Source organism: Ambystoma mexicanum, chromosome 3p (assembly GCF_040938575.1).
Source record: "Ambystoma mexicanum isolate Mex_15411 chromosome 3p, UKY_AmexF1_1, whole genome shotgun sequence".
NCBI classification, from domain to species: domain Eukaryota; kingdom Metazoa; phylum Chordata; class Amphibia; order Caudata; family Ambystomatidae; genus Ambystoma; species Ambystoma mexicanum.
Window position 1 is genome coordinate 39,308,225 of NC_090925.1, and position 72,089 is coordinate 39,380,313.

Sequence of the window (72,089 nt, forward strand, 5' to 3'; positions counted from 1 at the left end):
CTCCACCTGCGCCTCCCACCTCACTGTGGTGATGTTATTTTACATTTCCATTAGTTCTACATATATGCAACCAGCATCAGCACATTCAGTGAAAGGAAACAAGATATTGGCTTTGTTGTACACAGCACTTATCCCACTTTGCAACCCCATTATATATAGTATGAAAAATACAGAGATTAAAAATGCTCTGAAGCACAAAAGGAACACAAGTGAAAATACATGGACACAAAAACATTTTTTTCCCAGAGTTTAAAAGTCTAATTTATTGCATTTTTAGAGTAAATAATCAAACTGCAGCAGTCAATTTTAGGGCTGACATTCTGCATACAAAATATGTATAATGTTCTTATAGAAAAGTTGTACCGTCATGTTTTCATATATAACAGTAGTTGATGATGGTTGTGAACACAAATGTAATTGTTTGGATACCATAAACAATAATGCACCCTTCAAAACTACAACACTGCACCCTTCAAAACTACAATACTGCACCCTTCAAGACTACAGCAATTCAAAGGATAATCGTGAAGAAGCCTAGACATCTTGAAAATCAGACTGTCTCCATGATTGTGTTTAAGTCCACACTCTGATCTACCAGATTTTCATGACTTCCCGGGTGGGCCAGTAAACATCACAAGAATCAGGGCAGTTCCTTCGTTTCTATGCTTTTACGCACCCGGCCAAGTAATGATCAATAACAGCATCTGCTCTGTATAGAAATGGCGTCCATCAACACATTGCATCCCTGGGAGTTCCCCCTGCCCTGTGCAGGTGTAAACAGCAGGAGAACATTCATAGAACTTCAAGGTTCCACCACACCGACATCCATCCATCCAAATCTGATGTGAGTGGAGACGCTGTTATTTACCCCTAATGGAACAGGGAGACATATTTAGCATAATTCTAGCTCTGTGCCCTCTCTAGCAGGGAATATCTGACCAAAATGGCATGGATCAGAAACATGTGGAGAGCTTGTAATCAAGACTTTTTGCGACTTTTTTTTTGCAGTCACAATGTGACTCTTAAACAATTAAGAAAAAACTCCTGAGGCACCAATGAACACGTGAGTCATAATTGGGGAACTTGGATAGGTGGCATGGTGTGCTCCCCCTTTAAAATGTAAGTAGTCCCGCTGATGGCTTGTGCAGTGTCACGTGTCTATGCACCATGTGATCAATGCAATGAAAGGGACGAGCGGTTTCCCGCTCGTCAGTCAAATCCACCAGACTCCTGCCTGCTGTGCCTTGGATTCAGCGTTGTGCGAGTGCTGCCTTCCAGGCAGAGGGCCTGCCCACGCAGGCCCCTTCGAAAATGGCAAAGCCCCGTGTGCTATCTCTGTCTCCATGTCTCTGTGTCCAAGAAGGCAGCGCCTGTGCGTGGCAACTCTATCTGTTCTCTCCTTGCCCATGTGCCCACAGAGCCAGGGACAGCTGCTGGGTGATCCCGGCCTACTGATATGACCGGATGATCCCAATCGAGACAGGGCATCTTCCCTATCATCTGTGACCGTAGCATGAGCTGTCCTGCTGTGTGCCCCCAGCAAGTGGGCATCTGGCCCGGGTGCCCCTGAGCCAGACACAAGATTGGCAACGAGGGTGAAGAACCCCTGTGGGGCCCTACAGCTGCGACACCCGTGCTTGGACAGCCCAGGTTGTGAGTGCAGTGAAGGAGGTGAGCACTCCATGTTGGTGCTCATATTGCAGGATATGGGCGATGTGACACTGTGTTGCGTGTCCAGAGCTTCATGGATGCGTGAAAGAGAAGAGGGCCTGCTGTTGCAATCCAGACAGGCTGTATGGTGCCTGGTCCATATTAGAAGCTAGGAGGAAGGAGGTGAGTGCCCGACCGGCCCTATGACAACGTCAATTTTGGCAAGTCATTTGCCGTGCCACTGGAGCCCCCAGTGAGATTCCGGCCTCACCGGTGGGGAATGTAAAAATGCTCCATGATCAAATTGCAAATAAAAAGAAAGAAAGGAGAGAAGATGAAGGCAAGTGTGTGGTCCGCCCCTCAGCAAGCCGCTGTGTAGGCCCCAGAGTGATCCCGGGCCGACCGGATGGTTGAATGAGAATGCTCCATGGTGGAGCCATGAAAAATGAGGAAAGGTGGGGAAAAAGTGTTGCTTGCCTGCTGGTGCTCCCTGAGGGCCCAGGCCATCGGGCAGTGAACAGTGTGTGCTCTGATTCGGTGCGAGGAAAAGAAAATGATGAACTTGTGTGGCTGCCTGCGCTCGCTATACATAAGAGGGGAACGCAAACCACCGGCAGTGCACACCTGCACGTGCTATGCCAGCGCTACCCCTGTGATGGTGATAGTCAGGAAAAAGAAAAAAAAGATCAATGTTCACTGGAAAAAGATGTGTGTGTCTGCAACTGGAGTTGTTTTTAAAAAAACAGAAAGGAAGAAATGAACTGGCACATGCCCAATTCAGACGAACATGAGGGTTGCACCTGAGTGTGAGTGCTTGTGCACCCACTGCCACCGCAGCGTCAGGACAACACCCCCTGCCGGGGATGTGAAATAAGTGGCCCCAGACACCCTGCCACCTGTGTTTGGTTGCTGCCTGCCCCTCCATCAATGAACCAGGACGATGTGGACACCAGCCCCTGAACCGTGCTATCAGCTGGCCTGAACTGATACTAGTGCCCCAGAACTGTGCTATCAGCTGTCCTGATCTGATACGGGTGCCCCTGAACTGTGCTATCAGCGGTCCTGAACTGATACTAGTGCCCCTGAACTGTGCTATAAGCTGTCCTGAACTGATACTAGTGCCCCTGAACTGTGCTATCAGCTGTCCCAAACTGATACTAGTGCCCTGAACTGTGCTATCAGCTGTCCTGAACTGATTCTAGTGCCCCTAAACTGTGCTATCAGCTGTCCCGAACTGATACTAGTGCCCCTGAACTGTGCTATCAGCTGTCCTGCACTGATACTAGTGCCCCTGAACTGTGCTATCAGCTGTCCCGAACTGATACTAGTGCCCCTGAACTGTGCTATCAGCTGTCCCGAACTCATACGAGTGCCCCTTAACTGTGCTGTCAGCTGTCCCAAACTAATTCTAGTGCCCCTGAACTGTGTCCCTGAACTGTGCTATCAGCTACTGAACTGATACTAGTGCCCCTGAACTCTGCTATCCGCTGACCCGAACTGATACTAGTGCCCCTGAACTGTGCTATCAGCTGTCCTGAATTGATTCTAGTGCCCTTGCACTGTGCTATCAGCTGTCCCAAACTGATACTAGTTCCCCTGAACTGTTTCCCTGAACTGTGCTATCAGCTACTGAACTGATACTAGTGCCCCTGAACTGTGCTATCAGCTGTCCCAAACTGATTCTAGTACCCCTGAACTGTGCTATCAGCTGACCCGAACTGATACTAGTGCCCCTGAACTGTGCTATCAGCTGTCCTGAACTGATTCTAGTGCCCTTGAACTGTGCTATCAGCTGTCCCGAACTGATTCTAGTGCCCCTGAACTGTGCTATCAGCTGTCCCAAACTGATTCTAGTGCCCCTGAACTGTGCTATCAGCTGTCCTGAACCGTGCTATCAGCTGGCCTGAACTGATACTAGTGCCCCAGAACTGTGCTATCAGCTGTCCTGATCTGATACGGGGGCCCCTGAACTGTGCTATCAGCTGTCCTGAACTGATACTAGTGCCCCTGAACTGTGCTATAAGCTGTCCTGAACTGATACTAGTGCCCCTGAACTGTGCTATAGCTGTCCTGAACTGATACGAGTGCCCCTGAACTGTGCTATCAGCTGAGCCGAACTGATACTAGTGCCCCTGAACTGTGCTATCAGCTGTCCTGAACTGATTCTAGTGCCCTTAAACTGTACTATCAGCTGTCCCGAACTGATACTAGTGCCCCTGAACTGTGCTATTAGCTGTCCTGAACTGATTCTAGTGCCCCTGAACTGTGCTATCAGCTGTCCTGAACTAGTACTAGTGCCCCTGAACTGTGCTATCAGCTGTCCCAAACTGATTCTAGTGCCCCTGAACTGTGCTATCAGCTGTCCCGAACTGATACTAGTGCCCCTGAACTGTGCTATCAGCTGTCCTGCACTGATACGAGTGCCCCTGAACTGTGCTATCAGCTGTCCCGAACTGATACTAGTGCCGCTGAACTGTGCTATCAGCTGTCCTGCACTGATACGAGTGCCCCTGAACTGTGCTATCAGCTGTCCCGAACTGATACTAGTGCCCCTGAACTATGCTATCAGCTGTCCTGCACTGATACTAGTGCCCCTGAACTGTGCTATCAGCTGTCCCGAACTGATACTAGTGTGCCTGAACTGTGCTATCAGCTGTCCCGAACTCATACGAGTGCCCCTGAACTGTGCTGTCAGCTGTCGCAAACTGATTCTAGTACCCCGGAACTGTGCTATCAGCTGTCCCGAACTGATACTAGTGCCCCTGAACTGTGCTATCAGCTGTCCCGAACCGATTCTAATGCCCCTGAACTGTGATATCAGCTACTGAACTGATACTTGTGCCCCTGAACTGTGCCATCAGCTGTCCCAAACTGATTCTAGTACCCCTGAACTGTGCGTTCAGCTGCCCCAAACTGATACTAGTGCCCCTGAACTGTGCTATCAGCTGTCCCAAACTGATTCTAGTGCCCCTGAACTGTGCTAGCAGCTGTCCTGAACTGATACTATTGCCCCTGAACTGTGCTATCAGCTGTCCCAAACTGATTCTAGTGCCCCTGAACTGTGTCCCTGAACTGTGCTATCAGCTGAACCGAACTGATACTGGTGCCCGTGAACTGTGCGATCAGCTGTCCCGAACTGATTTTAGTGCCCCTGAACTTGGCTATCAGCTGTCCTGAACTGATACTAGTGCCCCTGAACTGTGCTATCAGCTGTCCCGAACTGATTCTAGTGCCCCTGAACTGTGCTATCAGCTGTCCTGAACTGATACTGGTGCCCCTGAACTGTTCTATCAGCTGTCCTGAACTGATACTGGTGCCCCTGAAAAGTGCTATCAGCTGTCCTGAACTGATACTAGTGCCCCTGAACTGTGCTATCATCTGTCCTGAACTGATACTAGTGCCCCTGAACTGTGCTATCAGCTGTCCCAAACTGATACTAGTGCCCTGAACTGTGCTATCAGCTGTCCTGAACTGATTCTAGTGCCCCTAAACTGTGCTATCAGCTGTCCCAAACTGATACTAGTGCCCCTGAACTGTGCTATCAGCTGTCCTGCACTGATACGAGTGCCCCTGAACTGTGCTATCAGCTGTCCCGAACTGATACTAGTGCCCCTGAACTGTGCTATCAGCTGTCCCGAACTCATACGAGTGCCCCTGACCTGTGCTATCAGCTGTCCCGAACTGATTCTAGTACCCCTGAACTGTGCTATCAGCTGTCCCGAACTGATTCTAGTACCCCTGAACTGTGCTATCAGCTGTCCCGAACCGATTCTAATGCCCCTGAACTGTGATATCAGCTACTGAACTGATACTTGTGCCCCTGAACTGTGCCATCAGCTGTCCCAAACTGATTCTAGTACCCCTGAACTGTGCGTTCAGCTGCCCCAAACTGATTCCAGTGCCCCTGAACTGTGCTATCAGCTGTCCTGAACTGATTCTAGTGCCCCTGAACTGTGCTATCAGCTGTCCTGAACTGATACTAGTGCCCTGAACTGTGCTATCAGCTGTCCTGCACGTTTTAACTGGTTTCCTGCAGCCCCACAAATGCTTGAAGAGGACTCAGTAAACATGTATCATGATGCTGTGAGCCTGCATGTTATTCATGTGCTTGAAGTGGTCCTGGTGAGGATGTTAATGGGAAGCTGTGCCCCGGCAGACTGTTGGTGTGCCCAATATGGCCCCACTAGCTGACAATGGTGTCTTTCCGTGATTGAAGTACCATTCTCCCATGTGTAATAAAGTGCCTCTCAGAATGTGGTGGAAGTGCCAACATGCCACCAGCAGTCCACCAATCCCGGCAATCACCCTCATTACATGCACAGAGTGTTTGGAATGTGTTCTTGTATTTGTAACTGCCTGATTCTCAATGGATGTGGGTATTGTTCATCCTATGGTTTCCCAGTGGCCCGGATATTGCTGTGTGTGACCATGAGTTTATTTAATGTCCACTGATAGTTGCCTTTGTTTTCATTCATTATGAAAGAGGAGGCGTGTGGTGTGCTCCCCCTTTAAGATGTAAGGAGTCCCTGCTGAGGACTCATGCAGTGTCAGTGAACTCCACCAGACTCCTACCTGCTGTGGTTTGTGATCCGGGACGTGCAGGCGCAGCCTTCCAGGCAGAGGGTCTGCCCATGCAGGGCCCTCCAGAAATGGCAGAGCCCTCGCGTGGCAACTCTGTCCCCATGTCTCTGTGTCCGTGTCCAAGAAGGCACAGCCCCTGCCTGGCAGCTCTGTATCTGTTCTCCCATGCCACGTGTGCCCACGGAGCCAGGGACAGTTGCTGGGTGATCCAGCCTACTCATATGGCCACGGCATGGGCTATCCTGCCAGGTGCCCACAGCAACTGGGCATCTGCCCGGGTACCCCCCTCCCTCCAGTCAGACACAACAGGTGACACATATGAAAATTATTAAAGATTCATTTTTTTTCATTTTAATATTTTCATAAATATGAATGTTGTGTAGAGCAGCTCCATTAAAAGACATGGTGACACTTTGTAGCCGCAGCACCTTGTCCCCTTCACTGATAAAAACGTATTAAATCTACACCCCACCTGTCCCAACTTCCTGCACATCCAAGCCTTTTTTGTAGTTATTCCCATTTCCCCAGAGCACCTTTTCCTGATACAGACTTTCATCCACAGAGGGTACCAACCCACTCCTCAACTCGACCATTAATTGCGTTTCAATCCCCTCAGCGATTGCAATACTTTGATGACCCCCCTTCCATGGCCATTGTGTGTGACAAGGAGAGGATGTGTTCAGTGACGCGCTTTTTTAAGAGGTTGACCACGGCTCGACCAGCTTTAGAGAGAATGGCTAAGTTCCGGCACCATGCACACTGCATACCCATTCTGATGGCACCATACACACTGCATACCCGCTCTGATGGCACCATGCACACTGTATGCCCGTTCTGATGGCACCAGGCACACTCCATATCCGCTCTGATGGCACCATGCACACTGCATACCCGCTCTGATGGCATCATGCACCCGTTCTGATGGCGTTCTCTGTGCACACTGCAAACCCGCTCTGATGGCACCATACACACTGCATACCAGCTCTGATAGTGCCATGCACACTGCACACTCCCTCTGATGGTACCATGAACACAGCGTACCCGCTCTGATGGCACCATACACACTGCATACCCGCTCTGATGGCATCATGCACACTGCATGCCCGTTCTGATGGCACCATGCACCTTGCATACCCGCTCTGATGGCGTTCTCTGTGCACACTGCATACCCGCTCTGATGGCACCATGCACACTGCATACCCGTTCTAATGGCACCATGCACACTGCACACCCATTCTGATGGCACCATGCACACTGCATACCCGCTCTGATGGCACCATGCACACTGCATACCCACTCTGATGGCGTTCTCTGTGCACACTGCATACCAGCTCTGATGGCACCATGCACACTTCATACCCGTTCTGATGGTGCCAATCACCCTGCGTACACGTTCTGATGGCACCATGCACACTGCATACCCAATCTGTTTTTTTTATTTTTATTTATTTATATTTATATAGTGCACAAGCAGCCCAGGGGCATTGAGGCGCTGTTACTTGCAAAGAACTTAGTTACATAGGTACAGGCGGTAGTTAGTACATTATGAATACTCATACATCTTACTGTTGTTACATCATACTGTTGTTACATCATACTGTTGTTACAGGCATTGCAGTTGGTTATTGTGTTACAGTTTATGCCTGGGTCATGTGGTGAGTATTCTTGTAATGTGCACGGCCTTAGGTGAAGAGGATGGTTTTCATAGCTTTGCGGAAGGTGGTGAGGGAGGCCTCACCTCGGATCATGGGGGTTAGGGCATTCCAGTGAATGGGTGCGAGATAGGTGAAACTGGATCTGCTCGCTCTGGCTTTCTTTACTAGTGGCACAGAGAGCATGTTGGTGTACGGTGATCTGGTTGGCCTGGTAGTGGAGACGGGGTGGATTATTTTTGAGAGGTAGGCAGGAGCAGTGAGGTGAATGCACGTGTGGGTCAGTGTCAGAGCTTTAAAGACAATACTTTCCTTTCTTGGGAGCCAGTGGGCTAGTTTCCTGGCCTCCGAAATGTGCTCTCTTTTAGCAATGCCTTGGGCTGCCCGCAGAGCGTTGTTCTGTATTACTTGTCTCTCTAGGTTTTTATTGGCGGTTCCTAGAAAGAGTATATTGCAATAGTCTAGCCTAGAGCCGGTGATGGCTCTGGCTATGTTGGTGCAGTTCTGTTTGGAGAGAAAGGGTCTGGCAGCCTTGATAAATTTAGCATGATATGCAGCTGCGGAGGCTATTGCATTGACTTGTCTGTCCATGGGTAGGCTGGAATCCAGGTAGACTCCAAGAGTTTTGACAGAATCTGAGACAGGAATTTTTATGGTGTCAATAGTGAAGTGCCTGAATTGTGAGTCTAGGTTTTTGAGCATGTCGGGGGAACCTACCAGGAGGAGTTCATTCTTGTCCGAGTTGAGGCATAGTCCATTGTCTGCCATCCAGGCTTGGATGGTGTTGTAGAGGTTGTTGGGGATCAGTGAGTCAGTGTCATAGTTGCCAGTGAGGGTGAGGAGGATCTGTGTATCGTCGGCGTAGTTGGTGTAGGAGATGCCCATATCGTCGAGTATGAGGAAGAGGGGTCGTGTGAAGAGGGTGTAGAGGGTGGGGGAGAGGCAAGAGCCTTGGGGCACCCCACAGAGTATGATAGTTGGTGAGGTGGAGGCTAGGTCAGAGAATACTTGCATGGTTCTCTCCTGTAGGAAGGAGTTGACCCATGCTGTGGCCTCTGGGGAAAATTTGGCAGTGGAGGACAGGTGGTGGCATAGGACGTCATGATCTACGAAGTCGAAGGCTGCGGATAAGTCAAGGAGTAGGAGAAGTGCTGGTTTACCCGTGTCTCTAGCATCGTCCATCTGGTTCTTCAGGTCAAGAAGGGTGGTTTCAGTCCCATGTCTGAGACGAAAACCAGATTGGCAGAGTCCAAGGAGTTTGTTTTCTTCGATGAAGTGTTGAACCTTCAGGTAGGCTGCTTTGTCCAGTATTTTGAGGAGGAAAGGGATAGTTGTGATAGGTCTGTAGTTGTTGGGGGAGGTGGTGTTGAGTGTTGTTTTTTTTAGGAGAGAGCAGACCCAGGCTTCCTTGAGGGAGGTGGGAAGTTTCTCTGTGGTAAAGGAGGCATTAACTAAGGCTGTCAGGAAAGGCGCTAGCGCTTCAGTGCAGTCTTTGATAATGGGAACCGGGCATGTATCCCCTTTGCAGTTTGAGGGTTTGATGTTCCTCATTATGTTGATGATGTCTTTTTCCTGAATGGGTTTGAAGGAGAAAGGTTAGGGGGGGTCTGGGGCAGGTGGTGGGACAGGGATGTGTTTATTAGGTAGGGCATGTTTGATGGCTAGTATTTTGTTTTTGAGGAAGCTTAACTTGGTTTGCATGGCCTTTTGTATGTCATCACACCAGGTTTTGTCTTCTGGGGGGCGGGTGTGGGTGTCTCAAGTTCCCTAAAAATGGAGAAGATTTCTTTTGTGCTAGATTGAGCTTTTGAGATTCTGGATTCAAAAGATTTTGCCTTTGCTTGGGTGATTACCTTTTTGTATTTAATGGATTGAGCTTTAAAGATCATCTTATCTTTGTCAATGTGGGACGTTTGACACTGGGTGAGTGCAAGTGTGAGTGATGGCACCATGCACACTGCATACCCGCTCTGATGACACCATGCACACTGCATACCCGCTCTGATGACACCATGCACACTGCATACCCATTCTGATGGCACCATGCACATTGCATACCCGTTCTGATGGCGTTCTCTGTGCACATAGAGTTGAGAGCTGCTGCTGCCAGAGCTGCAGGTAAGTAGCGAATGCTGCATGTGCCAGGTCCCATGCCCTCAACAGCTGTCACCAGAGGAATTGAGAGCCTTTGCTCAGCGTCTATGAATCTCCACCTATCAGCTAATCATCCGGGTGTTACTGAACCTCTCAAAATGCTATGTTTGCGAATCGACCTGCACATGTAATGTTGGTCTATCACACCTTTGCTTGCTCCACAATAGCTATGGCAATGAAAAAACTCTACTATGACCTCTGCAATACACATATATGGCACGCCTGACTTCCCCAACATGCATTATACTAAACAACCATTAAAGATCCCATGGCTCACTCAATGCAGCTGTTTAAGTGATGCCCCTTATCTTACCAGTTGATCACCAAAGCACCCGAGTTAATGCAGTTCCTCCCGAACATGGTAAGTGATGCAATCATTTCACCCGCTTTTTCAAGATTTGATTGAATATTTTTTCATGTGGAATCTTTGGGTCACTTTTCCTGTGACACCCCCAAAGGAGACTGCAAAGAAATGCCACCCGAAGAAGACTGCAGACCCAGAAGAAGATGCTGCAGCAATGGTAAGCAAGTGGGGTACCGTGTGGGTGAGGTGCTGCCCCGGGTGAGTGAGGGGGTGGAAAAAAGGAGGGAGGGGGAATGGAGGGGGCGTCCAACTTTCAAGCTCATACATCAGCACTGCTGGCCTATGTCACATGTCCTATGCCTCTTCTTTCTGCTTGATACGTTTTCTATTGTGCTTCTTTATGCACTTGTAAATTCCTTCCCCAAATGCTGATACTTCAGATTATGGGATAGGTCGCTCCCAGACCTCCAATTCAGACTCTCGACTTTCAGTGATTCAGGCTTAGTCCAGACTTTGGGTTTTGCAGCATTCACTTTGGGTGCTTCCCAGAGCATGGGTTTTTCAGCATTCACTTTGGTTCTTTCCAGACCTTTGGTTTTTCAGCATTCAGTTTGGGTCTCTGCCAGACCTTGGGCTTCTCAGCATTCACTTTGGGTCCCTCCCAGACCTTGGGGTTGTCAGCATTCACTTTGGTTCCACCCAGACCTTTGGTTTTTCAGCATTCACTTTGGGTCTCTGCCAGACCTTGGGGTTTTTCAGCATTCACTTTGGGTCCCTCCCAGACCTTGGGGTTTTCAGCATTCACTTTGGGTCCTTCCCAGACCTTGCGTTTCTTAGCATTCACTTTGGGTCCCTCCCAGATCTTGGGGTTTTCAGCATTCACTTTGGGTCCTTCCCAGACCTTGCGTTTCTTAGCATTCACTTTGGGTCCCTCCCAGATCTTGGGGTTTTCAGCATTCACTTTGGGTCCCTCCCAGATCTTGGGGTTTTCAGCATTCACTTTGGTTCCACCCAGACCTTGGGGTTTTTCAGCATTCACTTTGGGTCCCTCCCAGATCTTGGGGTTTTTCAGCATTCACTTTGGGTCCCTCCCAGATCTTGGGGTTTTCAGCATTCACTTTGGTTCCACCCAGACCTTGGGGTTTTTCAGCATTCACTTTGGGTCCCTCCCAGACCTTGCGTTTCTTAGCATTCACTTTGGGTCCCTCCCAGATCTTGGGGTTTTCAGCATTCACTTTGGGTCCTTCCCAGACCTTGCGTTTCTTAGCATTCACTTTGGGTCCCTCCCAGATCTTGGGGTTTTCAGCATTCACTTTGGTTCCACCCAGACCTCGGGGTTTTTCAGCATTCACTTTGGGTCCTTCCCAGATCTTGGGGTTTTTCAGCATTCACTTTGGGTCCCTCCCAGATCTTGGGGTTTTTCAGCATTCACTTTGGGTCCCTCCCAGATCTTGGGGTTTTCAGCATTCACTTTGGTTCCACCCAGACCTTGGGGTTTTTCAGCATTCACTTTGGGTCCCTCCCAGACCTTGCGTTTCTTAGCATTCACTTTGGGTCCCTCCCAGATCTTGGGGTTTTCAGCATTCACTTTGGGTCCTTCCCAGACCTTGCGTTTCTTAGCATTCACTTTGGGTCCCTCCCAGATCTTGGGGTTTTCAGCATTCACTTTGGTTCCACCCAGACCTTGGGGTTTTTCAGCATTCACTTTGGGTCCTTCCCAGATCTTGGGGTTTTTCAGCATTCACTTTGGGTCTCTGCCAGACCTTGGGGTTTTTCAGCATTCACTTTGGGTCCCTCCCAGATCTTGGGGTTTTTCAGCATTCACTTTGGGTCTCTGCCAGACCTTGGGGTTTTTCAGCATTCACTTTGGGTCCCTCCCAGATCTTGGGGTTTTCAGCATTCACTTTGGTTCCACCCAGACCTTGGGGTTTTTCAGCATTCACTTTGGGTCCCTCCCAGATCTTGGGGTTTTTCAGCATTCACTTTGGGTCCCTCCCAGATCTTGGGGTTTTTCAGCATTCACTTTGGGTCCCTCCCAGATCTTGGGGTTTTCAGCATTCACTTTGGTTCCACCCAGACCTTGGGGTTTTTCAGCATTCACTTTGGGTCCCTCCCAGACCTTGCGTTTCTTAGCATTCACTTTGGGTCCCTCCCAGATCTTGGGGTTTTCAGCATTCACTTTGGGTCCTTCCCAGACCTTGCGTTTCTTAGCATTCACTTTGGGTCCCTCCCAGATCTTGGGGTTTTCAGCATTCACTTTGGTTCCACCCAGACCTTGGGGTTTTTCAGCATTCACTTTGGGTCCTTCCCAGATCTTGGGGTTTTTCAGCATTCACTTTGGGTCTCTGCCAGACCTTGGGGTTTTTCAGCATTCACTTTGGGTCCCTCCCAGATCTTGGGGTTTTTCAGCATTCACTTTGGGTCTCTGCCAGACCTTGGGGTTTTTCAGCATTCACTTTGGGTCCCTCCCAGATCTTGGGGTTTTCAGCATTCACTTTGGTTCCACCCAGACCTTGGGGTTTTTCAGCATTCACTTTGGGTCCCTCCCAGATCTTGGGGTTTTCAGCATTCACTTTGGGTCCTTCCCAGACCTTGCGTTTCTTAGCATTCACTTTGGGTCTCTGCCAGACCTTGGGGTTTTCAGCATTCACTTTGGTTCCACCCAGACCCTGGGGTTTTTCAGCATTCACTTTGGGTCCCTCTCAGATCTTGGGGTTTTCAGCATTCACTTTGGGTCCCTCCCAGACCTTGGGTTTCTTAGCATTCACTCTGGATCTCTGCCAGACCTTGGGCTTCTCGAACACAAATGTCATTTTCGAACACAAATGACTTAAAATTACATAATAACAGATGGCAGAGGCATTCTTCGGATGAGTGCCTGCATAATAGCTTTAAGATGCGAGCAAGTGGTGAGCCTTTTTTAAGGTGTGAACAAAGTGGTACATAGAAAAGGGTTACACCAAAACAAATAAAGAAGTCGGGAAGGGGTTTGGGTAGGTTATAGAGAGCCAAACAGCATGGGCTTGGTAGATAGAAGTGGGGGGGGGGGGGTTGTGTAGGTTATAGAGAGCCATCCAGCATGGGCCTGGCAGATGGAATTGGGGGGAGTTTGGGTAGGTTATAGAGGGCCGACCACTATGGGCTTGATAGATAGAAGTGGGGAGGAGATTTGGGTAGGTTATAGAGAGCCAACCAGCATGGGCCTGGCAGATAGAATTGGGGAGGTGGTTTCGGTAGGTTATAGAGAGCCGACCAGCATGGGCTTGGCAGATAGAAGTGGGGAGGGGGTTTAAGTAGGTAATAGAGAGCCAACCAGCATGGGCCTGGCAGATAGAAGTGGGGAGGGGTTTTGGGTAGGTTATAGAGAGCCAACCAGCATGGACTTGCTTGCAGATAGAAGTGGGGAGGGAGTTTGGGTAGGTTATAAAGAGCCAGCCAGCATGACTTTGGCAGATAGAAGTGGGGAAGGGGTTTGGGTAGATTATAGAGAGCCAACCAGCATGGGCTTGGCAGATATAAGTGGGGAAGGGGTTTGAGGAGGTTATAGACAGCCAACCAGCATGGGCTTTGCAGATATAAGTAGGGAAGGGGTTTTGATAGGTTAAAGAGAGTGTGGGTAGCAAAGCTGAAGACTTTGTCTAGAGGGAGGAAGGAGTCGAGAGGAAGGGCAAGACGTAAGCAAAAGCAGTAGTTGAGTTTGCTGAGTGTTAACGGTGGTGATTAGTGTGTGTGTAGAATAGTTAGTAAGAAATCAACAAATCACATTTTCCAAATGTCAAGAGGGTTTACGCGAGCAGCAGAAGCAGTTGTAGTGATAACTTGTTGCATTCAGAGGTTGCTATCAAAGAGGACCCCCAGGTTGCAAGACTTAATTGAGGGAGCAAGAAGATCAGACAACAATGTGTATTTTGAGAACAACTTTGGAACAATGTATATCGCCCCCACCCAGTCAGGGTTTTTTCTTTTCAGGTAGACATTTGTATGTATCCTACGGTTTCAAGGATGTTCCACCATTAGAGCCATCACTGCTTGGCTTTGAAATACTCTTTAGGCATGTACCTCCTTTCAGCACACACTCTTTTGGGATGATTCTCTAAAATACCCTTTCCAGAGTCACTCCTGCACTGCTGCTAGGACATGTACTTCATATTCCTGGAGAGTGTTCTCCCCGCGCAACCAGGGAACACGGTTAGCTGGACAGAATTGCAGCAATCCTCTGTCTTGCTTGGCCTCACCCCTTACGTTTGGTACTTTTTCAGGGGTTTTGGTAGTCGTGTCGCAAGTTGGGTTTTACTGGAGTCGCTGTAGATGTTTTCAGGGTTTTAGATTGGTGTCTGCTTTGAGTTTCCATCAGAATATTTTGAACTGTGACTAATGAGTCTCTCAGCATGGCAAGTAGGTGATTCATCTCGCCTGTTTGCTTCCCATCTTGCTGCGAGTGTGCCTGCATTTGTGGTTTTCCACGGTTGCAGGAGAATGACTGTCATGCTTTCTCTCTGTGGCGCCCGGGCCTCGCTGCTGAGAGCGTCCTCATTCCTTGGAACGTTGGAAGGGCTTCATTTCCATTCCAAGATGGCTCCTGCGCTTGTCCCACAAGGGTACGCACTGACGTCATGACGTGTTGTCGCAGCAACAGAGAACCTGATGCTGAAAGAATATTAGGCACCTGTTGTCCGGTGTTGTATGACATTCTGCATCCCCATGGCAGAGTGATGGAGAGGTGTTCGGCAAACTTCGGGACCACTCCCACCTGGTGACCCTGCCCACCCACAGATGCCCACAGCCATACAAGCAGCGTACAAATGGAACTATGAAAATACAGCGTGCTAGCCCACCCTTCAAGAGCTGTGTTCCTGGGATTGGCCAGTGATGACCTTTGTAGCTCCGCCCCTGCTCGTCCCTGTCATCTGTGGGGGTGCAGATTATTATACAACACCGCAAGGACTTAAATATGGGAACTGCATAGCTTACTTGTGGTCCTGTCCCACGCGGGAATCCTGTTTCCATCCTTTTAAAATGCAGTATACGCATGTAACAGAACACACACATACCCTGTGCTCTTCACTAGCCACATGCAGCAAGTTAAAGCACAGTGCTACATATATCATATCATGTCAGGCCCGTGTGCCTTTTCATTTACAGGCTTCTCGCCTCAGGGTTAAACCTCGCCCTCAGCAAAAAATTTTCGCAAAAAGTGGTTGGGATCCAAAGAAAACTCCCTTTAATGCGCAGCCCTAGATGACAGTGGAACTGAAAGTAGCTTGCAAGCGGTCAGACAGAAGTTCACCTGGAAAAAAGAAATCCTGCTGTGCAAACAAGTGTGCCTTGCAGTGATTGGCACCCAAAGCCCTGGGCTCGCCTGCCCTACCCCACCCTGCCTCCCAAGCTACAGCTGCCTAGGGGCACATTCCACCATGGCTGGAGTCCAGCGGTTCTACAATTCACCTTACGGACAATGTTAAATGGTAAACCACTTTCTGCTGCAGGCAGGGACCAGACGCGGACTGGCCTGTAGGGTATTAGGGCAACGTTTGAACCAAAAACGCAAAATGCTATTGTGGGCCTGTTTTTTTGGTCAAAGTGGGCCACTTTTTTGGCCAATGTGGGCTAGTTAGATGAGTTACATCTCTATGCAGCTGGTAGTTTTGTCCATTGTTGATGAATAATCTTTAAATTGCACACTTTGCATTACATTGTTATCAACCCTCCACCCCCTTGGGTACTTTTCAAACAGTCTGTCACAACAAGGCAACTTTTTCATTGGTGCCCGAGGCAATGTTATGCCCCAATCTGACGCTGGCAGGGACCCGTGCGAGCAGAGGCAGGGTTTGCATGGCGACCACTGCTTCAGGGTGGTGGGACATGGTATTGCATGTGCAGTACCGGCCATTCAATTCTGAATCCCCCTGCACTGGAGTCTATTAATAGTTGACCGTTACTGCAGCGGCAGGGAGACACCTCTTGCATTTTGGGGTGTTCAGTGCCGAGGCAGTGGGCAACAGGGAGCAAATACACAAATGGGAACAAACGCCACTCCATCATTCTGCCATGAGGATGAGAATGATGGCGTTCGGCAATCTTCAGAGCCACGCCCACCCAGTTGCCCACCTTCGGAGCTACCTGGTGGGCATGGCTTCAGGGCCTTCACTCTGTCATGGGAAGCTGAATATCATACTATATTGTATAATACACGGCTTCTCATGTTAGAGTATGGGGACTGGTGTATAGCTAGATTGCATGAACTACACTGACAGTTCCATGTTATTTGCAGCGTTCAGCCGTGTCCAAGATCAATTGCTTTTGGTAATTAAAACTGGCGAGGTGTTTCTTTGCTGTGACTGCTTTTTCTATGCATTGCAGTTGTAAATTCCGGGGGCCACAAATCCACTGTGTGCCGTTCTTGTCCCAGGACTAGGAGGGTGGCGCTACATGGTGACGGCTGCACTACCGGTAAACAGTTGGCAAGACACAGGCTCTGAACTGCGCTTAAATCAATTATTGCCTCTAAGGGTTGGACCAGAGATTGGGAGCAAAGGTGCCAGGAACAGCCCTACCAAAACCACAGTGCAGCGACTAAAACATTACGTCTGCACGTCATACCTTTTACTTAAACTCCACAAGCTAGTCTTGGCGGGAAGATGGGGGCACCAACCAAGCTCTGCCACATCACAATCTACTGCCAAACGTCAACAAACAGGTCAATGGAAGAGATGAATTTAGCTCAGTTGGTACTTGTGAATTTACAAACCAGTCATGAACTTATCGTTGTATGTTAACAGGACTCTACGGCTGTATAGCCCTGGTGCTTAGCTGTTACGGGTCTTCCCAGCCATATTTGCTTAAACATCACAAGTAAGCAATAAAGACAGCACATTAGCAGAGATTCCCGGACATTGTGAGAGCCTTTCAACTCTTTCAAATGAAAGGGGCCTCATGCCTCAGGGGGCCCCACATAAACAGCCCGCATATTGCCACTCATCAGTGTATAATAACACAGCAATATATTCCTTTATATATTGCTTACTTTCTGGGGCTTCCATTGTGCGCTTTGCAGTGCTCGCCTTACAACCGATGCCGTACCCAGGGACTATGCATGTACTGCGGATCTAAGGACCATGCGGTTCAGAACTGCCCTGTTGCACCTCCTAGAAGGCAGGGAAATGTGTGTTCCCTTCTGTCTGTGGACCCATGGTTAGGGAGTCAATAAATAGTTCCTCTACATTACGCTTGTCATATCATGTCACAGAAATCCCTGAACTCCCTATGGTAGTTCTCAAGGTCTCCCCTTCTGTAGATTCCCTTGAGGCTGTCGAAGTTCCTGCCATAGTGGACAGTGGGGCCGCTGGTAACTTCATTGATGATCTCTGGGCAGCTAATCACGGTATACCTCGTTCCACAAAGTCTGTTGCCATCTGGGTAGAATCTGTGGATGGGAGTCCTATAGTATATGGACCTATTAAGGAACAAACAACACCTATACTTATGAACATCGCTTCCCTTGGTGAAAAAATTAGACTGGACATCATCCGCACAGCTAATTTTGCAGTTATTTTAGGATTGCTTTGGCTCTGACTCCATAATCCGTATATTAACTGGGCTGCAGAAACCCTTTTCTTGGGGTCTGAACATTGTCTCTCCCATTGTCTCTCTAGTGGAGCTATGGGTTTTTGTCCTATGTCCACACATCCTGCCCGAGACTCAAGAACTACTGTCCTAAATCAAGTACAGGAGATTCCCGAAACCTACCGCTCTTTCCAAAAAGTGTTTTCTGATGCTGAACATGCCGAACTCCCACTGCACCGTAGAGACGACTCTGCTATAGACTTGATACAGGATGCACCCATTCCATTTGAGCGCATGTACGTCCTTTCCACCAAAGAGAAGGGAGTTCTTAAGGAATACCTCCGAAAGAACTTACACAATGGGTTAATTGCTGAATGAACCTTTCCCTGCTGGGGCTTCACTATTTTTTGTTCCCAAGAAGAACACCTCCGAACTTAGACATGTATAGATTTTCGTGGATTGAATAAAATCACTGTTCCCATGCCCTTAATACCAGATATTCTAGAAGCAGTCAAGTGGGCTACAATCTTCACGAAACTGGATCTGCGCGAAGCTTACGACCTCGTCCTGATCAAATCAGGGGACGAGTGGAAGACGGCCTTTCGTACACCCCCTGGACACTACGAGTATCGCGTGATGCCCTTTGCGTTAGCCAATGCTCCGCCATCTTCCAACATTTCATGGACCAAATTTTTTCAGACATTTTACTCCATTCAGTCATCGTATATCTCGATGATATACTCATCTTTTCCTCTTCACTAACTGACCATGTTTTACATGTCAAGGATGTGTTACAGAGGTTGTTGGACAATCATTTGTCCTGTAAATTGGACAAATGTGAATTTCATCAAGACAAGGTGGCATACCTGGGTTACATTCTATCTGTACGTGGAATATCCATGGATCCTCGTAAGGTCTCAGCAATCCTAGAATGGGCATATGCCGTATGTATAAAGGATCTTCAACTTTTCCTGGGGTTTGCCCATTTTTACAGGCGATTTATTCCCAACTTCTCGGAGATGATTCTGCCACTGACTGCACTCCTCAAGAAAGGGGTTCCTTTTGAATGGTCCAGCAGGGCTCATAGGGCATTTGACATACTTAAGGAATGCTTTACCACCAGTCCTATACTAATCCTACCTAAACAAAAGAAGAAATTCATTGTGGAGTCTGATGCTTCAAACCACGCTCTGGGCGCTGTTCTCCTTCAGGAGAATGACCAGGGTGTGGAGTGCCCGCTGGCCTACTTATCTAAAACTCTGTCCCCCTCTGAACTCAATGACATGGTACTCAAGAAGGAGTTTCTTGCTATCAAACGTGCCTTTGAGGGGTGGAGACACTTGTTGTTAGGTGCTCGCCACGCTATTGAAGTCCGGACGGATCACCACATCCTCTGTGCTTTGCAATACGCCCAGAGCCAGTTGGGCTCATTTTTTCTCTCCTTATGAGATTGTGTTCACCTTTATTCCTGGTAGGGTGAACCTTAAGGCTGAAGCCTTGTCCAGGAAGGAGTCCACTAATTCGTCTACCTTCCGGACTGAACCTCTTTTTCAGTCAAACAAGTTTATTCGGAAATATAAAAAATTCCATTAAACGACAAAAAGAAATAAATTACACGTTTTCAACATTACAAAGATACCAATTATATAAAAGACAAGTAAAGGTAAATACCGAAAATTACAAATCACAATCTGCAATAATAAAAATGACTGGCACTTACTTGCCGATCGGGAGGGGATATTTAAAAATTATACATTATAATCAAACATAAAACAAGACTCAACCACTTTTCCCCATACACAGTTCATTGTAAAAATTAGTGGCACTAACTGCCCCCACCTTGCAGATTTAATAAGTTCTTTCTAAAATACATCGCTCTTTTTAAAAAGGTCAACAGAGCCCAGGATGTAAAAACTGACTCGGCACTCAGAAGAAACTCAAGTGAACCTCTTTTTCCCCAAAGCTCGATTTATTCAAGTGGTTACGAGCTTTCGCCAGTCGATTTCTGATGCCGTTTTGCGTCTACAGAGGGAAGATCCCGACACCTTTAGGGCTCTGGGACTCACCCTTACACAATGATACGCTTACCTGGACAGAAGATTATTCATTCCAACAGCTGAACTTCAGAAATTCGTTCTTCAGTTGTCTCATGACTCACGGATGGCTGGTCACAGAGGAATTGTAAACACTACTGAACTAGTCCAACGGCATTTCTGGTGGCTGGGTCTGCCTAAGGGTGTACAGGACTGTGTCTCGGCCTGCTCTGTTTGCTTGCAAACAAAAACCCCTCGCTGTCTTCCTCTGGATCATCTCACCAGGATGCTAGTTCCAGTCCGCCCATGGCAGATTATTTCAACCGATTTTATCATGGATCTTCCGGTTTTGGAGGGCTGTACCACTGTGATGGTGACCATAGACTATTTCACGAAAATGGCCCATTTTGTTCCCTTACCAAAGGTACTTACTGCCGCTCAAACGGCAAGGATTTTTATTACACGTATATTTTCCTTGCATGGCCTCCCGGAAACCATCATCTCAGACCGGGGGCCGCAGTATACTTCCAAGTATTGGAAACATATCTACAAGAATCTCAATATCACACGTGGCTTCCATCCTTAAACCAACAGCCAGACCGAACGGCTCAATCAAACCCTGGGGGGTTACCTCTGTTGTTTCATCTCTGCATCCCAAGACAATTGGACTGAATTGAAGCCTTTAGCCGAGTTTGAATATAACAATGGCTGCCATGCTTCCCTGGCTACCAGCCCTTTCCATTGCTCCTATGGGTTTCATCCTATCTGTTTCCCTGTTGGTCCTTCGTCTTTCTCTTCATTTCCTGATATCAATGGCCTCCTTCTGGATATACAGCATGGTTAGCAATCTGAACGTTCCTCTCTTCATGGAGGCGCAGGAACGTGTCAAGCGTTTTGCGGACAGACACCGTACCCCGGCTCTGGTATTGGCATCGGGTGACAAGGTGTGGTTGGCTTCCCATTTTCTTCCTCGCCGTCTGGTGCCTTTTAAGCTCTCTCCTAGATTTGTTGGCCCTTTTCCTATTCTTCAACAACTGGGTGCTGCTGCCTTTCACCTTAAATATCCTTCCTCCTGTTCTAGGATTCACACGGTGTTCCTTATCCCTCAGCTCAAGAAAGATGTGGCAGATCTTTTTGCTCGGCATGCTGGCACACAACCTCCGCCGGTTTCCACTCCTTCGGGTCCTGAGTTTGAGGTGGCTGGGATATGCGACTCCTGTTATTATCTGGGCCATATCCAGTAGCTGGTGGATTGGCATGGATATTTGCCAGCCGCTCGTGGGAGCCTGCCTCAGCTGTGCATGCACCTCGGTTGGTCCGCTGTTTCCATCGATGACACCCTGATAACCCCTGCCCTTTGGAGGTGGCATACTGTCATATCCCTCAGGAGGTGGTGGTCTTTGTGGCACCAATGGACTCATGTTCGCAATGCATCCATTTTGCCCTCAAAGATGGCGGAGGTTCATTGCTGCAGCATTCTAGACTTGTGAGGCAAAGCATTCACTGGGGCTCCGCCCCCTGTGCTAGGATCGGCTTATCAACCTTCCTGGTCAACGCTCAAATGCATTGGTACTCTTCCTAACCAGCGCTTCGTAAGTTCGTTCCTAGGCTCACTTTCAAATCTATTTTCTAAATCATGCTTTGCACCCTATTCATTACTGCTCACTCTTTTCAGGCTCCTGTTTCTACATTTATCTCAACTCATAACGCTTCCCGAAGTGCACTGAACTACTTGACTCACTACTCTTCCCGAATCATGCTGGATCTCCCTTCCACTTCCACTCCGAGCCGCGTTCCTCTATGAGTCTCGTTTCCTTACCGCGACTTCAACGAGATTGGTAATGATCTGGTACCTGAATTGAGGTCTTTCATTATTATGGCATCTAGTTAGTAATTCTTCTCCACCTACAATTCATCTTTGCCTTCACTACTCCGTTTAGACACATACAACGCACAGCGGCGTGCAGTGGGTATCGGTCTCTCCCACTTTGCCTGTGCTCTCCTTACATCTGCCTCAGCAGCGGAAGACACGATATCAGGTATACTGAATACTTCATGTGTTCCGACCAGGCTCTACCTATAACTATTGTTTACACTCTCAGTCTGATAACGATCCCTTATGATTGCTGCAGCTTTGTATGCCCTGAACACGACATACAAGCAGATAGACACTGCACTAACGAGCCATATTCGTTGAGGGTATAACCACTATTCCTACCTTCTTTCATTCTTACCTTGTTCCTACCTCTCATTCATTTATTAATTCATTTACCTTACTTTTGTGTTAGACCCCGTATTCCTGCAACAACATTGGAATTATGCACAGCTCTTCACGACATCAAGGACCGAAAACACTCTGGACCTGACAGGGTTTTCTCCCCCAGAGGATTTCCCTGGAACACTCCTCTCCTTCTAGGCATTTAAGCCGTAGGAGAGAGAGGGGTGTATCAGGGGTATTCCATTAAACTACATGAGTTGAGCAGCAGGACAGGTTGGTGGTCTTCTATTGGTGTTTCTAATGTTCGGATTTCGAAGTGGCAGACTTACCTTGCATATATTACACTGGTGGCCATTATAACTGTTTATCAAATCTTCCATTAAAATCATAAATAAATAAAATATTCATTGACAACACATCAGCCTGGTTCCTGGTCTATCATGACAAGGGGTGCTCGTGGAGGTGGTTGTGAGACGGGTTGGAGGCCTCCTTAAAATGAATATTAATTGTAATATTAAAAAGTGTTATATTGTGCGTCATGTTCATTGTAGTGGAAGGAGATCCCTGACATGCTTACACCGTAAAATATATAGTGACAAACGTGGGGGCTCGAGGCCGGGAATAAGGAGTGTTTTCACCCGTGACAGAATAGCACAGCAGACTAGCCCATTGAAGGTATTGCTACATTTAGTGGATGGTAAGCTGTGTTACACTGTGAAGGTGACAGCCACACTTGTACCCTAGGTATTAGAGTTGTGTGTCTAAACACAATATTGTAAGCATACACTAGGAAGGAGCAGGGTGGAGATGTTGCTCTTGCATATATAACCCAGCAGGTACAGAACACTCTTCACAATGAGCACCGTGGAAATTAAAATGGCTAGGCAGCACCTCCTATCCAAATGGTTCATTAAAGGTGAATGGGCAGAACAAAATCATAAAGCTTGGCAATCTAGAATGATGCAAGGGGTGACCCCTATAAATATGGATGTGTGGAAGGACAGTGGCCTGTTACACCTAGCCCTGAATGAGTTCTATGTGACAAAGAACAACAAAGATGAGCAAATTAAAATGGTCCAGGTCATTGCATCTATGTGCTTCCACATGATAGTTATGGAAGAAAGGTACCAGGAGAGTGTAGCCTCTGTGAAAAATCAATCTGAGCTTCTAGATCAAACACAGAGTGAGTTAAGGCAGGTAGAGGAGAAAGTGCTACAGAGCCAAAATATTGAGTTAGAATTAGGTGACATCATTCAGCAGCTAAAGGATGAGTTGGCAGAACAGCAACACATTAATTCAGAGTCAAAAGTCAATGCGCTGGAAGAGGAGTGCCAAGAAGGGGTTGAGAACCTCAAAGAGAGTCTGCTAAAATTGAATCAACAAGTGGTGTACAATAGAATTTGCTTAGAGGATAAATGCGCTTTGCAAAATAAGATTAAACAATTAAAAGAAGAGAATAGCCAGTGGATTATTAAAGAGGTCCATTTCCTTGGGGCAAGCAGATGTGGACTCCCTGAGGCACAGCTTCACCTCACTGATGAGGCCCAACAAGGCTGAAACACATGTATGGGGTTGCTGTTGGTACTCTTGTTCAGAGAGGAATTGCCATAGCATTTCGATGCTGGACTGCCCATGTGGGCGGGACAAAGACTGATATGCAAATTGATATTTCCCATCTGTGAAAGGTACAGTGAGCAAAAAGCGTGTGCTGCAAACTCTCATCTCAGAACAGGTTATCATGCCATGTTCTTTCTGGAGAGGAGCGCCTGCTACCCTTTTTGAAATAATTGCAAGGAACTTGGGATTGGTCACCTTGAGTTACCTCGGGGCAACCAGACATGGACTCCCTGCTCACTGTGCTCAGAGAGGCACAGCTTCACCTCACTGATGAGGCCTAACAAGGCTGAAACACGTGTATGGGGTTGCTTTTGGTACTCTTGTTCAGAGAGGAATTGCCATAGCATTTCGGTGCTGGACTGCCCATGTGGGCGGGACAAAGACTAATATGCAAATGGATATTTCCCATCTGTGAAAAATACAGTGAGAAAAAAGCATGTGCTGCAAACTCTCATCTCAGAACAGGTTTTCAAGCCATGTTCTTTCTGGAGAGGAGCGCCTGCTACCCATTTTTGAAACCATTCCCAAGGGGAATTTGAACAAGAGTGCCGAAAGTTGAGCGCTATGAAACAGCAGAGAGATTACGTCAGTGAACAGAATAGCACACTGTATCAGGAAAAGATGCTCTATGCCAGAAAGTGTGCCAGTTGAAGGCAGACCTGGAGAAAGGTGATTCATGTTTACAGGAACTGACTAACCTTAAAATAGAGAATGTCATTTATTTTGGAAATATAAGACAGATAGAATGTGACCTAGAGCAGACAACACAGACCACACATACACAGAGTGAGGAGATTAGTCTCCTGCAACAGAAATGGCTTGAGAGTTCCCAGACAATACAAGACGCACCAAAAGAAAATGAGGCCCTTGGTGAGGAGAACAGGGGACTCCAGGGCCAAGTAGTAGCACAAGTTAAGATCAAAGAAGCCAGCCAAGCCCTGGTAGCAGAGTACAAAGCTCAGGCCTTGGCACATTACCAAGAAATAGGGGCTGGGAAAGAAACATTAGAGAGATTAAGAAAAGAACAGGCTAGGTCCAATCAGGCCTTGAGGAACCCTGAAATGTTAGGGGATAGAAAGGCAACCCCCAACCACGGGCCTCAAGCCAATTGACCACCTGGCATGCGCAAGGCGCTGCTAACTTCATGCTGATGAGTTCACAAGAGCAAGGGCATGTGAGGCAGTTGGACTCAAGCAGACCTAGCATGACTGAACCAGAAGGTCAGCCCCCATCAGAGATTGATGGACGTGCATCACTTCTTAGGTTCAAAAATATTTTGGCAAATACATCTGACCAAGAGGACTCCTATGAAGAGAAGGTCGGGGGGTTAGATTGGCAGAGACATCAGCTACGAAGGGACCATCTGGTCCACTTTATGGATAAAGAAGAGCCTGAGTTTAGGCCACAAAAGAGCATCCTGAAAACCTCCGCCCATTCAGGGAGGTGGGGGGAGTTCTCCACCAACCACGGAAGAAGGGAGGAGTCAGATGAGCACTCCCCTGTGTGAAAGAGGAGGTCCAAGTGAAGTGACACGGAGAGCCCCCAATACAACAGGGGAGAAGAGACTAGGTCCCGTAATTCTGGGAGAGAATCAGAAAGTGCCTAAATGACAGGGTCAGGACCACATATAGCAGCATCTCTGAGTCTGAGGGCGAACTGACACAGGTGCAGCAGAAAAAGAAGGCTGCCAAACAAAGGAGAACTCTGGTAAAAGACCCCATTTGACAAATAAAATCCATTAGAAACTTTATGACCCTTTACCATAAGAATCCTCAGTCTGGGAGCATCTGGAGCTGTATGACCAGATGATGACATCATTTAGAATAAAAAATGACCACAATTCTATGAAGTTTTCCAAGTGGACATTCTCCCCAGAATACTCCAGCTTCTTTGCTGGGCTGGAGGATCAGAATCATTCAAGGTGGTCTACCTACAAGGCGGCCATCTTTAAACACTTCTCCATGCACCGGAACCACCAGGGGGCTCACATGGCAGTCTAGAACCTGCAGTGCGGAGAGGATCGGGCACCAAGAAAGTTTGTACAAGAGTTGAAGCAGGAACTTGCCCAAACCGCTAGACAGGTGTGCACAAACAGTAGGGATTTCATGAATACCTATTTTCATGCTCTCCCTAAGTACATAATGACACAACTGGTTAGGGGCTTCCATGAAGAAAGGACCCTGGGCTGGGTGAGAGAGCAGGCTAACCAAAAAAGATATAAGCACTATGCACACCCTTGTATAGGACAGTATGGTACTATATTTAGTTGGTTTAATAGGGTGATATTAATAAGTGTAGTTAATGTAGTTGTGATCTGAGGTGCAGAGGAAAGGAAACCAACCTTGGCATCTAGGTTGTGTGTCATAAATGAACAAAAAGAAAGTTCCCAATTAGTGAACTTGCGTCCTCTGCACACTATCAGATGTCTGGAAAGCCAGACCAATAATTCAAACATTTTTTTTAAATGATGCTCAAATACAACTTATACGGATTGTTAGGGTTTTTTTGTAACAAAATACACATTTTCAAAAATTGGACAAATCAAAGAAATTGATTGTCAATCAATATCATATATCAAAGAATTTTCATTTTATTCATGGTGCTGCAATATAGGCCCAACACGTTTCGAGTGTGTGCCACTCTTCACCAGGGGCATGAATGATTCTATAGGGAAGATACATGTAGGATAATTTTAGTATGTTTTTGCGAGGGAACTCACAAATCCTGATACAGTAATTTAAACAAAGCAATTAGTGGGAATCAACAAATTCAAAACCGCAATTTACCCAACTAAGGGTTCAATCAACATTGGGTTCAATAAACATTCCTCCTAGATTACATATCAATTAGATGAATATTACGATGTACATAATTGATTTTTGAGAACTGCTCTATACAGTTATAGCTCTGAGTTGTGTGACTACCAACCACTCATCACCTGATTGTTGCTGTAAGACATATAGTGTTCAAATATGTTTACAACTCTCAACATAGTTCCCTTGTATGGTGAAAGCCCTTAGGGTTACTCAAGTAATCTCTGAATTATTGAAATCCATCCATTTGATGGTTCTTATTTCTAAATACTAACAGGTAAGTATGAAAAAAATGTGGGGCTAACCTTGGGATGTGGGGTTCTCATTAAGAGAGAGGAAACTGAGTCCTTCATGCTGGTTGCCAGGAAAAGGGGGACAGCAGAGAATGAGAGGAAAAAGGGGATTCCCAAATCCCCCAAATCTCAGTATGCCAAATTTTCTTCACAGATTCCCAAACTCTGACACAGAAAATTGCCCAAGATCACACAGTGTTGGAGTATAAAAAATAAAGAAAGTTACCACCCAGCTGGCTCAAAATACTTATTTCCTTTGCCCCCTTGAGGAGAAAGTGTTAAGGTAATGCCAGTGTGCATTTTCAGCACTGGTGGACACAGGATCCCAAGCCACCCTTCTTTCCAGAAAGGGAGTCGATCAAATCAATTCAGGAAGGGGGGAGTCACCTAATTCCCCTCACACCTCTTCTAGGATAATGCCAGAACTTCAACAGAAATGACATTCCCGTCGATGGAATTGCGGATCCTGAGATCAAAATTGGGCGACACAAGGTGAAACACCCAGTCATAGTCATCACCCTAGAGGGCACACCCTGTCTCTTAGGGAATTACCACCTCCAGAGGTTGTCACCCCTAATAGACTGTTTGAACAAGGTCCTCTGGACACAGACTAACCGGCCAATAAAATTAAAACAGAGCACAAGCTATGTAAGCTTGAATGGCACATGCCATATGGTTGAGCAGTGGTCTGACAAACTGAGTTCCACTTTTAGGAACAATCAAGTCCCCGATATAACTGTAGTCTCTGTAGGAGAACAAACTGGTGATGGGAACCCTTCTCCATTCTTGAAAATCAACCTTCCTTCCAGATTCAAGTGGCATTCCGCACTGGAAGGAAATACCCTGAAATGTTATACTGATCCACAATTTGAAGAAAACCCAAACACTATGATCTAAGGTGATGAAAAACCAGCTCAAAGCTTTGTTGATATTCAGAAAAAAGGGTCAACAGCTGTTCCTCTCCATTCAGGTAAATGGAAAGAGCTTCATCAGCGAAGCGTTATTCAGGAACCTTACAAAAGATCAGACCGTTCCCACACTTAAGTTGATTGATAAATGGGAAATGGGCCTGGAAACTTTCAATCCCAAACATCTCCTGCCTAGCAGGTGCATGCTGAAAATGTCCATTGGTGATAAAAACATAGAGAATAATTGTTGGTTTGTGCGAGATGTACCCTCTGCCTTCTATTTGGCAGTGAAATTCTCAATCGATTTGCAGAGGGTCAAGTATTAAGTAAGAGTCAAGTTGAAGAAAGTGGGAGCAGAATACATTAAGAAAGCACGCCCACTGACCAGTTCTACCCAAGGCGTTTTCTATGTCAGCTCCTCAGTGCTTCTGCTCAGACTGCCACTCAATGCCACTCTGCGTCGCTCTGAAATGTTCTGGGCTTTTTATGAATTAGCCCCTCCTTTCAATTTTCTGGCAACACAGTTGCAATGGTAGACAGACCGCAGTTCACAACACGAGCAGCACGCCTGCTCAGACTGCCACACACTGCCACTCCGCATCGCTGCGTGATGTTCTGGGATTTATATGAATTAGCCCCTCCTTTCAGTTTACCGGCAAACACAGTTATAATGGTAGGCAGACCACAGTTCACAACACAACCAGCATTCCTGCTCACACAGCCACTCAATGCCACACTGCGTCGAATCCGCGATGTTCTAGGATATTTATGAATTAGCGTTCAAGCATCTTGTTGACCTCTTCCTTTATGTGATTCCTGACATTATTTGACATCATGTAACCCCTTCTTTCAACAGATACACTATCAGAAGTGTCAATGCCATGTTGGCTGCAAGGGGTCAAGCCTGGTGTATGTGAGAACAGAGGAGCAAAGTGAGTTAACACATGTTTGCACTCCTACTGTTTCTGCATTGTCAGATTAGGAGAGGGTTTTACCCCTTCCACTGCTCCATCTGAAGGGTGTGCCCTTAGACGATCTGGGAGAGTTTCACTTTCCGGTTCTTCTTGATCAGAGGCTAGGAGCAAAACGCCTATCTCTGGCCTGGAAACATAAGCTCTCAGACCGTTGGTATGAAAGACCCTAGGGGCCTCCTTGCGGTTGCCAAAGTCTACCAAATAATTGCCTCCCCAAGTTTTCCCACAACTTTGAAGGGTCCTGTACATTTGTCCTGTAAGACCATCTGTCTTACTGGAACCACAATGAGAATGTGTTGGTATGCAGTAAACCCCACCATGTCAACATTCTGATCATGCCAATGCTCGACCAGAGCTTAACCAGCTTTCAAATTCTCAGAAGCCACTGTCATCATCTGTGCCATCCTCTGTCTGAGGCCTAGCACATAGTCAGTAAGACTTGCTGGTTTGAGGGAAAGAGGACTCTCCAGACCCTCCTCAATCAGGGCCTCTGACAGGATGTCTATAAAGTAACTCAAAGGGACTAAAGCCCATTACAAATATAGGAACTTCTCTATAGGAAAAAAGAAGGCATTGCAGAAGAAGGTCCCACTTTCTTCTAATTGGTTGTTCCAAAGCTCCAATCATGTTCTTCATTGTTCTATTAAACCTCTATACCAACCCATTTGTTTGAGAGTGGTAGGCAGTTGAGAACTTGTAAGTGACCCCTTCGGAAATCCTACTCTGGTAAAAATACCAAGTAGGGCCTTACTTACTGCCTGAGCAGTAACATTCTCATTGGAATAGCTTCAAGGTACCTAGTGGCATGATCAACTATAACCAATATACATTATTTGCCTGAAGAAGTTGGAGGGTCTAGGGGACCAAAAATGTCAATCCTCACCCTCTCAAAGGGAACTCCCAGAACTGGTACTGGCACTAAAGTTGCCAATTTAATTGCTCCAATTTTACCAGATAACTGGCAAGGGTGGCAACTCCTACAATGTTTCTCAATTTCTGCACCCATCTTGGGCTAGTAAAAGTACAATTATATCCTTTCCTTGGTCCTCTTAAAACTTAAGTGACCAGCCAGGGGGAATTTGGATCTCAATTCTTGTGGTACCACCAGTCTCCTGAGGCCCTCTGGAATAGAGTCCATAGGTTTATTGTAGAGGGGTTCAACCTCCCAGTACAGCTTATATTTCCCAGGTTCTTGCCCTTCACTCTGGGACGCTGCCTGGTAACTCAGACCTTCTAGAGAGGGATCCTCTCTCTGTCCCCCATTAAATTCTGTCCTTGAGGGTCCACCTTCTGCAAGAAAAAGTCTGCCGCTCAGGATGGTCTCTTGGATCCAGAGCTTCCAGACAGGGTTGAATTTCCTCCACCTCTGACTCATCAGAAGAGGGTTCTTCTGGGGATTCCTCTGACACCATCTCAGTCTCTGCTGGTGCTGCAGTCATCAGTGTGACCTTTAGGTTTTCTACAGGAACCTTTGGGCTTGGGCCCTTGTTTCCTTTTTTCCTTTGAACACCCTGGGTTTCTCCTTGGCCTCAGGTGGAAGGTTTCTAAAGGTTTTCCCATCATGCTTTGCTGGTTATCTCTCTTATTTTCTTTGAAGGGGGCTTTAGGGTGCTGGAAACTACACCCAGGGGTTTCAAGTCATTGCCCAAGAGGACCCAACCTGGCACTTCCGACTGAACACTCACAGTGATCTGGAACTCCTGCTAACTTGGCAAGCCTTTTGGGAGCCTTGGCAACTTCCTCAGGTTGAAAGAAACTTTAATCTACCACAGTTATACTGGCTCCAGTGTCTCTAATGGCAGGTGTGTCCTGACCATTTACAAGTAGACTGTCTTTATAATACTCATTAGTATTATCAGGAATGGAATTATAGACCTCTATGTTCTGCTGTTCCCACAGTGCCAGAGATACTAAAAATACTCGAGCTTGAACACCAATGGGTTCTTCAGCTTGAGGGTGAAAGCTAGCCCCTGTAATTGGGATATCCTCATCATTTGCAAATACTACGCTGAGAGAGAGGATCCCTGAAGGTTTACCCCTACATCTGGGATCTCCTTTCACATGGTCACCAGACCCACAAACCACACATTTCCCAAATGTCTTTCGACATGGGGGTTTCTGATTAGAGGTTTAAATAGCCCTATATGATTGTTGAGGGGGATATCAGCCTTATTTTGTTTGTGACCCTCTTTTGGTCAGGATTTTTGGAATGGATCTTCTCATCCTTCTTATGCTTCTTGGGGTCCTTTCCTTAGAGACAGCAAGGTGTTATCTCAGCTCGGGAGAGGAGGCATCAAATATACTTTCCAGCATGAAGAGACACCTCATGCCTTCATAAGAGCTCATCTTCCACCCATCTACATTGTTCAGGCATTCATATACCCAAGTTACACACATGTTACCATCTCTCTTCTTGTGGTCCATATACCTGTTTAGGTATTGGGTAGGGATCTTCCCAAACCTGGTATGAGAGCAGTTTTTACCAACTGGTAATCTTGTCTATCTACATCATTCAACTCCATCACAGCATCACAGCCACTCTGGGGGAGCCTAGAGATTAAACATGGAACAAACTCACTTTCATATATACCTTACACTTTACATATAAATTCAAATCCCAATCCAGAATATCAGTTTTAGCATCATACACACGTACCAAATCTTTGGGGAGACCCAGCTTCCTGCTGCGGGAGTGTTCGGCAAAGCGGACTCTGAAACAGAAGTGCAATCAAGGGACAACGTTTTCATGTCTAGCTCATGCTGCATCTCTTGCAGTTCCTTCCTCACTTATTTGCCTCTCATTTCAGACTGAATCTTGCGTTTTCTAAATTCAAGTTGCATTTTCATTATCTCTATCTCTAGAGCCAGTTCAGCTGTCATGTTAGGCATAGGTATGGGTGAGGTCAGTGGATTGGAAGGTGGATCAAGAATCACATTAATATCCATATCATCATCTGCCTCACTTTCTGGACTAAGGGTTCAACTTTGACCATTATTATTTTCCAGATCAATTCTGGGAGTAGGGTTACATGCCTACTCACAGATGTTTGGTAATCCAACAAATCCTGAATGAATTCTGTTTTTTTTTTCTTTCCTTTAGTACAAAGACATTTACCTTTAGACAATTATTTCAGTTTTTCAACATTAAGAGCTATCAGGGCTTCTGCCTTATAGTTTTCAACTGTGGACATCGTTTAGCACTTGTACAGTATAATAGCCTTGAGGATGGATTCTTTGAAATACAATACAACCAATGTAATCCAACCTACACAATCCCCACCAGCTGTGACGCTAGTGTTAGTGGAGTTATCCTAAAGTCCTACCTTGAGGAAAGACTTTAGTAAGCTCTCCCAGTGGTTTGTAGCTCCCCAAATCTTAGTATCAGTCTGTACTACTTAGAGACCTTGGTAGAGTGGCAGAGCAGTCAGGCTTGTTTAAAGAGGAAGATGTGAGCTGTAGGTAAGTACACTGAACCTAGTTAGTAATGCACATCCAAGAAACACTTACACCTACATTTATATTAAAATATAGAATTATTATATTTACACAAGAGTCACTGTTAAATACATATAGCACAGTAAACCAACACACACAGGTATACTTTACAATACTTTCAAAGGCCACTTCTTAGTTGGTAGTTGCTGAACGTGCACAATTGCTACAGGAGTTTGACAGGTCTACCATACTATTGACAATAACGCGTACCCACAAAGTAATACAGTAATTGCATTAAGTCAGCATACACATATAAGATGGTGATTTTTGGGAAGGAAAACAATTGGTTAGTGTTATTGTAGCAGAGCGTCAAGTTCTAGAGGCAGTTTCCCTGCATGTCAAGACTTTTAAAGTCCAAGATGCAACACTAGCTAAAAGGCAGTAGAAGTCAAAGGTTCCTGCTCTGGTTACTTTCTAGTTTCTAGAAAAGAAGTTACAAGAAGGCTTAACTAATGTTGGCGACCCTGTTGAAGGACTCGTTAAAGGGACACAAGCAGCGGCTTCAGTCAGAGGTAAGAGGGGCTTTCCCTGGACACCTCTAATTGCACTGTAATGCTTTTGAGTGACTTTTTGGACTTTTGATAGCCTTTGCTAATAGTTGGTAGAACACGTCCACTGCCATCATCCATATCTAGGAGATTGTCTATGTGACCAAAATGTCACAGAAGCAGAGAGAAGGGGGATACTGAGTATCCCTTTGGCACCCCACATAAGGTGGCGAGTGCCAATCGCTCAACTATAACGTTTTTTGGAGAGATACTAAGTATCTCTCTATTCTTAAGAACTGAAGATCCTCTAGGATAAAGAAAATAGTATCAAAGGAGGACACTAAGTTTGACCGGCAACACTGGCCATAAGGAGCTGTGTGCTGCAATAGTAAAATGCAGATGCCTTTAAGAGTTATGGGGGAAAATAGACTCCCTAGGATGTGTACAATAGAAAGAACAGAGCTCCAGAAGACAGAGCCCATAATAATGAATGAACGGACAGAGGCCCCACTCATTCAATATTTCAGAAAAAGGTCCAGATGTCCAGCAAAAAGTGCTGGGTGCCTCACTAGGAGAGGGGATGAAGCATAAACATGATAAATCTCCCTAACAACATGGTTGTGTTTTAAGAACCCCAGTGAGCTGCACTATCATGAAATATGAATTTGGTTGAGTGCAGGGTACACATTATGTAATGATCCTAACTTATAATAATTAAATTGGATATGTGAAAGGTTAGAAATAAATCAAACATATCATTAAAAAAATAAAAAAGATTTGTTAAGAAATAGGAGTCATTACTTTAGGGAAACATCATGATTTTCAGCCTTACCTGTGATATTGTTGCTAAATGGTCACTGCCCCAGCCCACATGACTGAGGGAATAAATAAACTCTCTGAGCAAGTTTCTCTCCAAAGTGTCTGTGCAACTGAGCAGACCACTCACTTACGTCCTCCCTATTACTATGCGTAAGGACATGGTCTCGCTCATGTGACCTTCACAGCTACTCCACTCCACGGCCTTGTACAAAGGTCATATATTTTCCCCTACAGTCACAACATCATTTCAGCCTTTCCCTCCTCAGGAACTCTGAGAATATCCAAACCATCAGAGCAGCCAACATCTCAGGAGCTGGAGCAGACCCACAGCGGGCCTTGCCCCTTTTACCCTTCAAAGGGTTCCCTGGCTTTCTACTCAAAAGATGAAGGGTATTCTGGGACAAGCAACCCCTCAGCGGCGGCTGCTGCCCAGGAACGCACGTCTGGCAGACTGCAGGCAAGATAAGAAGTCAGCAAGCAATCAAGAGAAATAGTGAGGGTCAGAGGAACCAGAGCTTCGGTCCTTGCAATTGGTCTGAATGTAACCTGATTCCCCAGTGCCCACATTGTGCCCAACACACTCTGGACACAAAGACACAAAGACACGCGATTGAAGCAAAGGCTACCTTACAGAGGTGGCAGAGCAATTGTTCAACAAAAATCTGTAATATGGCCGACCTGTTTACAATGTGGGCACGCTTTGGCCTGGGCTAGGTCTGCAGCTGCCTGGCCGGTTCGTTAATGGGCAGGTGGCCAATTCATTGTTTCCACCATTAAAAGTGGTTCTATATATTTCTGTGCACTTCTGAATATCTGTTTATTCACAGTTGCCTTATAAAGTACACTTGTTGCTCACAAACAGGGATTTAAACCTTTTATCATTATTGCATATATTTGCATATCTTAAAGTGATGCTGGAATGTGCCCAAACAAACACTATCTCCATTTGAAAAAATGTTCACGCCCTAACACAACTTACCCCTTAGGGGGTATGACACACCTCTGACCTGTGCGTTTACCATCAACAGGGAAAAATGGGGAAACAGAATTCACACTTAAAAAAACTATTTTGACACTCATCCACTTTTAAAGCTTTTGGTCTATAAGGACTTGAAGGCCCTTAGTTAACAAGAAGTTTTTAATGATCACACTTTTCATTAATGACCGGTAAACCTTTAATGGCTTCACTTCTGCAGCTGTGAAATTACATCAACCATAAGCAAAAACTATTTTGACACTCATCCACTTTTAAAACTTTTGGTCTAGAAGGACTTGCAGGCCTTTAGTCAACAAGAAGTTTTTAATGATAAAACCTTTCATTCATGACCAGTAAACGTTTAATGGCTTCACATCTGCAGCTGTGAAATGACATCAGCCATGTGCAGCTTTAGGGACCAAGCCTCGAGGGGAGGCAAGGTGAAGTGAAACAAACTAATATTGTGCAACTGCAGAAGGGAGGACTTATAAAGAGTGCATTTTTGGTTCACTTCTGTATGCCCCCTGCCTCAGCATTAAGGTGTGAGACCCTTTTCCCATCTGGAGCTCCAGAACATCTCTTTAACCTACATCACCCACATATGAGTGCAGACAAACTCCTTCCCAAGCTCGCCAACATGTGATGACTCTGACTGCGAGGAGCAGGGCCTGGCCTTGCATGTGACCTTTGTGTGTTTGCATTTCTTTGTTGCTTTGTTTCATCACTTATTGCAAACCAAGTTGCTTCGAGGCACCTGATATTGTTTGGCTCCCAGCTAAGTGGTCCTCTATCAGAATGCATATAATGCCCGGTGTGGGAGTTTTAATTTGTTTTTCCTGACATGTTAAGATCAGAGCTCAGTGCTATTAGCATGTGGTGGGGACATGTCATGCATCTTGTAAATCCAAATATCTCCCCTGTTCTGCAGGTTCACATCTCTAAATCCAAACAGGGCTGAGTGCAATGTTAACATTTAGAAGAGAGCACTCGTCCACCTAACAAATGACTGCTCAAGCAGTCACTATCATCTGCATAGTGCATGGATTAGGCAGGGGTTAGTCCTACATGTAATGGCAGAAAGTGAAGACCAGACCCACCATTTTTATAAAGTCTGCCCATTTCGAGCCTTTGATCAAACAATGATGATCTCTGTGATGTTTGTGGAGAAGTCACAAGATAAAAAAGGCAGTGAAGAGAGGGCTCAGGTTTCACAAGAGACAGTAAGGAATTGGCTCAAGGTTGCAAAGACAAAAAATTAAGGGGTGCCTGTTTATAATCCCTGGTCCTTCAGGCCAAATATTTCAAACAACAAGAAAAGTGGACCCAGAGGATGGGGGATGACACATCATATGCATATATACCAATAAACGTCTCAATCCAAATTTTTCTTTCTTTTTATTATTTTGATCATAAAATAATTTCATCACATATTATATAGTACATCATCAGAAAAACTCAATACATTAAAAAATGCTCAAATTGGATTCACACACACACTCATTCCTACCATTCATTCACTCACTCTAATAACATATTAATTCATACATATATCCATAACCCACTTGGTCACCATAAACAATATTCAATGTAGACACAGTTAAATTCTCTCTGTCTATTATCAGATGATATAATCTGTATACAATTGTTTCTACAGATATAATCGTCGACATGTGTTTCGGTTGTCCATGAGGACTTCACTAGTACTGTCCACTTGGTAACACAACCTTCATCAGGACATAAACAGGAAAATCAATGGTTCCCATTTCACCATGTAGGGTGAGCCACACCACTTCTTTAATGTTGTAGTGCAACTTCAGTTGCCTTGTAATCAGAAATGTATCCGTAGTGCAGAAAGGGCTCTGATTTCAGCTTCTGTCTATACTTTAAGTATTTGTGTACTTCCAATCCGATATCATCTATTCGATTGCTTCTCTATTTCTTTTCCATTACAGATACATTAGTATCAATGGTTCAACTTGGCAACACACATCAGGTTTCAGAAGAGACAATGAGGGGTGTGCTCAGGTTTCACTAGTGACAGTGAAGAGTGGTCTCAGGTTTCACAAGTAACATTGAGGAGTGTGCTCAGGTTTCACAATGGACAATGAAGAGTGGGCTCAAATTTCACATGAGACAGCGACTAGTGGGCTCAGGTTTCTCAAGTGACAGTCAAGAGTCATCTCAGGTTTCACAAGTAACTGTGAGGAGTGTGCTCAGGTTTCACAATGGACAATGAAGAGTGGGCTCGAATTTCACATGAGACAGTGAATAGTGGGCTCAGGTTTCACAAGTGACTGTGAAGAGGTGTTCAGGTTTCCCAAGAGAACATGAAGAGTGGGCTCAGGTTTCACAATGGCCATGAGGAGTGGGTTCAGGGTTTCGCAATGGGCAGTGATTTGTGTGCTCATGTTTCACAAGAGACAGTGAGGAGTGTGCTCAGGTTTCTTAGGAGACATTGAGGAGTGGGCTCAGGTTTCACAGTGGTCAGTGAGGAGTGGACTCAAGTTTTATAAGAGACAATGAAGAGTGGGCTCAAATTTCACACGAGACAGTGAATAGTGGGCTCAGGTTTCACAAGTGACTTTGAAGAGTGGGCTCAGGTTTTACAAGAGACTGTGAAGAGTGGGTCAGGTTTCCCAAGAGAACATGAAGAGTGGGCTCAGGTTTCACAATCGCCATGAGGAGTAGGCTCAGGTTTCAAAATGGACAGTGCAGACTGTTTTCATGTTACACAATGGACAATGAGGAGTGGGCTCAGGTTTCACAATGGACAGTGAGGAGTGGGCTCAGGTTTCACAATGGACAGGCAGGCGACAGCAAGAATGACATTTACTACATGGGGAGTTGAGTGAGGAGGGGGCATACCATTAAAAAACATACCATATCTTGTTTTTATTCTATATAAAGTAAGTCGTTACCCTCTTAACAATAGGGAACTCGTCATTTATAAATCTGGAGAATTGCAATGGCTCAAAAATGCATTCCTTTCCCAAAGCAACACTAGTGGCAAATGAAGAAGAATAAAGTGTTTAATGACACTCAGGGCTGGAAATGGAAGTTAGGGGCTCTGTAGGTCACCATTCTGGGAAGGGGATTAAGTGCCCCCGGAATGAGGAAGTGGACCCACTGTCCGGAGGAAATGTCGTTTAGAAACCCATGTCACCACCACATTAACAATGGCACTTAAAACCTGGTCTAACATGGCTTATATGTGGCAGCCCCAGCAACTCTGAGCAGTGTTGCTGTATTTCTAATGTGACATCAATCGTGAATGGGACAATACAAGCACATTTCAGCAGACCAGCAGCTTGTAGGGTGGTGGCATCACTTCATCCCAGACCTGTTAGAAGGGACAATACAAACACAAACACTTACCAGACCTGCTTGAAGGGTCATGTGCAGCATATCTAGTACATACTGTTTTACCTTTCAAGTGACAAACAGTGGCAAATGTCAACAGGCCTGCTGTACTCCTAACGTGACTGTTTCAGTGGTCCCCAAGAGGCTGCTGCACTTTTCATGTGACAGTATCTGCAGTCTTCAGTAGGGCAGCTATATGTTTAATGTCAAAGTATCCACACTCCTCTGAAGGCTGTTGTACATTTTATGACAAAGTACCAGCACTTCTCTTTGGTCTGCTATACCTTCTATGGTTCTTTTCAGCAGAGATGCCATGCCTCAAATCCGACCACATCAGCACTTTTTCAGCAGGGAAGTGATCATCAATCCATGCTTTGCCAGCCTAGTAAAGACTACAGGCTTCTATTTCAAATGTTTAAACATTGCAGGTCACACATAAACATATGTCTATGCATTTGTATTGGAAGAACAGGAGTCGAAACTAAAGCTCAATTTTCAATGACTTACGCATTTCCAGATTGCAGCGGCGTTCCACGGAAAGGTGCCTGTACACTAGCACAAAGATAAAAATAAGTGTCGAGACAATTTTTGAAGGTGATAACAAAGTAGGATATAGATCAGGGACAAAAGAATACACAACACACACACAATATACAAGCAGAAGGTGGTTTACAAAGGTTCCAATAACCTAGCATCACAACTGCTTCATACTAAAGAGGAGTACTGTGCACATATACACAATTACATCATTTTGTTGCACTGGGGGGAGGGGTGGGGTCAGGAAGGGATGATGGGGGACAGAACTAAGAGAGATCTCACTTTAGCAAGTAGGTGACGCTCAAGCCAAGCTTTGAAGAGACCCACAATCCGGCTGCTTTGATTGTGATGAATATGGAGAAAGAGTGGAAGCGAGAGGAAGTACAGGGAGGGTTTGGGACAGTGAGGATGGGTGCAAAGGAGCAATGGAGGACATGAGATGGTGAGTAGACAGAGATACAGTCACGCAGATACTCAGAACCAAGACCATTGATTGCTTCGTAGACAAGGGGAGCACATTTGAATAGCGAGCAAGAGCGCCTAATTTGTAATGAAAAGTAAGTAACTTGATCTAAGTATTTTCAAGCACGTCTGTGACACATGAGGGTGGCAACTCAGCACCCACTGAAGCTACCGCCCACTACGGCTTCACAGAGTGCCAGCATGTTTGGGGATGCAGCTGCGGCTCACTACGAGTGAAGAGAGCACTATCCATGACATGTGAGCGATGTATACATTCCAATCAGTGTAACATAAAATAATACAACATACAATACTAGTTGGGTCTTGAAATGAGACACCAAAAGCTTAACTGCTCTTTGAGCACATCATTCTCGTTATCCTTTTCTTTTGATTTTACAAGAGTCCAGTGGAAGAGTTTGGCCATCGATCCACAGAAAATAGAGCAGAAGTGCTTTCCTTCACTCTTAATGAGATGCACACATGCAGACACACTCATCACTGAACTCATGGACCTGCCAGTCAAACACCCCCACAAGATATAATCCATACATGCCAACATTCTGTGACCAAAAATCTGTAGGAATCTTAAAGTTTCAAAAATAGTCAGACGAGGAGGTAATTATAGGAATAGGGCGCGTCAGCAGCCCATTGTCATTGAATGAGCCCGCCGCCGTGGGTGCATCCAATGACAATGAGGCGCCTGCCACGCCTTCTGCCACCACACCAGCTCGGGGGAGCCCTTGAAAGACTCCCCCGCGTTGGCGTGGTGTGGGGCTAATGGCGCCTTTTGTGAAAGGCACCCGCAGCGGAGGGGCGGCCTCAGCCCACCGCCGTGTGCGCCTTTTACATCAAAAGCATGCATGCTGCGCCTTCTCCCGCTACGCCAGCTCGGGGAAGCCCTTGAAAGAATCCCCCGAGCTGGCGTGGTGGGGGGCTAATAGCGCCTTTTGTCAAAGGCACCCGCAGCAGAGGGGCTCATTTAGCCCACGCCGTGGGTGCCTTTTACATCAAAAGCCTGCATGCTGCGCCTTCTCCCGCTACGCCAGCTCAGGGAAGTCCTTGAAAGACTCCCATGAGCTGGCGTGGTGGGGGGCTAATGGCGCCTTTTGTCAAAGGCACCCGCGGCGGAGGGGCGCATTTAGCCCACTGCCGTGGGCGCCTTTGACATCAAAAGCCTGCATGCTGTGCCTTCTCCCGCTACGCCAGCTCAGGGAAGTTCTTGAAAGACTCCCATGAGCTGGCGTGGTGGGGGGCTAATGGTGCCTTTTATCAAAGGCACCCGCGGCAGAGGGGCGCATTTTGCCCACCGCCGTGGGTGCCTTTGACATCAAAAGCCTGCATGTCACGCCTTCTCCCGCTATGCCAGCTCGGGGGAGCCCTTGAGAGACTCCCCCGAGCTGGCGTGGGAAAAAAAAAAATGTAAAAAAAAAATATATATATATATTTATTTTTTTTTACAAAGAAAATCAGTATTTGGTGCCAATAAATCGGTAGGCGGTAGGACTGCTTAAAAAGCAGTATCCTACCGCCTAAATCGGTAGGGTTGGCAAGTATGTATAATCCCATAGGTCGGCCCTCAGCATTGCCCCTCCTACTCAGAAGTGGCCTTTTCCCTGGTCTAGCCACTGTGGTTGTGGTGCTGGATGGTAACAACCCTGTCCAGTGCGTGCTTGATGTCCCCTTGCCCTGCTAAGGGCTCTAGCCACTGTAGGCACTAATCACAGCCACAAGCCTTTGTGTGCTTAGGACTCAGCATCTCGATACTCTTGTACAAGCATATATGTCTGTGAACCCCATGCTGGCTGCATACCAGAAGAGAAAGGGGCAGGGATCAGCATAAAAAGTCCAAACATGTGCCCGCTGACTGCCGTCACTGGTAGCTATGCAGCACTGCAAGAGCCGTGCAGGCTGGGCACCAGTCATACCAATAACAGTGGCAAATGTGCATGTAGATTTCCCCCTGCCTGCTGAATTAATAAGCTGCCGGTACCACGGCTCCCTGGATCCTGCCCATACCCACACCTGAGCCTTACACGCTGCTGTGCATGGAGAGCCAACCAGCATGGTGTCATTAGGTAGATGTGGGGGGTGTTGGGTAGGTTATAGAGAGCCGCCCAGCATGGTGCCATCAGGGGGATGTGGGGGAGGAGCTGGGTAGATTATAGAGAGCCACCCAGCATGGTGTCATTAGGTAGATGTGGGGAGGAGGTGGATAGGTTATAGAGAGCCAACCAGCATGGTGTCATTAGGTAGATGTGGGGGAGGAGCTGGGTAGGTTATAGAGAGCCACCCAGCCTGGTTTCATTAGGTACATGTGGAAGAGGAGGTGGGAGGTTATAGAGAGGCAACCAGCATGGTGTCATTAGGTAGATGTGGGGCGGAGTCGGGTGGGTTATAGAGCGCCACTCAGCATGGTGTCATTAGGTAGATATGGGGGAGGAGTTGGGTAGGTTCTAGAGAGGCAACCACCATGGTGTCATTAGGTAGATGTGGGGGGTGTTGGGCAGGTTATAGAGAGTCACCCAGCATGGTGTCATTAGGTGGAAGTGGGGAAAGAGCTGGGTAACATGTAGAGAGTCAACCAGCATGGTGTCATTAGGTAGATGTGGGGGATGATGTGGGTAGGTTATAGGAGCCACCAAGCATGGTGTCATTAGGTAGATGTGGGGAGGAGTTGGGTAGGTTACAGAGAGCCACCCAGCATGGTGTCATTAGGTAGATGTGGGGGGGGGGGTGTTGGGTAGGTTAGAGAGCTACCCAGAATGGTGTCATTAGGTAGTTGTGGGGGAGGATGTGGGTAGGTTATAGAGAGCCAACCAGCATGGTGTCATTAGGTAGATGTTGGGGGGAGATGTGGGTAGGTTATAGGAGCCACCAAGCATGGTGTCATTAGGTAGATGTGGGGAGGTGTTTGGTAGGTAATAGAGAGTCACCCAGCATGGTGTCATTAGGTAGATGTGGGGGAGGAGTTGGGTAGGTTATAGAGAGCCACCCAGCATGGTGCCATCAGGTAGATGTGGGGGAGGTGGGGAGGTTATAAAGAGCCACACAGCATGGTGTCATTAGGTGGATGTGGGGGAGGAGCTGGGTAGGTTATAGAGAGCCACCCAGCCTGGTTTCATTAGGTAGATGTGGGGGAGGAGTTGGGTAGGTTATAGAGAGACACCCAGCATGGTGTCATTATGTAGATGTCGGGGAGGAGCTGGGTATGTTATAGAGAGCCACCCGGAATGGTGTCATTAGGTGGATGTGGGGGAGGAGCTGGGTAGTATGTAGAGAGCCAACCAGCATGTTGTCATTAGGTAGATATGGGGAGAAGCTGGGTAGGTTATATAGAGCCACCCAGCATGGTGTCATTAGGTGGATGTGGGGGAGGAGTTGGGTAGGTTATAGAGAGCCACCCAGCATGGTGCCATTAGGTAGATGTGGGGGAGGAGCTGGGTAGGTTATAGAGAGCCACCCAGCCTGGTTTCATTAGGTACATGTGGAAGAGGAGGTGGGAGGTTATAGAGAGGCAACCAGCATGGTGTCATTAGGTAGATGTGGGGCGGAGTCGGGTGGGTTATAGAGCGCCACTCAGCATGGTGTCATTAGGTAGATATGGGGGAGGAGTTGGGTAGGTTCTAGAGAGGCAACCACCATGGTGTCATTAGGTAGATGTGGGGGGTGTTGGGCAGGTTATAGAGAGTCACCCAGCATGGTGTCATTAGGTGGAAGTGGGGAAAGAGCTGGGTAACATGTAGAGAGTCAACCAGCATGGTGTCATTAGGTAGATGTGGGGGATGATGTGGGTAGGTTATAGGAGCCACCAAGCATGGTGTCATTAGGTAGATGTGGGGAGGAGTTGGGTAGGTTACAGAGAGCCACCCAGCATGGTGTCATTAGGTAGATGTGGGGGGGGGGGTGTTGGGTAGGTTAGAGAGCTACCCAGAATGGTGTCATTAGGTAGTTGTGGGGGAGGATGTGGGTAGGTTATAGAGAGCCAACCAGCATGGTGTCATTAGGTAGATGTTGGGGGGAGATGTGGGTAGGTTATAGGAGCCACCAAGCATGGTGTCATTAGGTAGATGTGGGGAGGTGTTTGGTAGGTAATAGAGAGTCACCCAGCATGGTGTCATTAGGTAGATGTGGGGGAGGAGTTGGGTAGGTTATAGAGAGCCACCCAGCATGGTGCCATCAGGTAGATGTGGGGGAGGTGGGGAGGTTATAAAGAGCCACACAGCATGGTGTCATTAGGTGGATGTGGGGGAGGAGCTGGGTAGGTTATAGAGAGCCACCCAGCCTGGTTTCATTAGGTAGATGTGGGGGAGGAGTTGGGTAGGTTATAGAGAGACACCCAGCATGGTGTCATTATGTAGATGTGGGGGAGGAGCTGGGTATGTTATAGAGAGCCACCCGGAATGGTGTCATTAGGTGGATGTGGGGGAGGAGCTGGGTAGTATGTAGAGAGCCAACCAGCATGTTGTCATTAGGTAGATATGGGGAGAAGCTGGGTAGGTTATATAGAGCCACCCAGCATGGTGTCATTAGGTGGATGTGGGGGAGGAGTTGGGTAGGTTATAGAGAGCCACCCAGCATGGTGCCATTAGGTAGATGTGGGGGATGATGTGGGTAGGTTATAGGAGCCACCAAGCATGGTGTCATTAGGTAGATGTGGGGAGGAGTTGGGTAGGTTACAGAGAGCCACCCAGCATGGTGTCATTAGGTAGATGTGGGGGGGGGGGTGTTGGGTAGGTTAGAGAGCTACCCAGAATGGTGTCATTAGGTAGATGTGGGGGAGGATGTGGGTAGGTTATAGAGAGCCAACCAGCATGGTGTCATTAGGTAGATGTGGGGGGGAGATGTGGGTAGGTTATAGGAGCCACCAAGCATGGTGTCATTAGGTAGATGTGGGGAGGTGTTTGGTAGGTAATAGAGAGTCACCCAGCATGGTGTCATTAGGTAGATGTGGGGGAGGAGTTGGGTAGGTTATAGAGAGCCACCCAGCATGGTGCCATCAGGTAGATGTGGGGGAGGTGGGGAGGTTATAAAGAGCCACACAGCATGGTGTCATTAGGTGGATGTGGGGTAGGAGCTGGGTAGGTTATAGAGAGCCACCCAGCCTGGTTTCATTAGGTAGATGTGGGGGAGGAGTTGGGTAGGTTATAGAGAGACACCCAGCATGGTGTCATTATGTAGATGTGGGGGAGGAGCTGGGTATGTTATAGAGAGCCACCCGGAATGGTGTCATTAGGTGGATGTGGGGGAGGAGCTGGGTAGTATGTAGAGAGCCAACCAGCATGTTGTCATTAGGTAGATATGGGGAGAAGCTGGGTAGGTTATATAGAGCCACCCAGCATGGTGTCATTAGGTGGATGTGGGGGAGGAGTTCGGTAGGTTATAGAGAGCCACCCAGCATGGTGCCATCAGGTCGATGTGGGGGAGGTGGGGAGGTTATAAAGAGCCACACAGCATGGTGTCATTAGGTAGATGTGGGGGAGGAGCTGGGTAGGTTATAGAGAGCCACCCAGCCTGGTTTCATTAGGTAGATGTGGGGGAGGAGTTGGGTAGGTTATAGAGAGCCACCCAGCACGGTGTCATTAGGTAGATGTGGGAGAGGAGGTGGGAAGGTTATAGAGAGCCACCCAGCATGGTGTCATCAGGTAGATGTGGGGGAGGAGCTGGGTAGGTTATAGAGAGTCACCCAGCATGGTGTCATTAGGTAGATGTGGGAGAGGAGGTGGGAATGTTATAGAGAGCCAACCAGCATGGTTTCATTAGGTAGATGTGGGGGAGGAGTTGGGTAGGTTATAGGAGCCACACAGCATGGTGTCATTGGGTAGATGTGGCCGAGGAGTTGGATAGGTTATAGAGAGCCACCCAGCACGGTGTCATTAGGTAGATGTGGGAGAGGAGGTGGGAAAGTTATAGAGAGCCACCCAGCATGGTGTCATCAGGTAGATGTGGGGGAGGAGCTGGGTAGGTTATAGAGAGCCACCCAGCATGGTGTCATTAGGTAGATGTGGGAGAGGAGGTGGGAATGTTATAGAGAGCCAACCAGCATGGTGTCATTATGTATATGTGGGGAGGATGTGGGTAGGTTATAGAGACCCAAACAGCATTGTGTCATTAGGTAGATGTGGGGGAGGAGTTGGGTAGGTTATAGAGAGCCACCCAGCACGATGTCATTAGGTAGATATGGGGGAGGAGTTGGGTAGGTTCTAGAGAGGCAACCACCATGGTGTCATTAGGTAGATGTGGGGGGTGTTGGGCATGTTATAGAGAGTCACCCAGCATGGTGTCATTAGGTGGAAGTGGGGAAAGAGCTGGGTAACATGTAGAGAGTCAACCAGCATGGTGTCATTAGGTGGTTGGGAGGAGGAGTTGGGTAGGTTATAGAGAGCCAACTAGCATGGTGTCATTAGGTAGATGTAAGGGAGGAGTTGGGCAGGTTATGGAAGCCACCCAGCATGGTGTCATTAGGTAGATGTGGGGAGGAGTTGGATATGTTATAGAGAGCCAACCAGCATGGTGTCATTAGGTAGATGTGGGGGATGATGTGGGTAGGTTATAGGAGCCACCAAGCATGGTGTCATTAGGTAGATGTGGGGAGGAGTTGGGTAGGTTACAGAGAGCCACCCAGCATGGTGTCATTAGGTAGATGTGGGGGGGGGTGTTGGGTAGGTTATAGAGAGCTACCCAGAATGGTGTCATTAGGTAGATGTGGGGGAGGATGTGGGTAGGTTATAGAGAGCCAACCAGCATGGTGTCATTAGGTAGATGTGGGGGGAGATGTGGGTAGGTTATAGGAGCCACCAAGCATGGTGTCATTAGGTAGATGTGGGGAGGTGTTTGGTAGGTAATAGAGAGTCACCCAGCATGGTGTCATTAGGTAGATGTGGGGGAGGAGTTGGGTAGGTTATAGAGAGCCACCCAGCATGGTGCCATCAGGTAGATGTGGGGGAGGTGGGGAGGTTATAAAGAGCCACACAGCATGGTGTCATTAGGTAGATGTGGGGGAGGAGCTGGGTAGGTTATAGAGAGCCACCCAGCATGGTGTCATTATGTAGATGTGGGGGAGGAGCTGGGTATGTTATAGAGAGCCACTCGGAATGGTGTCATTAGGTGGATGTGGGGGAGGAGCTGGGTAGTATGTAGAGAGCCAACCAGCATGTTGTCATTAGGTAGATATGGGGAGAAGCTGGGTAGGTTATATAGAGCCACCCAGCATGGTGTCATTAGGTGGATGTGGGGGAGGAGTTGGGTAGGTTATAGAGAGCCACCCAGCATGGTGCCCTCAGGTAGATGTGGGGGAGGTGGGGAGGGTATAAAGAGCCACACAGCATGGTGTCATTAGGTAGATGTGGGGGAGGAACTGGGTAGGTTATAGAGAGCCACAGAGCCTGGTTTCAATAGGTAGATGTGGGGGAGGAGTTGGGTAGGTTATAGAGAGCCACCCAGCACGGTGTCATTAGGTAGATGTGGGAGAGGAGGTGGGAAGGTTATAGAGAGCCACCCAGCATGGTGTCATCAAGTAGATGTGGGGGAGGAGCTGGGTAGGTTATAGAGAGCCACCCAGCATTGTGTCATTAGGTAGATGTGGGAGAGGAGGTGGGAATGTTATAGAGAGCCAACCAGCATGGTGTCATTAGGTAGATGTGCGGGAGGAGTTGGGTAGGTTATAGGAGCCACACAGCATGGTGTCATTGGGTAGATGTGGGGAGGAGTTGGATAGGTCATAGAGAGCCACCCAGCACGGTGTCATTAGGTAGATGTGGGAGAGGAGGTGGGAAGGTTATAGAGAGCCACCCAGCATGGTGTCATCAGGTAGATGTGGGGGAGGAGCTGGGTAGGTTATAGAGAGCCACCCAGCATGGTGTCATTAGGTAGATGTGGGGGAGGATGTGGGTAGGTTATAGGAGCCACCCAGCATTGTGTCATTAGGTATATGTGGGGAATGATGTGGGTAGGTTATAGGAGCCACCAAGCATGGTGTCATTAGGTAGATGTGGGGGAGGATGTGCGTAGGTTATAGAGAGCCAACCAGCATGGTGTCATCAGGTAGATGTGGGGGGAGGGGCGGTTGGGGAGGTTATAGAGAGCCACCCAGCATGGTGTCATTAGGTAGATGTGGGGGGTGTTGGGTAGGTTATAGAGAACCACCCAGCATGGTGTCATTAGGTAGATGTGGAAGAGGAGGTGGGAGGTTATAGAGAGCCACCCAGCGTGGTGTCTTTAGATAGATGTGGGGAGGATGTGGGTAGGTTATAGAGACCCAACCAGCATTGTGTCATTAGGTAGATGTGGGGGAGGAGTTGGGGAGGTTATAGAGAGCCACCCAGCACGGTGTCATTAGGTAGATATGGGGGAGGAGTTGGGTAGGTTCTAGAGAGGCAACCACCATGGTGTCATTAGGTAGATGTGGGGAGGAGTTGGGTAGGTTGTAGAGATCCAACCAGCATGGTGTCATTAGGTAGATGTGGGGGGGTGTTGGGCAGGTTATAGAGAGTCACCCAGCATGGTGTCATTAGGTGGATGTGGGGAAGAAGCTGGGTAACATGTAGAGAGTCAACCAGCATGGTGTCATTAGGTGGATGGGAGGGAGGAGTTGGGTAGGTTATAGAGAGCCAACTAGCATGGTGTCATTAGGTAGATGTGAGGGAGGAGTTGGGTAGGTCAAGGGAGCCACCCAGCATGGTGTCATTAGGTAGATGTGGGGAGGAGTTGGATAGGTTATAGAGAGCCAACCAGCATGGTGTCATTAGGTAGATGTGGGGGAGGATGTGGGTAGGTTATAGGAGCCACCCAGCATGGTTTCATTAGGTAGATGTGGGGGATGATGTGGGTAGGTTATAGGAGCCACCAAGCATGGTGTCATTAGGTAGATGTGGGGAGAAGTTGGATAGGTTATAGAGAGCCACCCAGCATGGTGTCATTAGGTAGATGTGGGGGGGTGTTGGGTAGGTTATAGAGAGCTACCCAGAATGGTGTCATCAGGTAGATGTGGGGGAGGATGTGGGTAGGTTATAGAGAGCCAACCAGCATGGTGTCATTAGGTAGATGTGGGGGGAGATGTGGGTAGGTTATAGGAGCCACCAAGCATGGTGTCATTAGGTAGATGTGGGGAGGTGTTGGGTAGGTAATAGAGAGTCACCCAGCATGGTGTCAGTAGGTAGATGTGGCAGTGGAGGTGGGGAGGTTATAGAGAGCCACCCAGCATGGTGTCATTAGGTGGATGTGGGGGAGGAGTTGGGTAGGTTATATAAAGCCACCCAGCATGGTGCCATCAGGTAGATGTGGGGGGAGGTGGGGAGGTTATAAAGAGCCACACAGCATGGTGTCATTAGGTAGATGTGGGGGAGGAGATGGGTAGGTTATAGAGAGCCACCCAGCCTGGTTTCATTAGGTAGATGTGGGGGAGGAGTTGGGTAGGTTATAGAGAGCCACCCAGCATGGTGTCATTATGTAGATGTGGGGGAGGAGCTGGGTATGTTATAGAGAACCAACTAGCATGGTGTCATTAGGTAGATGTGAGGGAGGAGTTGGGTAGGTTATGGAAGCCACCCAGCATGGTGTCATTAGGTAGATGTGGGGAGGAGTTGGATAGGTTATAGAGAGCCAACCAGCATGGTGTCATTAGGTAGATGTAGGGGAGGATGTGGGTAGGTTATAGAGAGCCGCCCAGCATGGTTTTATTAGGTAGATGTGGGGGATGATGTGGGTAGGTTATAGGAGCCACCAAGAATGGTGTCATTAGGTAGATGTGGGAAGGAGTTGGGTAGGTTATAGAGAGCCACCCAGCATGGTGTCATTAGGTAGATGTGGGGGGTGTTGGGTAGGTTATAGAGAGCTACCCAGAATGGTGTCATTAGGTAGATGTGGGGGAGGATGTGGGCAGGGTATAGAGAGCCAACCAGCATGGTGTCATTAGGTAGATGTGGGGGGAGATGTGGGTAGGTTATAGGAGCCACCAAGCATGGTGTCATTAGGTAGATGTGGGGAGGTGTTGGGTAGGTAATAGAGAGTCACCGAGCATGGTGTCATTAGGTAGATGTGGCAGTGGAGGTGGGGAGGTTATTGAGATCCACCCAGCATGGTGTCATTAGGTGGATGTGGGGGAGGAGTTGGGTAGGTTATATAGAGCCTCCCAGCATGGTGCCATCAGGTAGATGTGGTGGGAGTTGGGGAGGTTATAAAGAGCCACATAGCATGGTGTCATTAGGTAGATGTGGGGGAGGAGCTGGGTAGGTTATAGAGAGCCACCCAGCCTGGTTTCATTAGGCAGATGTGGGGGAGAAGTTGGGTAGGTTATAGAGAGCCACCCAGCATGGTGTCATTATGTAGATGTGGGGGAGGAGCTGGGTATGTTATTGAGAGCCACCCGGAATGGTGTCATTAGGTGGATGTGGGGGAGGAGTTGGGCAGGTTATATAGAGCCACCAAGCATGGTGCCATCAGGTAGATGTGGGGGGAGGTGGGGAGGTTATAAAGAGCCACACAGCATGGTGTCATTAGGTAGATGTGGGGGAGGAGCTGGGTAGGTTATAGAGAGCCACCCAGCCTGGTTTCATTAGGTAGATGTGGGGGAGGAGTTGGGTAGGTTATAGAGAGCCACCCAGCATGGTGTCATTAGGTAGATGTGGGGGAGGATGTGGGTAGGTTATAGAGAGCCAACCAGCATGGTGTCATTAGGTAGATGTGGGGAGGTGTTTGGTAGGTAATAGAGAGTCACCCAGCATGGTGTCATTAGGTAGATGTGGGGGAGGAGTTGGGTAGGTTATATAGAGCCTCCCAGCATGGTGCCATCAGGTAGATGTGGTGGGAGGTGGGGAGGTTATAAAGAGCCACATAGCATGGTGTCATTAGGTAGATGTGGGGGAGGAGCTGGGTAGGTTATAGAGAGCCACCCAGCCTGGTTTCATTAGGCAGATGTGGGGGAGAAGTTGGGTAGGTTATAGAGAGCCACCCAGCATGGTGTCATTATGTAGATGTGGGGGAGGAGCTGGGTATGTTATTGAGAGCCACCCGGAATGGTGTCATTAGGTGGATGTGGGGGAGGAGTTGGGCAGGTTATATAGAGCCACCAAGCATGGTGCCATCAGGTAGATGTGGGGGGAGGTGGGGAGGTTATAAAGAGCCACACAGCATGGTGTCATTAGGTAGATGTGGGGGAGGAGCTGGGTAGGTTATAGAGAGCCACCCAGCCTGGTTTCATTAGGTAGATGTGGGGGAGGAGTTGGGTAGGTTATAGAGAGCCACCCAGCATGGTGTCATTATGTAGATGTGGGGGAGGAGCTGGGTATGTTATAGAGAACCAACTAGCATGGTGTCATTAGGTAGATGTGAGGGAGGAGTTGGGTAGGTTATGGAAGCCACCCAGCATGGTGTCATTAGGTATATGTGGGGAGGAGTTGGATAGGTTATAGAGAGCCAACCAGCATGGTGTCAATAGGTAGATGTGGGGGAGGATGTGGGTAGGTTATAAGAGCCACCCAGCATGGTTTCATTAGGTAGATGTGGGGGATGATGTGGGTAGGTTATAGGAGCCACCAAGAATGGTGTCATTAGGTAGATGTAGGGAGGAGTTGGGTAGGTTATAGAGAGCCACCCAGCATGGTGTCATTAGGTAGATGTGGGGGGGGGGTGTTGGGTAGGTTATAGAGAGCTACCCAGAATGGTGTCATTAGGTAGATGTGGGAGAGGATGTGGGTAGGTTATAGAGAGCCAACCAGCATGGTGTCATTAGGTAGATGTGGGGGGAGATGTGGGTAGGTTATAGGAGCCACCAAGCATGGTGTCATTAGGTAGATGTGGGGAGGTGTTTGGTAGGTAATAGAGAGTCACCCAGCATGGTGTCATTAGGTAGATGTGGGGGAGGAGTTGGGTAGGTTATAGAGAGCCACCCAGCATGGTGCCATCAGGTAGATGTGGGGGAGGTGGGGAGGTTATAAAGAGCCACACAGCATGGTGTCATTAGGTAGATGTGGGGGAGGAGCTGGGTATGTTATAGAGAGCCACCCAGCATGGTGTCATTATATAGATGTGGGGGAGGAGCTGGGTATGTTATAGAGAGCCACCCGGAATGGTGTCATTAGGTGGATGTGGGGGAGGAGCTGGGTAGTATGTAGAGAGCCAACCAGCATGTTGTCATTAGGTAGATATGGGGAGAAGCTGGGTAGGTTATATAGAGCCACCCAGCATGATGTCATTAGGTGGATGTGGGGGAGGAGTTGGGTAGGTTATAGAGAGCCACCCAGCATGGTGCCATCAGGTAGATGTGGGGGAGGTGGGGAGGGTATAAAGAGCCACACAGCATGGTGTCATTAGGTAGATGTGGGGGAGGAACTGGGTAGGTTATAGAGAGCCACCCAACCTGGTTTCATTAGGTAGATGTGGGGGAGGAGTTGGGTAGGTTATAGAGAGCCACCCAGCACGGTGTCATTAGGTAGATGTGGGAGAGGAGGTGGGAAGGTTATAGAGAGCCACCCAGCATGGTGTCATCAGGTAGATGTGGGGGAGGAGCTGGGTAGGTTATAGAGAGCCACCCAGCATGGTGACATTATGTAGATGTGGGAGAGGAGGTGGGAATGTTATAGAGAGCCAACCAGCATGGTGTCATTAGGTAGATGTGGGGGAGGAGTTGGGTAGGTTATAGGAGCCACACAGCATGGTGTCATTGGGTAGATGTGGGGGAGGAGTTGGATAGGTTATAGAGAGCCACCCAGCACAGTGTCATTAGGTAGATGTGGGAGAGGAGGTGGGAAGGTTATAGAGAGCCACCCAGCATGGTGTCATTAGGTAGATGTGGGGGAGGAGCTGGGTAGGTTATAGAGAGCCACCCAGCATGGTGTCATTAGGTAGATGTGGGAGAGGAGGTGTGAATGTTATAGAGAGCCAACCAGCATGGTGTCATTAGGTATATGTGGGGGATGATGTGGGTAGGTTATAGGAGCCACCAAGCATGGTGTCATTAGGTAGATGTGGGGAGGAGTTGGGTAGGTTATAGAGAGCCACCCAGCATGGTGTCATTGGGTAGATGTGGGGGAGGATGTGGGTAGGTTATAGGAGCCACCCAGCATTGTGTCATTAGGTATATGTGGGGGATGATGTGGGTAGGTTATAGGAGCCACCAAGCATGGTGTCATTAGGTAGATGTGGGGGAGGATGTGCGTAGATTATAGATAGCCAACCAGCATGGTGTCATCAGGTAGATGTGTGGGGAGGGGCGGTTGGGGAGGTTATAGAGAGCCACCCAGCATGGTGTCATTAGGTAGATGTGGAAGAGGAGGTGGGAGGTTATAGAGAGCCACCCAGCGTGGTGTCTTTAGATAGATGTGGGGAGGATGTGGGTAGGTTATAGAGACCCAACCAGCATTGTGTCATTAGGTAGATGTGGGGGAGGAGTTGGGGAGGTTATAGAGAGCCACCCAGCACGGTGTCATTAGGTAGATATGGGGGAGGAGTTGGGTAGGTTCTAGAGAGGCAACCACCATGGTGTCATTAGGTAGATGTGGGGAGGAGTTGGGTAGGTTGTAGAGATCCAACCAGCATGGTGTCATTAGGTAGATGTGGGGGGGTGTTGGGCAGGTTATAGAGAGTCACCCAGCATGGTGTCATTAGGTGGATGTGGGGAAGAAGCTGGGTAACATGTAGAGAGTCAACCAGCATGGTGTCATTAGGTGGATGGGAGGGAGGAGTTGGGTAGGTTATAGAGAGCCAACTAGCATGGTGTCATTAGGTAGATGTGAGGGAGGAGTTGGGTAGGTCATGGGAGCCACCTAGCATGGTGTCATTAGGTAGATGTGGGGAGGAGTTGGATAGGTTATAGAGAGCCAACCAGCATGGTGTCATTAGGTAGATGTGGGGGAGGATGTGGGTAGGTTATAGGAGCCACCCAGCATGGTTTCATTAGGTAGATGTGGGGGATGATGTGGGTAGGTTATAGGAGCCACCAAGCATGGTGTCATTAGGTAGATGTGGGGAGAAGTTTGATAGGTTATAGAGAGCCACCCAGCATGGTGTCATTAGGTAGATGTGGGGGGGGTGTTGGGTAGGTTATAGAGAGCTACCCAGAATGGTGTCATCAGGTAGATGTGGGGGAGGATGTGGGTAGGTTATAGAGAGCCAACCAGCATGGTGTCATTAGGTAGATGTGGGGGGAGATGTGGGTAGGTTATAGGAGCCACCAAGCATGGTGTCATTAGGTAGATGTGGGGAGGTGTTGGGTAGGTAATAGAGAGTCATCCAGCATGGTGTCAGTAGGTAGATGTGGCAGTGGAGGTGGGGAGGTTATAGAGAGCCACCCAGCATGGTGTCATTAGGTGGATGTGGGGGAGGAGTTGGGTAGGTTATATAAAGCCACCCAGCATGGTGCCATCAGGTAGATGTGGGGGGAGGTGGGGAGGTTATAAAGAGCCACACAGCATGGTGTCATTAGGTAGATGTGGGGGAGGAGATGGGTAGGTTATAGAGAGCCACCCAGCCTGGTTTCATTAGGTAGATGTGGGGGAGGAGTTGGGTAGGTTATAGAGAGCCACCCAGCATGGTGTCATTATGTAGATGTGGGGGAGGAGCTGGGTATGTTATAGAGAACCAACTAGCATGGTGTCATTAGGTAGATGTGAGGGAGGAGTTGGGTAGGTTATGGAAGCCACCCAGCATGGTGTCATTAGGTAGATGTGGGGAGGACTTGGATAGGTTATAGAGAGCCAACCAGCATGGTGTCATTAGGTTGATGTGGGGGAGGATGTAGGTAGGTTATAGAGAGCCGCCCAGCATGGTTTTATTAGGTAGATGTGGGGGATGATGTGGGTAGGTTATAGGAGCCACCAAGAATGGTGTCATTAGGTAGATGTGGGAAGGAGTTGGGTAGGTTATAGAGAGCCACCCAGCATGGTGTCATTAGGTAGATGTGGGGGGGGGTGTTGGGTAGGTTATAGAGAGCTACCCAGAATGGTGTCATTAGGTAGATGTGGGGGAGGATGTGGGTAGGGTATAGAGAGCCAACCAGCATGGTGTCATTAGGTAGATGTGGGGGGAGATGTGGGTAGGTTATAGGAGCCACCAAGCATGGTGTCATTAGGTAGATGTGGGGAGGTGTTGGGTAGGTAATAGAGAGTCACCGAGCATGGTGTCATTAGGTAGATGTGGCAGTGGAGGTGGGGAGGTTATTGAGATCCACCCAGCATGGTGTCATTAGGTGGATGTGGGGGAGGAGTTGGGTAGGTCATATAGAGCCTCCCAGCATGGTGCCATCAGGTAGATGTGGTGGGAGGTGGGGAGGTTATAAAGAGCCACATAGCATGGTGTCATTAGGTAGATGTGGGGGAGGAGCTGGGTAGGTTATAGAGAGCCACCCAGCCTGGTTTCATTAGGCAGATGTGGGGGAGAAGTTGGGTAGGTTATAGAGAGCCACCCAGCATGGTGTCATTATGTAGATGTGGGGGAGGAGCTGGGTATGTTATTGAGAGCCACCCGGAATGGTGTCATTAGGTGGATGTGGGGGAGGAGTTGGGCAGGTTATATAGAGCCACCAAGCATGGTGCCATCAGGTAGATGTGGGGGGAGGTGGGGAGGTTATAAAGAGCCACACAGCATGGTGTCATTAGGTAGATGTGGGGGAGGAGCTGGGTAGGTTATAGAGAGCCACCCAGCCTGGTTTCATTAGGTAGATGTGGGGGAGGAGTTGGGTAGGTTACAGAGAGCCACCCAGCATGGTGTCATTATGTAGATGTGGGGGAGGAGCTGGGTATGTTATAGAGAACCAACTAGCATGGTGTCATTAGGTAGATGTGAGGGAGGAGTTGGGTAGGTTATGGAAGCCACCCAGCATGGTGTCAATAGGTAGATGTGGGGGAGGATGTGGGTAGGTTATAAGAGCCACCCAGCATGGTTTCATTAGGTAGATGTGGGGGATGATGTGGGTAGGTTATAGGAGCCACCAAGAATGGTGTCATTAGGTAGATGTAGGGAGGAGTTGGGTAGGTTATAGAGAGCCACCCAGCATGGTGTCATTAGGTAGATGTGGGGGGTGTTGGGTAGGTAATAGAGAGCTACCCAGAATGGTGTCATTAGGTAGATGTGGGGGAGGATGTGGATAGGTTATAGAGAGCCAACCAGCATGGTGTCATTAGGTAGATGTGGGGGGAGATGTGGGTAGGTTATAGGAGCCACCAAGCATGCTGTCATTAGGTAGATGTGGGGAGGTGTTGGGTAGGTAATAGAGATTCACCCAGCATGGTGTCATTAGGTAGATGTGGCAGTGGAGGTGGGGGGGTTATAGAGAGCCATCCAGCATGGTGTCATTAGGTGGATGTGGGGGAGGAGTTGGGTAGGTTATATAGAGCCACCCAGCATGGTGCCATCAGGTAGATGTGGGGGGAGGTGGGGAGGTTATAAAGAGCCACACAGCATGGTGTCATTAGGTAGATGTGGGGGAGGAGCTGGGTAGGTTATAGAGAGCCACCCAGCCTGGTTTCATTAGGTAGATGTGGGGGAGGAGTTGGGTAGGTTATAGAGAGACACCCAGCATGGTGTCATTATGTAGATGTGGGGGAGGAGCTGGGTATGTTATAGAGAGCCACCCGGAATGGTGTCATTAGGTGGATGTGGGGGAGGAGCTGGGTAGTATGTAGAGAGCCAACCAGCATGTTGTCATTAGGTAGATATGGGGAGAAGCTGGGTAGGTTATATAGAGCCACCCAGCATGGTGTCATTAGGTGGATGTGGGGGAGGAGTTGGGTAGGTTATAGAGAGCCACCCAGCATGGTGCCATTAGGTAGATGTGGGGGATGATGTGGGTAGGTTATAGGAGCCACCAAGCATGGTGTCATTAGGTAGATGTGGGGAGGAGTTGGGTAGGTTACAGAGAGCCACCCAGCATGGTGTCATTAGGTAGATGTGGGGGGGGGGTGTTGGGTAGGTTAGAGAGCTACCCAGAATGGTGTCATTAGGTAGATGTGGGGGAGGATGTGGGTAGGTTATAGAGAGCCAACCAGCATGGTGTCATTAGGTAGATGTGGGGGGGAGATGTGGGTAGGTTATAGGAGCCACCAAGCATGGTGTCATTAGGTAGATGTGGGGAGGTGTTTGGTAGGTAATAGAGAGTCACCCAGCATGGTGTCATTAGGTAGATGTGGGGGAGGAGTTGGGTAGGTTATAGAGAGCCACCCAGCATGGTGCCATCAGGTAGATGTGGGGGAGGTGGGGAGGTTATAAAGAGCCACACAGCATGGTGTCATTAGGTGGATGTGGGGTAGGAGCTGGGTAGGTTATAGAGAGCCACCCAGCCTGGTTTCATTAGGTAGATGTGGGGGAGGAGTTGGGTAGGTTATAGAGAGACACCCAGCATGGTGTCATTATGTAGATGTGGGGGAGGAGCTGGGTATGTTATAGAGAGCCACCCGGAATGGTGTCATTAGGTGGATGTGGGGGAGGAGCTGGGTAGTATGTAGAGAGCCAACCAGCATGTTGTCATTAGGTAGATATGGGGAGAAGCTGGGTAGGTTATATAGAGCCACCCAGCATGGTGTCATTAGGTGGATGTGGGGGAGGAGTTCGGTAGGTTATAGAGAGCCACCCAGCATGGTGCCATCAGGTCGATGTGGGGGAGGTGGGGAGGTTATAAAGAGCCACACAGCATGGTGTCATTAGGTAGATGTGGGGGAGGAGCTGGGTAGGTTATAGAGAGCCACCCAGCCTGGTTTCATTAGGTAGATGTGGGGGAGGAGTTGGGTAGGTTATAGAGAGCCACCCAGCACGGTGTCATTAGGTAGATGTGGGAGAGGAGGTGGGAAGGTTATAGAGAGCCACCCAGCATGGTGTCATCAGGTAGATGTGGGGGAGGAGCTGGGTAGGTTATAGAGAGTCACCCAGCATGGTGTCATTAGGTAGATGTGGGAGAGGAGGTGGGAATGTTATAGAGAGCCAACCAGCATGGTTTCATTAGGTAGATGTGGGGAGGATGTGGGTAGGTTATAGAGACCCAAACAGCATTGTCTCATTAGGTAGATGTGGCGGAGGAGTTGGGTAGGTTATAGAGAGCCACCCAGCACGATGTCATTAGGTAGATATGGGGGAGGAGTTGGGTAGGTTCTAGAGAGGCAACCACCATGGTGTCATTAGGTAGATGTGGGGGGTGTTGGGCATGTTATAGAGAGTCACCCAGCATGGTGTCATTAGGTGGAAGTGGGGAAAGAGCTGGGTAACATGTAGAGAGTCAACCAGCATGGTGTCATTAGGTGGTTGGGAGGAGGAGTTGGGTAGGTTATAGAGAGCCAACTAGCATGGTGTCATTAGGTAGATGTAAGGGAGGAGTTGGGCAGGTTATGGAAGCCACCCAGCATGGTGTCATTAGGTAGATGTGGGGAGGAGTTGGATATGTTATAGAGAGCCAACCAGCATGGTGTCATTAGGTAGATGTGGGGGATGATGTGGGTAGGTTATAGGAGCCACCAAGCATGGTGTCATTAGGTAGATGTGGGGAGGAGTTGGGTAGGTTACAGAGAGCCACCCAGCATGGTGTCATTAGGTAGATGTGGGGGGGGGTGTTGGGTAGGTTATAGAGAGCTACCCAGAATGGTGTCATTAGGTAGATGTGGGGGAGGATGTGGGTAGGTTATAGAGAGCCAACCAGCATGGTGTCATTAGGTAGATGTGGGGGGAGATGTGGGTAGGTTATAGGAGCCACCAAGCATGGTGTCATTAGGTAGATGTGGGGAGGTGTTTGGTAGGTAATAGAGAGTCACCCAGCATGGTGTCATTAGGTAGATGTGGGGGAGGAGTTGGGTAGGTTATAGAGAGCCACCCAGCATGGTGCCATCAGGTAGATGTGGGGGAGGTGGGGAGGTTATAAAGAGCCACACAGCATGGTGTCATTAGGTAGATGTGGGGGAGGAGCTGGGTAGGTTATAGAGAGCCACCCAGCATGGTGTCATTATGTAGATGTGGGGGAGGAGCTGGGTATGTTATAGAGAGCCACTCGGAATGGTGTCATTAGGTGGATGTGGGGGAGGAGCTGGGTAGTATGTAGAGAGCCAACCAGCATGTTGTCATTAGGTAGATATGGGGAGAAGCTGGGTAGGTTATATAGAGCCACCCAGCATGGTGTCATTAGGTGGATGTGGGGGAGGAGTTGGGTAGGTTATAGAGAGCCACCCAGCATGGTGCCCTCAGGTAGATGTGGGGGAGGTGGGGAGGGTATAAAGAGCCACACAGCATGGTGTCATTAGGTAGATGTGGGGGAGGAACTGGGTAGGTTATAGAGAGCCACAGAGCCTGGTTTCAATAGGTAGATGTGGGGGAGGAGTTGGGTAGGTTATAGAGAGCCACCCAGCACGGTGTCATTAGGTAGATGTGGGAGAGGAGGTGGGAAGGTTATAGAGAGCCACCCAGCATGGTGTCATCAAGTAGATGTGGGGGAGGAGCTGGGTAGGTTATAGAGAGCCACCCAGCATGGTGTCATTAGGTAGATGTGGGAGAGGAGGTGGGAATGTTATAGAGAGCCAACCAGCATGGTGTCATTAGGTAGATGTGGGGGAGGAGTTGGGTAGGTTATAGGAGCCACACAGCATGGTGTCATTGGGTAGATGTGGGGAGGAGTTGGATAGGTCATAGAGAGCCACCCAGCACGGTGTCATTAGGTAGATGTGGGAGAGGAGGTGGGAAGGTTATAGAGAGCCACCCAGCATGGTGTCATCAGGTAGATGTGGGGGAGGAGCTGGGTAGGTTATAGAGAGCCACCCAGCATGGTGTCATTAGGTAGATGTGGGGGAGGATGTGGGTAGGTTATAGGAGCCACCCAGCATTGTGTCATTAGGTATATGTGGGGAATGATGTGGGTAGGTTATAGGAGCCACCAAGCATGGTGTCATTAGGTAGATGTGGGGGAGGATGTGCGTAGGTTATAGAGAGCCAACCAGCATGGTGTCATCAGGTAGATGTGGGGGGAGGGGCGGTTGGGGAGGTTATAGAGAGCCACCCAGCATGGTGTCATTAGGTAGATGTGGGGGGTGTTGGGTAGGTTATAGAGAACCACCCAGCATGGTGTCATTAGGTAGATGTGGAAGAGGAGGTGGGAGGTTATAGAGAGCCACCCAGCGTGGTGTCTTTAGATAGATGTGGGGAGGATGTGGGTAGGTTATAGAGACCCAACCAGCATTGTGTCATTAGGTAGATGTGGGGGAGGAGTTGGGGAGGTTATAGAGAGCCACCCAGCACGGTGTCATTAGGTAGATATGGGGGAGGAGTTGGGTAGGTTCTAGAGAGGCAACCACCATGGTGTCATTAGGTAGATGTGGGGAGGAGTTGGGTAGGTTGTAGAGATCCAACCAGCATGGTGTCATTAGGTAGATGTGGGGGGGTGTTGGGCAGGTTATAGAGAGTCACCCAGCATGGTGTCATTAGGTGGATGTGGGGAAGAAGCTGGGTAACATGTAGAGAGTCAACCAGCATGGTGTCATTAGGTGGATGGGAGGGAGGAGTTGGGTAGGTTATAGAGAGCCAACTAGCATGGTGTCATTAGGTAGATGTGAGGGAGGAGTTGGGTAGGTCAAGGGAGCCACCCAGCATGGTGTCATTAGGTAGATGTGGGGAGGAGTTGGATAGGTTATAGAGAGCCAACCAGCATGGTGTCATTAGGTAGATGTGGGGGAGGATGTGGGTAGGTTATAGGAGCCACCCAGCATGGTTTCATTAGGTAGATGTGGGGGATGATGTGGGTAGGTTATAGGAGCCACCAAGCATGGTGTCATTAGGTAGATGTGGGGAGAAGTTGGATAGGTTATAGAGAGCCACCCAGCATGGTGTCATTAGGTAGATGTGGGGGGGTGTTGGGTAGGTTATAGAGAGCTACCCAGAATGGTGTCATCAGGTAGATGTGGGGGAGGATGTGGGTAGGTTATAGAGAGCCAACCAGCATGGTGTCATTAGGTAGATGTGGGGGGAGATGTGGGTAGGTTATAGGAGCCACCAAGCATGGTGTCATTAGGTAGATGTGGGGAGGTGTTGGGTAGGTAATAGAGAGTCACCCAGCATGGTGTCAGTAGGTAGATGTGGCAGTGGAGGTGGGGAGGTTATAGAGAGCCACCCAGCATGGTGTCATTAGGTGGATGTGGGGGAGGAGTTGGGTAGGTTATATAAAGCCACCCAGCATGGTGCCATCAGGTAGATGTGGGGGGAGGTGGGGAGGTTATAAAGAGCCACACAGCATGGTGTCATTAGGTAGATGTGGGGGAGGAGATGGGTAGGTTATAGAGAGCCACCCAGCCTGGTTTCATTAGGTAGATGTGGGGGAGGAGTTGGGTAGGTTATAGAGAGCCACCCAGCATGGTGTCATTATGTAGATGTGGGGGAGGAGCTGGGTATGTTATAGAGAACCAACTAGCATGGTGTCATTAGGTAGATGTGAGGGAGGAGTTGGGTAGGTTATGGAAGCCACCCAGCATGGTGTCATTAGGTAGATGTGGGGAGGAGTTGGATAGGTTATAGAGAGCCAACCAGCATGGTGTCATTAGGTAGATGTAGGGGAGGATGTGGGTAGGTTATAGAGAGCCGCCCAGCATGGTTTTATTAGGTAGATGTGGGGGATGATGTGGGTAGGTTATAGGAGCCACCAAGAATGGTGTCATTAGGTAGATGTGGGAAGGAGTTGGGTAGGTTATAGAGAGCCACCCAGCATGGTGTCATTAGGTAGATGTGGGGGGGTGTTGGGTAGGTTATAGAGAGCTACCCAGAATGGTGTCATTAGGTAGATGTGGGGGAGGATGTGGGCAGGGTATAGAGAGCCAACCAGCATGGTGTCATTAGGTAGATGTGGGGGGAGATGTGGGTAGGTTATAGGAGCCACCAAGCATGGTGTCATTAGGTAGATGTGGGGAGGTGTTGGGTAGGTAATAGAGAGTCACCGAGCATGGTGTCATTAGGTAGATGTGGCAGTGGAGGTGGGGAGGTTATTGAGATCCACCCAGCATGGTGTCATTAGGTGGATGTGGGGGAGGAGTTGGGTAGGTTATATAGAGCCTCCCAGCATGGTGCCATCAGGTAGATGTGGTGGGAGTTGGGGAGGTTATAAAGAGCCACATAGCATGGTGTCATTAGGTAGATGTGGGGGAGGAGCTGGGTAGGTTATAGAGAGCCACCCAGCCTGGTTTCATTAGGCAGATGTGGGGGAGAAGTTGGGTAGGTTATAGAGAGCCACCCAGCATGGTGTCATTATGTAGATGTGGGGGAGGAGCTGGGTATGTTATTGAGAGCCACCCGGAATGGTGTCATTAGGTGGATGTGGGGGAGGAGTTGGGCAGGTTATATAGAGCCACCAAGCATGGTGCCATCAGGTAGATGTGGGGGGAGGTGGGGAGGTTATAAAGAGCCACACAGCATGGTGTCATTAGGTAGATGTGGGGGAGGAGCTGGGTAGGTTATAGAGAGCCACCCAGCCTGGTTTCATTAGGTAGATGTGGGGGAGGAGTTGGGTAGGTTATAGAGAGCCACCCAGCATGGTGTCATTATGTAGATGTGGGGGAGGAGCTGGGTATGTTATAGAGAACCAACTAGCATGGTGTCATTAGGTAGATGTGAGGGAGGAGTTGGGTAGGTTATGGAAGCCACCCAGCATGGTGTCATTAGGTATATGTGGGGAGGAGTTGGATAGGTTATAGAGAGCCAACCAGCATGGTGTCAATAGGTAGATGTGGGGGAGGATGTGGGTAGGTTATAAGAGCCACCCAGCATGGTTTCATTAGGTAGATGTGGGGGATGATGTGGGTAGGTTATAGGAGCCACCAAGAATGGTGTCATTAGGTAGATGTAGGGAGGAGTTGGGTAGGTTATAGAGAGCCACCCAGCATGGTGTCATTAGGCAGATGTGGGGGGGGGGGGGGTGTTGGGTAGGTTATAGAGAGCTACCCAGAATGGTGTCATTAGGTAGATGTGGGGGAGGATGTGGGTAGGTTATAGAGAGCCAACCAGCATGGTGTCATTAGGTAGATGTGGGGGGAGATGTGGGTAGGTTATAGGAGCCATCAAGCATGGTGTCATTAGGTAGATGTGGGGAGGTGTTTGGTAGGTAATAGAGAGTCACCCAGCATGGTGTCATTAGGTAGATGTGGGGGAGGAGTTGGGTAGGTTATATAGAGCCTCCCAGCATGGTGCCATCAGGTAGATGTGGTGGGAGGTGGGGAGGTTATAAAGAGCCACATAGCATGGTGTCATTAGGTAGATGTGGGGGAGGAGCTGGGTAGGTTATAGAGAGCCACCCAGCCTGGTTTCATTAGGCAGATGTGGGGGAGAAGTTGGGTAGGTTATAGAGAGCCACCCAGCATGGTGTCATTATGTAGATGTGGGGGAGGAGCTGGGTATGTTATTGAGAGCCACCCGGAATGGTGTCATTAGGTGGATGTGGGGGAGGAGTTGGGCAGGTTATATAGAGCCACCAAGCATGGTGCCATCAGGTAGATGTGGGGGGAGGTGGGGAGGTTATAAAGAGCCACACAGCATGGTGTCATTAGGTAGATGTGGGGGAGGAGCTGGGTAGGTTATAGAGAGCCACCCAGCCTGGTTTCATTAGGTAGATGTGGGGGAGGAGTTGGGTAGGTTATAGAGAGCCACCCAGCATGGTGTCATTATGTAGATGTGGGGGAGGAGCTGGGTATGTTATAGAGAACCAACTAGCATGGTGTCATTAGGTAGATGTGAGGGAGGAGTTGGGTAGGTTATGGAAGCCACCCAGCATGGTGTCATTAGGTATATGTGGGGAGGAGTTGGATAGGTTATAGAGAGCCAACCAGCATGGTGTCAATGGGTAGATGTGGGGGAGGATGTGGGTAGGTTATAAGAGCCACCCAGCATGGTTTCATTAGGTAGATGTGGGGGATGATGTGGGTAGGTTATAGGAGCCACCAAGAATGGTGTCATTAGGTAGATGTAGGGAGGAGTTGGGTAGGTTATAGAGAGCCACCCAGCATGGTGTCATTAGGTAGATGTGGGGGGGGGGTGTTGGGTAGGTTATAGAGAGCTACCCAGAATGGTGTCATTAGGTAGATGTGGGGGAGGATGTGGGTAGGTTATAGAGAGCCAACCAGCATGGTGTCATTAGGTAGATGTGGGGGGAGATGTGGGTAGGTTATAGGAGCCAACCAGCATGGTGTCATTAGGTTGATGTGGGGGAGGATGTAGGTAGGTTATAGAGAGCCGCCCAGCATGGTTTTATTAGGTAGATGTGGGGGATGATGTGGGTAGGTTATAGGAGCCACCAAGAATGGTGTCATTAGGTAGATGTGGGAAGGAGTTGGGTAGGTTATAGAGAGCCACCCAGCATGGTGTCATTAGGTAGATGTGGGGGGGGGTGTTGGGTAGGTTATAGAGAGCTACCCAGAATGGTGTCATTAGGTAGATGTGGGGGAGGATGTGGGTAGGGTATAGAGAGCCAACCAGCATGGTGTCATTAGGTAGATGTGGGGGGAGATGTGGGTAGGTTATAGGAGCCACCAAGCATGGTGTCATTAGGTAGATGTGGGGAGGTGTTGGGTAGGTAATAGAGAGTCACCGAGCATGGTGTCATTAGGTAGATGTGGCAGTGGAGGTGGGGAGGTTATTGAGATCCACCCAGCATGGTGTCATTAGGTGGATGTGGGGGAGGAGTTGGGTAGGTCATATAGAGCCTCCCAGCATGGTGCCATCAGGTAGATGTGGTGGGAGGTGGGGAGGTTATAAAGAGCCACATAGCATGGTGTCATTAGGTAGATGTGGGGGAGGAGCTGGGTAGGTTATAGAGAGCCACCCAGCCTGGTTTCATTAGGCAGATGTGGGGGAGAAGTTGGGTAGGTTATAGAGAGCCACCCAGCATGGTGTCATTATGTAGATGTGGGGGAGGAGCTGGGTATGTTATTGAGAGCCACCCGGAATGGTGTCATTAGGTGGATGTGGGGGAGGAGTTGGGCAGGTTATATAGAGCCACCAAGCATGGTGCCATCAGGTAGATGTGGGGGGAGGTGGGGAGGTTATAAAGAGCCACACAGCATGGTGTCATTAGGTAGATGTGGGGGAGGAGCTGGGTAGGTTATAGAGAGCCACCCAGCCTGGTTTCATTAGGTAGATGTGGGGGAGGAGTTGGGTAGGTTACAGAGAGCCACCCAGCATGGTGTCATTATGTAGATGTGGGGGAGGAGCTGGGTATGTTATAGAGAACCAACTAGCATGGTGTCATTAGGTAGATGTGAGGGAGGAGTTGGGTAGGTTATGGAAGCCACCCAGCATGGTGTCAATAGGTAGATGTGGGGGAGGATGTGGGTAGGTTATAAGAGCCACCCAGCATGGTTTCATTAGGTAGATGTGGGGGATGATGTGGGTAGGTTATAGGAGCCACCAAGAATGGTGTCATTAGGTAGATGTAGGGAGGAGTTGGGTAGGTTATAGAGAGCCACCCAGCATGGTGTCATTAGGTAGATGTGGGGGGTGTTGGGTAGGTAATAGAGAGCTACCCAGAATGGTGTCATTAGGTAGATGTGGGGGAGGATGTGGATAGGTTATAGAGAGCCAACCAGCATGGTGTCATTAGGTAGATGTGGGGGGAGATGTGGGTAGGTTATAGGAGCCACCAAGCATGCTGTCATTAGGTAGATGTGGGGAGGTGTTGGGTAGGTAATAGAGATTCACCCAGCATGGTGTCATTAGGTAGATGTGGCAGTGGAGGTGGGGGGGTTATAGAGAGCCATCCAGCATGGTGTCATTAGGTGGATGTGGGGGAGGAGTTGGGTAGGTTATATAGAGCCACCCAGGATGGTGCCATCAGGTAGATGTGGGGGGAGGTGGGGAGGTTATAAAGAGCCACACAGCATGGTGTCATTAGGTAAATGTGGGGGAGGAGCTGGGTAGGTTATAGAGAGCCACCCAGCCTGGTTTCATTAGGTAGATGTGGGGGAGGAGTTGGGTAGGTTATAGAGAGACACCCAGCATGGTGTCATTATGTAGATGTGGGGGAGGAGCTGGGTATGTTATAGAGAGCCACCCGGAATGGTGTCATTAGGTGGATGTGGGGGAGGAGCTGGGTAGTATGTAGAGAGCCAACCAGCATGTTGTCATTAGGTAGATATGGGGAGAAGCTGGGTAGGTTATATAGAGCCACCCAGCATGGTGTCATTAGGTGGATGTGGGGGAGGAGTTGGGTAGGTTATAGAGAGCCACCCAGCATGGTGCCATTAGGTAGATGTGGGGGATGATGTGGGTAGGTTATAGGAGCCACCAAGCATGGTGTCATTAGGTAGATGTGGGGAGGAGTTGGGTAGGTTACAGAGAGCCACCCAGCATGGTGTCATTAGGTAGATGTGGGGGGGGGTGTTGGGTAGGTTAGAGAGCTACCCAGAATGGTGTCATTAGGTAGATGTGGGGGAGGATGTGGGTAGGTTATAGAGAGCCAACCAGCATGGTGTCATTAGGTAGATGTGGGGGGGAGATGTGGGTAGGTTATAGGAGCCACCAAGCATGGTGTCATTAGGTAGATGTGGGGAGGTGTTTGGTAGGTAATAGAGAGTCACCCAGCATGGTGTCATTAGGTAGATGTGGGGGAGGAGTTGGGTAGGTTATAGAGAGCCACCCAGCATGGTGCCATCAGGTAGATGTGGGGGAGGTGGGGAGGTTATAAAGAGCCACACAGCATGGTGTCATTAGGTGGATGTGGGGTAGGAGCTGGGTAGGTTATAGAGAGCCACCCAGCCTGGTTTCATTAGGTAGATGTGGGGGAGGAGTTGGGTAGGTTATAGAGAGACACCCAGCATGGTGTCATTATGTAGATGTGGGGGAGGAGCTGGGTATGTTATAGAGAGCCACCCGGAATGGTGTCATTAGGTGGATGTGGGGGAGGAGCTGGGTAGTATGTAGAGAGCCAACCAGCATGTTGTCATTAGGTAGATATGGGGAGAAGCTGGGTAGGTTATATAGAGCCACCCAGCATGGTGTCATTAGGTGGATGTGGGGGAGGAGTTCGGTAGGTTATAGAGAGCCACCCAGCATGGTGCCATCAGGTCGATGTGGGGGAGGTGGGGAGGTTATAAAGAGCCACACAGCATGGTGTCATTAGGTAGATGTGGGGGAGGAGCTGGGTAGGTTATAGAGAGCCACCCAGCCTGGTTTCATTAGGTAGATGTGGGGGAGGAGTTGGGTAGGTTATAGAGAGCCACCCAGCACGGTGTCATTAGGTAGATGTGGGAGAGGAGGTGGGAAGGTTATAGAGAGCCACCCAGCATGGTGTCATCAGGTAGATGTGGGGGAGGAGCTGGGTAGGTTATAGAGAGTCACCCAGCATGGTGTCATTAGGTAGATGTGGGAGAGGAGGTGGGAATGTTATAGAGAGCCAACCAGCATGGTTTCATTAGGTAGATGTGGGGGAGGAGTTGGGTAGGTTATAGGAGCCACACAGCATGGTGTCATTGGGTAGATGTGGCCGAGGAGTTGGATAGGTTATAGAGAGCCACCCAGCACGGTGTCATTAGGTAGATGTGGGAGAGGAGGTGGGAAAGTTATAGAGAGCCACCCAGCATGGTGTCATTAGGTAGATGTGGGAGAGGAGGTGGGAATGTTATAGAGAGCCAACCAGCATGGTGTCATTATGTATATGTGGGGAGGATGTGGGTAGGTTATAGAGACCCAAACAGCATTGTCTCATTAGGTAGATGTGGCGGAGGAGTTGGGTAGGTTATAGAGAGCCACCCAGCACGATGTCATTAGGTAGATATGGGGGAGGAGTTGGGTAGGTTCTAGAGAGGCAACCACCATGGTGTCATTAGGTAGATGTGGGGGGTGTTGGGCATGTTATAGAGAGTCACCCAGCATGGTGTCATTAGGTGGAAGTGGGGAAAGAGCTGGGTAACATGTAGAGAGTCAACCAGCATGGTGTCATTAGGTGGTTGGGAGGAGGAGTTGGGTAGGTTATAGAGAGCCAACTAGCATGGTGTCATTAGGTAGATGTAAGGGAGGAGTTGGGCAGGTTATGGAAGCCACCCAGCATGGTGTCATTAGGTAGATGTGGGGAGGAGTTGGATATGTTATAGAGAGCCAACCAGCATGGTGTCATTAGGTAGATGTGGGGGGGGGTGTTGGGTAGGTTATAGAGAGCTACCCAGAATGGTGTCATTAGGTAGATGTGGGGGAGGATGTGGGTAGGTTATAGAGAGCCAACCAGCATGGTGTCATTAGGTAGATGTGGGGGGAGATGTGGGTAGGTTATAGGAGCCACCAAGCATGGTGTCATTAGGTAGATGTGGGGAGGTGTTTGGTAGGTAATAGAGAGTCACCCAGCATGGTGTCATTAGGTAGATGTGGGGGAGGAGTTGGGTAGGTTATAGAGAGCCACCCAGCATGGTGCCATCAGGTAGATGTGGGGGAGGTGGGGAGGTTATAAAGAGCCACACAGCATGGTGTCATTAGGTAGATGTGGGGGAGGAGCTGGGTAGGTTATAGAGAGCCACCCAGCATGGTGTCATTATGTAGATGTGGGGGAGGAGCTGGGTATGTTATAGAGAGCCACTCGGAATGGTGTCATTAGGTGGATGTGGGGGAGGAGCTGGGTAGTATGTAGAGAGCCAACCAGCATGTTGTCATTAGGTAGATATGGGGAGAATCTGGGTAGGTTATATAGAGCCACCCAGCATGGTGTCATTAGGTGGATGTGGGGGAGGAGTTGGGTAGGTTATAGAGAGCCACCCAGCATGGTGCCCTCAGGTAGATGTGGGGGAGGTGGGGAGGGTATAAAGAGCCACACAGCATGGTGTCATTAGGTAGATGTGGGGGAGGAACTGGGTAGGTTATAGAGAGCCACAGAGCCTGGTTTCAATAGGTAGATGTGGGGGAGGAGTTGGGTAGGTTATAGAGAGCCACCCAGCACGGTGTCATTAGGTAGATGTGGGAGAGGAGGTGGGAAGGTTATAGAGAGCCACCCAGCATGGTGTCATCAAGTAGATGTGGGGGAGGAGCTGGGTAGGTTATAGAGAGCCACCCAGCATGGTGTCATTAGGTAGATGTGGGAGAGGAGGTGGGAATGTTATAGAGAGCCAACCAGCATGGTGTCATTAGGTAGATGTGGGGGAGGAGTTGGGTAGGTTATAGGAGCCACACAGCATGGTGTCATTGGGTAGATGTGGGGAGGAGTTGGATAGGTCATAGAGAGCCACCCAGCACGGTGTCATTAGGTAGATGTGGGAGAGGAGGTGGGAAGGTTATAGAGAGCCACCCAGCATGGTGTCATCAGGTAGATGTGGGGGAGGAGCTGGGTAGGTTATAGAGAGCCACCCAGCATGGTGTCATTAGGTAGATGTGGGGGAGGATGTGGGTAGGTTATAGGAGCCACCCAGCATTGTGTCATTAGGTATATGTGGGGAATGATGTGGGTAGGTTATAGGAGCCACCAAGCATGGTGTCATTAGGTAGATGTGGGGGAGGATGTGCGTAGGTTATAGAGAGCCAACCAGCATGGTGTCATCAGGTAGATGTGGGGGGAGGGGCGGTTGGGGAGGTTATAGAGAGCCACCCAGCATGGTGTCATTAGGTAGATGTGGGGGGTGTTGGGTAGGTTATAGAGAACCACCCAGCATGGTGTCATTAGGTAGATGTGGAAGAGGAGGTGGGAGGTTATAGAGAGCCACCCAGCGTGGTGTCTTTAGATAGATGTGGGGAGGATGTGGGTAGGTTATAGAGACCCAACCAGCATTGTGTCATTAGGTAGATGTGGGGGAGGAGTTGGGGAGGTTATAGAGAGCCACCCAGCACGGTGTCATTAGGTAGATATGGGGGAGGAGTTGGGTAGGTTCTAGAGAGGCAACCACCATGGTGTCATTAGGTAGATGTGGGGAGGAGTTGGGTAGGTTGTAGAGATCCAACCAGCATGGTGTCATTAGGTAGATGTGGGGGGGTGTTGGGCAGGTTATAGAGAGTCACCCAGCATGGTGTCATTAGGTGGATGTGGGGAAGAAGCTGGGTAACATGTAGAGAGTCAACCAGCATGGTGTCATTAGGTGGATGGGAGGGAGGAGTTGGGTAGGTTATAGAGAGCCAACTAGCATGGTGTCATTAGGTAGATGTGAGGGAGGAGTTGGGTAGGTCAAGGGAGCCACCCAGCATGGTGTCATTAGGTAGATGTGGGGAGGAGTTGGATAGGTTATAGAGAGCCAACCAGCATGGTGTCATTAGGTAGATGTGGGGGAGGATGTGGGTAGGTTATAGGAGCCACCCAGCATGGTTTCATTAGGTAGATGTGGGGGATGATGTGGGTAGGTTATAGGAGCCACCAAGCATGGTGTCATTAGGTAGATGTGGGGAGAAGTTGGATAGGTTATAGAGAGCCACCCAGCATGGTGTCATTAGGTAGATGTGGGGGGGTGTTGGGTAGGTTATAGAGAGCTACCCAGAATGGTGTCATCAGGTAGATGTGGGGGAGGATGTGGGTAGGTTATAGAGAGCCAACCAGCATGGTGTCATTAGGTAGATGTGGGGGGAGATGTGGGTAGGTTATAGGAGCCACCAAGCATGGTGTCATTAGGTAGATGTGGGGAGGTGTTGGGTAGGTAATAGAGAGTCACCCAGCATGGTGTCAGTAGGTAGATGTGGCAGTGGAGGTGGGGAGGTTATAGAGAGCCACCCAGCATGGTGTCATTAGGTGGATGTGGGGGAGGAGTTGGGTAGGTTATATAAAGCCACCCAGCATGGTGCCATCAGGTAGATGTGGGGGGAGGTGGGGAGGTTATAAAGAGCCACACAGCATGGTGTCATTAGGTAGATGTGGGGGAGGAGATGGGTAGGTTATAGAGAGCCACCCAGCCTGGTTTCATTAGGTAGATGTGGGGGAGGAGTTGGGTAGGTTATAGAGAGCCACCCAGCATGGTGTCATTATGTAGATGTGGGGGAGGAGCTGGGTATGTTATAGAGAACCAACTAGCATGGTGTCATTAGGTAGATGTGAGGGAGGAGTTGGGTAGGTTATGGAAGCCACCCAGCATGGTGTCATTAGGTAGATGTGGGGAGGAGTTGGATAGGTTATAGAGAGCCAACCAGCATGGTGTCATTAGGTAGATGTAGGGGAGGATGTGGGTAGGTTATAGAGAGCCGCCCAGCATGGTTTTATTAGGTAGATGTGGGGGATGATGTGGGTAGGTTATAGGAGCCACCAAGAATGGTGTCATTAGGTAGATGTGGGAAGGAGTTGGGTAGGTTATAGAGAGCCACCCAGCATGGTGTCATTAGGTAGATGTGGGGGGGGTGTTGGGTAGGTTATAGAGAGCTACCCAGAATGGTGTCATTAGGTAGATGTGGGGGAGGATGTGGGCAGGGTATAGAGAGCCAACCAGCATGGTGTCATTAGGTAGATGTGGGGGGAGATGTGGGTAGGTTATAGGAGCCACCAAGCATGGTGTCATTAGGTAGATGTGGGGAGGTGTTGGGTAGGTAATAGAGAGTCACCGAGCATGGTGTCATTAGGTAGATGTGGCAGTGGAGGTGGGGAGGTTATTGAGATCCACCCAGCATGGTGTCATTAGGTGGATGTGGGGGAGGAGTTGGGTAGGTTATATAGAGCCTCCCAGCATGGTGCCATCAGGTAGATGTGGTGGGAGTTGGGGAGGTTATAAAGAGCCACATAGCATGGTGTCATTAGGTAGATGTGGGGGAGGAGCTGGGTAGGTTATAGAGAGCCACCCAGCCTGGTTTCATTAGGCAGATGTGGGGGAGAAGTTGGGTAGGTTATAGAGAGCCACCCAGCATGGTGTCATTATGTAGATGTGGGGGAGGAGCTGGGTATGTTATTGAGAGCCACCCGGAATGGTGTCATTAGGTGGATGTGGGGGAGGAGTTGGGCAGGTTATATAGAGCCACCAAGCATGGTGCCATCAGGTAGATGTGGGGGGAGGTGGGGAGGTTATAAAGAGCCACACAGCATGGTGTCATTAGGTAGATGTGGGGGAGGAGCTGGGTAGGTTATAGAGAGCCACCCAGCCTGGTTTCATTAGGTAGATGTGGGGGAGGAGTTGGGTAGGTTATAGAGAGCCACCCAGCATGGTGTCATTATGTAGATGTGGGGGAGGAGCTGGGTATGTTATAGAGAACCAACTAGCATGGTGTCATTAGGTAGATGTGAGGGAGGAGTTGGGTAGGTTATGGAAGCCACCCAGCATGGTGTCATTAGGTATATGTGGGGAGGAGTTGGATAGGTTATAGAGAGCCAACCAGCATGGTGTCAATAGGTAGATGTGGGGGAGGATGTGGGTAGGTTATAAGAGCCACCCAGCATGGTTTCATTAGGTAGATGTGGGGGATGATGTGGGTAGGTTATAGGAGCCACCAAGAATGGTGTCATTAGGTAGATGTAGGGAGGAGTTGGGTAGGTTATAGAGAGCCACCCAGCATGGTGTCATTAGGCAGATGTGGGGGGGGGGGTGTTGGGTAGGTTATAGAGAGCTACCCAGAATGGTGTCATTAGGTAGATGTGGGGGAGGATGTGGGTAGGTTATAGAGAGCCAACCAGCATGGTGTCATTAGGTAGATGTGGGGGGAGATGTGGGTAGGTTATAGGAGCCATCAAGCATGGTGTCATTAGGTAGATGTGGGGAGGTGTTTGGTAGGTAATAGAGAGTCACCCAGCATGGTGTCATTAGGTAGATGTGGGGGAGGAGTTGGGTAGGTTATATAGAGCCTCCCAGCATGGTGCCATCAGGTAGATGTGGTGGGAGGTGGGGAGGTTATAAAGAGCCACATAGCATGGTGTCATTAGGTAGATGTGGGGGAGGAGCTGGGTAGGTTATAGAGAGCCACCCAGCCTGGTTTCATTAGGCAGATGTGGGGGAGAAGTTGGGTAGGTTATAGAGAGCCACCCAGCATGGTGTCATTATGTAGATGTGGGGGAGGAGCTGGGTATGTTATTGAGAGCCACCCGGAATGGTGTCATTAGGTGGATGTGGGGGAGGAGTTGGGCAGGTTATATAGAGCCACCAAGCATGGTGCCATCAGGTAGATGTGGGGGGAGGTGGGGAGGTTATAAAGAGCCACACAGCATGGTGTCATTAGGTAGATGTGGGGGAGGAGCTGGGTAGGTTATAGAGAGCCACCCAGCCTGGTTTCATTAGGTAGATGTGGGGGAGGAGTTGGGTAGGTTATAGAGAGCCACCCAGCATGGTGTCATTATGTAGATGTGGGGGAGGAGCTGGGTATGTTATAGAGAACCAACTAGCATGGTGTCAT